This window comes from Dipteris shenzhenensis, chromosome 20 (genome assembly GCF_047967505.1).
Source record: "Dipteris shenzhenensis isolate YYH24624 ecotype China chromosome 20, Dip_SZ_1.0, whole genome shotgun sequence".
Taxonomy (NCBI): Eukaryota; Viridiplantae; Streptophyta; class Polypodiopsida; order Gleicheniales; family Dipteridaceae; genus Dipteris; species Dipteris shenzhenensis.
In genome coordinates, this window is record NC_141615.1 from 3,114,440 (window position 1) to 3,176,102 (window position 61,663).

General features: G+C 41.6%; 1 protein-coding gene and 1 long non-coding RNA gene across 3 annotated transcripts; both read right to left on the reverse strand.

The window, feature by feature from the left end:
* Positions 1 to 26,384: 26,384 nt before the first annotated feature.
* LOC147889134 (uncharacterized) lies at positions 26,385 to 53,837 on the reverse strand. 2 transcript variants are annotated; one of them, XR_015542897.1, is made up of 8 exons: positions 53,541 to 53,837; positions 53,171 to 53,370; positions 52,928 to 53,014; positions 52,599 to 52,671; positions 52,359 to 52,467; positions 43,274 to 43,390; positions 43,095 to 43,159; positions 26,385 to 26,719 (listed from the first exon to the last, which is right to left on the reverse strand). XR_015542897.1 is itself a non-coding variant. In XM_087391562.1 (7 exons), the coding sequence occupies exons 1-6, from the start codon at positions 53,766 to 53,768 to the stop codon at positions 43,296 to 43,298; spliced, it is 792 nt and encodes a 263-aa protein (XP_087247688.1). In that variant the 5' UTR covers positions 53,769 to 53,837; the 3' UTR covers positions 42,840 to 43,159; positions 43,274 to 43,295. The 2 variants fall into 2 exon arrangements, 1 of the variants encoding a protein (XP_087247688.1); XM_087391562.1 differs by lacking the exon at positions 26,385 to 26,719 and having other exon boundaries at positions 42,840 to 43,159.
* LOC147889135 (uncharacterized) lies at positions 39,236 to 40,326 on the reverse strand. The gene is made up of 3 exons (XR_015542832.1): positions 40,215 to 40,326; positions 39,610 to 39,778; positions 39,236 to 39,534 (listed from the first exon to the last, which is right to left on the reverse strand). It is a non-coding gene; the product is annotated as an uncharacterized LOC147889135 (long non-coding RNA).
* Positions 53,838 to 61,663: the final 7,826 nt, after the last annotated feature.

Sequence of the window (61,663 nt, forward strand, 5' to 3'; positions counted from 1 at the left end):
ATGCAACGAAATGTAAAGTGGACCGAAATTTTTACAGGGAGAGAAAATGAAAAGAAAGGACTTAGAGTGTTAAAGTAAGGGGAGTGAGGAATTTAGAGGAGAAAAAAGAAGAAGAAGTAATAGATTAAGTTTTAAGCATTATAAGGAGAAGGAGGGGGTAATAAAGATAGTACAAATTGACAGGAGAATAAGATAAACGATTAAAGAAGGGGAAGAGGGGAAGTTAGATTAAATAGGTTAGAGAGTGATAGATAAACGATTAAAGAAGGGGAAGAGGGGAAGTTAGATTAAATAGGTTAGAGAGTGATGGTAAAAAACCATAAATTTTGAGCAACTAATCATCAAAATAAAAAGGAAGGGGAGTTTCAATAACCATAATAAAAGAAAAGGAAGGGGATTTTAGAGGGGAGGGGGGGGGTTCTCAATGAACATAATGTAAGAAAGACTGGAAGTATAGGAACCTAAGAATCCATGGTTCCAAATTCTGAGGAGTTTGAGAGAGTGGTGGTTGTGGATGTGAATGAGCTGTGATGAGCTTGGCATAGCAGTCGAGATGGGGAGGTAGAGTGAGCATGCGAGAGCGTCAACTCTGATGGGTAGCTATCACAGCAGGTCTGATGTGGGCATCGAGGATGGAGATTGTGGTAGTACATACGGGAGTTCAGAGCACGAAGGGGAGTCTGGAGGCAGCCGCATAGTTTGTAGAAATGATGACTGTGGGGCCCAGGGACCATTGTGGAAAATGGTGACGGGCAATCATTAGGCAAAGGCTCAGAGTAGAGGAGGGATAAAGGCAATGCAGTGAAGAAAGCAAGCGAAGGGAGTCATGGAGTAAAAGAGGTTAGGGAGGGCACATTTAAATAGGGAGTGATTGGTAGTCGAGTAGGAGTGGGACGGTTCAGGGAGCGGGCACATGATTCGGTTAAGGTAAGTTTTGGGGAAGAGAGATAATCGAGGTAATGAAGCAAAATCAATTAGGTTGGGGGGGCAGGAAGGGGGTGTTTGGGTAGGGAGACAAGATTAATTAGGTTGGGGGGGTGGGTAGGGAGACGAGATTAAAGAGAGAAAAACGGTTAAAAACCAAAAATTAAGGAATAAATTATGGAAAAATGCGAGACTAATTAAGGAGATTTTGAGAAAATATCAATTCGTAAGTAATAATTAAGAGAGAAAGGTTAAGAGGGGCTAAGAGAAAAAATGTTTTTAAAGAAATTATTTAAAGGAAGGAATTAAGAAAATAAAGAGAAAAAACTTAGGGAGTTTTAAGAAAGTAAGAAAAAAGGAAGGAGGTGGGAAAAATAAAGAGAAAGGGGAAAAGGAGGGGGGGGGGGGAGCATTAGGGAAAAATAATTGTCTTTATTAAAGGGAAATGAGGAACAGTAATTAAAAGGGAAAGTAAGTGAGGAAGATTAGGGAAAAGTAAGGGAGGTAGGAGTGAAAAGGAAGGGACAAGAGGGGGGAAAGGGAGGTTGGTGTGGGGAAAAAGAAAAATAGGGAAAAGTGAAAGTCAAGGGGGAAAGGGATAGGAAGTGTGTGTATGTGTGTGTGTGTGTGTGTGTGTGTGTACCCACCTTTGCCCCAATAGAGTACATCACACAAGGTGAGACAGTAGGATCATCAAGTGTGATGACCTACTGTCTACCCGAAAAGGGAAAGAAGTGTGTGTAAATTTAGATTAAGATGTGGAAAGGAGTTTGAGGCAATGTAGTTGTGAATAATTTTACTGATTCTGTGGGGGAGGAAGCCGTTGTCTTTACAAATGTCAATAAGTAATGAGATATGACAAAAGGCATCAAATTCATCAGAGCATGAGTAAAGGATAGGGAGAATGAAGGTTAGGCAGACTTTGTACGAGGAGGAAAAAGGTCAGTTGCTATGGCAGTAGATAAGGGAGATGGTGGGAAGATTGAGGAGTTTTTTCTTCCAAACAAATGTAGAGGAAAAGTCTCCGAGAAAAGGGGAGGCAAGAGAGATGTGAGTGTTTAAAAATTTGAGGGAGATGATGTGAAGTGGGTAGATGGTAAGGGGGCCATCCTCATTGAGAGGTCTAAAGGGGTCAAGGAAATCAGTAATGAGGGTATTGTTGATAAGAGGATGTCATCCACATACCTAAAGGTAAGGAGAAAGAGAGGGAGAAAGTGGGAAAGGCCAAGACGTGCTAATTTCTTTATGAACTTGAATTCGAAGGAAGTGATATAAAGGTGGCACCAAAGAGGTAAACAAGAGAAGCCCATGGGGATGCCACCTTTGGATTGGGTCCAGCAATGAGAGCCAGCCTGGATAACACATGAATTAAGAAGAAGGTGGTTGTAGCTTAGAAAGATATCAAAGCTAAAAAGGGTTTTTACATTATCCCTTTTTGTGAGGTGGAAACTACCAAAATTGAGAAAAAAGCCTTTGTAGCCTACTTTAGAAGCAAGTTCGCAAAAATAGGTGAGGGATTCCATAAGGCTAAAAGGGCCAAAGTGGGGAATAGGTTCATAACAGTTTGCTAAGTTAGCAAAATATAAGGAGTGAATCTCAAGGGGTAGATTGATGAGGAACTATAAGTTAGAATCAAAGCCCCAAAGCATGTTTGTGGATACATTGAGAAAGTTTTTATACGTGGAATGTCATTTTTCCCCCTCTAGGGAGATGACATTTTTTAGCTCTTTGAGCCCAGAGGCTAAGAGATCAGTAAGTGAGGAGAAGATGCAGTTATGGGCATTGGTAAGCTAACAAAAGCTATGTTTGTGTGCCTTATAGATACACATGAGATAGGGTAAAGAATTGAAAGTAAAAGGAAGATTGAGAGAGTCAAGGGTAATAGAAAGGGATGACAGAGTAGTGGAAGGGGGGTTGGATGAGGGTAGGAATTCAGGGGAGTTTAATCTTTCAAGGGTCAGGGTATGTACTAAAAATTTACAAAGAATTATGGGAGTTTGGGAGGCCTTATCTAGATCGGTGATGAACACATGGCCAAGAAGCCAATTAACTTTGTCAAGAAGAGTTTTGTCTTCAAGAGGAGATTTTTGGATTTTAAGGAGGGGAAAGAAGGAACGGAATTCTTTCCAAAAAAGGTGGTGGGAGAGGCTTTTTAATAGAGTAGGGTCCAAGATTAGGGCGAGACAGACGTCATGGAAGGTTTTGATGAGTGCTTGAAGAGCAAGATGTGGGTCTACTAAGGGTGTGATAGGAATGTGATTGAGGCCATAATGAATGTGAGAGCGGAGAAAGGGATGATGAAAGAAGCTAGGGTTAGAGGTACAAACATGAAGTTTGTTATCAAAGGATTTGAGAAAGGGTTTAAATCTCTTGAGAGACATGCAAAGACAAGAAGAGGTAAAGTTTTCAGCTAAGAAGGTAAGTTTAGGCTTGTAGAGAAGGGATCTAAGGGGAGGTGTATATTTCCAACTAAAAGAAAAAGTGTCAAAAGCTTGAACAGTGTTTGAAAGGGAATTGAAATGTAAAAGTAAAGTATTTCTATAAAGGGATTTGGGGGGGATTTTAGTTAGAATTTTGTTAGCGTAAAGAACATGAAAATATTTCAGATTCTTTTGATTAGGAGACAACTATAAATGCAGTAAACCATTGTTGAGAAGAGTAGTAGTGCATACCACGGGTGAATCAGAAGGGGAAATCTGCAAATCGAAGAGCCAAAGTAGATCAGTGTTTATCCCAGTCGATGGAGTAATGCAAATCATCATCATCAAGGGCTTTTACTTTGGGAACTGAAGCAGTGGAGGAGGTAGGCGTGGTGTTTTTAACCAGGGAGGCTTGTGAAAGATTAACCTCAGGAGCAAGAGGGAATGTCTTCTCAAGTTTGGGGGTATACTTGGGAGGGGAACTGTGTCTGCATTTGAGAGAGAGGTTGGAAGAGGAGGGAAGGGAGAGAATGCTGAGGGCAAGAGAGGGTCTGCGAAGGTTTTGGAAGGAGGAGGGGAAGGTAAAGCCGACTGAGGGTGCGAGAGACTTGGCTATTTCAATAAGTAGACTCTGAAATGATAAAAGGTGATAAGGGAGAAAATTACTTCCTTCAGTAACTTTTGAGAAGTCCAATTGAGAACGGTGAAGAACTTAGCTTGAAGGGACCCGAGAGGAAAAAAGATGTCTAGGTGATCTAGCATATACCATAAGACATGGTCAAGCCAAAGGATTGAGGACTTATAGGAGAGATTGGTCTTCTTGATAAGGTAGGTACATTTAATGAAAGGACGAAACACGTTCCAATAGTTTTTGACATAGTAATTCTCATCTTTGTTTGAGAAGCCAAAATCCTATCGGTTGGAGCCTTTGGAGCGAAAAAAGATCTCCTTAGTGAGACCACACTTGAAGTGATCAATGGTTTTAAGAAAGAAGGGAATGTTGAGGAAGTCATTGGAATTCAAATGCTAACGACCATGGTAGGCATCATTTTTGCATTGCTCAATCTCTTTGAAAGAGAGGTTACAAATGAAGGCAAGAGACTGGATGATGAAAGGGGCAAGGAAGCTGACATTGTCGAGGCACCAGATTTTGTGGTCAAGCAAAGGGGCCTACATTTCAATGTGTCTAGAAGGGAATAGTGGTATACATGAAGCAAAGTTCTTCAGTTCCTTTCCTTCAAGGGGTTGAGGAGGCTGGGGAGTGAGACTAGGAGAGGGTATCAAAGGAAGCTTTGTCCTTAGGGGAGAGGAGGTCAAGGTTGATGAAGGAGTGAAAGGTGTTGTTGGGAGGGGCAAGACCAATGGGGACATGGAGGGGGAAGGCATCATTGAAGATGAGTACATCATTGGCAAGGCCGGGGATGATGGAGTGATACTCATTAAGAGCAGTAGTATCATTGAGGTCAATTGGGAAAAGATTATCAGCAACTCTTTGAAGTCTTGCCAGAGCACCATTTGTTTCAAAGCAGGAGAATTTCATAAGTTTAACCCAATCATTGAAGGAGAGGGCTTTGATGAGTAAAGGGGAGGTTTTTGCAAGAGTGTTGAGATCGTGAGTCCTAATAAAAGAAAAGAACTCAAAAACCTGGAAGCAAGAGTACCACATGAGAAGCGGGAGAGGGAGCAGGAAGTGGGATATTGAGGGTCTTTAACTGGAGTGAGACATCCCAAGAATGTTTCTTAAAAGGAGGGGAGAAAAGAGGAAAACCAAGTTAGATCAAGGAGTCAAAAAGCCAAAAAACGGCCTTGATGACTTAAAGGTCCTATGTGCAACCGTCCAAAGTTGCAAGGGAAAGCATGTGTGTGTAGAAGACATTTACAACATCCCTTTCCATAGTGAAGAGTAGACAATTCGGAGTAGCAAAGAGAAATGTTTAATAGATACACTTTGAAATAAACATCCACAAAACATGAAGTAGCATCATTAAAGGATGAACAATTTTTCCCAATAGAGGAAATGTGAGCAGTAGAGCTTTGATAAGTCGTTGGCAACATCACTTTTATTGAAGAGGGGAGTCTACCTACTTGCCACCATCCAACAAGAAAAATGATAAGAACCATATTTTTAGCTTAGTTGGGAAGACAGGTGTCATAGACACCCCTCCCTTGTTATGAGGATCACAATAAAAAATAGTTGCTCACACTAAAGACTTATAAAGCAAATTTTTGATATTGCGCTTTTGAGTGTAATAAATAGTTGGGGTGAAAATAGTAGATAAATGGTTATGTGGGTAGAAAACATTAATGTATTTAGGTGTCAGAGGTGGAGAAGGGGAGAATTTAATAAATAGGGTAATTTATGCAAAATTTTGGAAAGAATTGTGAAAAAATTGGAAGGAAATTAATGTGAAAATTTATGAATGAAATTTAAAGTGGAGGGAAATTTTTTCAGGGAGAGAATAATGAAAAAAAAGGACTTAGAGTGTAAAATTAAGGGGAGAGAGGAATTTAGAGGAGAAAAAAGAAGAAGTAATAGATTAAGTTTTAAGCGTTATAAGGAGGGGGCAATAAAGAAAGTACAAATTGACATGAGAATAAGATAAAAGATTAAAGAAGGGGAAGGGGGAAAGTTAGATTAAATAGGTTAGAGAGTGATAGGTAAAGAAACTATAAATTTTGAGCAATTAATCATCAAAATAAAAAGGAAGGGGAGTTTCAATAACCATAATGAGAGAAAACGAAGGGGATTTTAGAGAGGGGGGGGGGGGAATCAATGAACATAATGCAAGAAAGACTGGAAGTACAGGAACCTGAGAATCCATGGTTCCAAATTCCAAGGAGTTTGAGAGAGTGGTGGATGTGGATGCGAATGAGCCGTGATGAGCTTGGCATAGCAGTTGAGATAGGGAGGTAGAGTGAGCATGCAGAAGCATTAGCCCTAATGGGCAGCTGTCAGCAGGTCTGAAGAGGGCATCAAGGATGGAGACTGTGGCAGTATGTACGAGAGTTTAGAGCACGAAGAGGAGTCTTGAGGCAGCCACGTAGTTTGTAGCAATGATGACTGCAGGGCAGGGCATCCAGTGTGGCAAATGGCAACAGGCATTCATTGGGCAGAGGGTCAGAGCAGAGGAGGGATAAAGGCAGCACAGTGAAGAAAGTAGGCGAAGGGAGGCATGGAGTAAAAGAGGTTAGGGAGGGCACATTTAGATAGGGAGTGATTGGTAGTTGGGTAGGAGAGGGACGGTTTGGAGAGCAGGGAGATGAGTTGGTTAAGGTAAGTTTTGGGGAAGAGAGATAGTCGAGGTAATGAAGTGAAATTAATTAGGTGGGGTGGGGAGGGGTGTTTGGGTAGGGAGACGAGATTAAAGAGTGAGAAAAACAATTAAAAACAAACAATTAAGGAATAAATTATGGAAAATGTGAGAATAATTAAGGAGATTTTGAGAAAATACCAATTTGTAAGTAATAATTACAAGAGAAAGGTTAAGAGGGGCTAAGAGAAAAACTGTTTTTAAAGAAATTATTTAAAGTAAGGAATTAAAAAAATAAAGAGAAAAAACTTAGGGAGTTTTAAGAAAGTAAGGAAAAAAGGAAGGAGGTGGGAAAAATAAAGAGAAAGGGGAAAAGGAGGGGGGGGGGGAGCATTAGGGAAAAATAACTTTCTTTATTAAAGGGAAACTAGGGAATGTAATTAAAAGGGAAAGTCAGTGAGGAAGATTAGGGAAAATTAAGGGAGGTAGGAGTGAAAAGGAAGGGACAAGAGGGGGGAAAGGGATAGGAAGTGTGTGTGTGTGTGTGTATTAGAACCCCTCAAGAGGTCCAAGAATATATAAACAACATTTTACCATCAAATGATATATGAGAGAAGGTATTTATAGACAAAATGTGGTTGAATCCTAAAAAGAGAATATTTTTGGGATTTAAAATGAAAATTTCCATGACAAAACCTTTGTACTATACTTCAACCCTAGCAACACTAATACCTGCCACCATCCAACAAGCTTACATTAGGATAGCTTAAACTAGAAGGGAAGACATGTGTCGTAGCTATACTGGACTTGTTATCGACGTTCGAAATATAAAGTAAAAAATTAGTCCATGGAAAATAAATGGATTAGGAAAATTCCTCAATCCTTGCACACATAAAATATCCCAACACATGCACAAAATTAATTAACCACTTATAAAGGATATAGCTATATTAAAAAACTAATGCTAGTAGAAAAGTGTAGGCATTTACTTTTTAAAATTTCCATTCAAAATTGGTAATGCCTTTTCTTTTTGAAATTCTAATTTTCAAAAAGTCTCATGTTTTTCCAAAAACCAAATGAAAAAAGAATTTAAAAAAAAGGAAAAACAACCAAGGGATACAAGGTAAAAGGGGTTGAAACAGGACAGAATGGAAAACTATCCTAAGGTCGTATGGTCGAGTTAAAAGGTACCAAGGTCCAAAGGTCAAAGTAATAGGTCCTAAGGTCCTAAGGTCAAATTAAAGGACCAATAAAAATTATTTTAGACGAATGGCCTTTATGGATTATATGCATGGCATAAGGTCACCATGTAAATCCTTAATGTTCATCCCATGGCTCGAGGCCACAGGACCCAAGCGACCAAGGAGTTGAAACTCCTACACCACACGAGTTGTACTGCGATGATGACCTCGACCATCACTGCACGTGCTATTAATGGCATGACTATGGGCATTGTATACTACTTACGCACATCATATAGCGTGTGTGCATGGACAGTGCTGGTCAAGAAATGCCAGATAGAATAGAAGCACCCACATACTTTGACCGACAGTGGATTTAATGCACCCAGACTATGAGGAGTGACCACATGGACAGGCCCGCTGAGTTTAATGCATTAAGCAATACCCTATGTATCAACTTTCAAGTACTTTGTATGAATAAAAGGTGGGAGTTTGCATCCACTTACCTTATGAAGCCATCCGCACAGTCAATTGTATGCACACACTTTTTTATGCTCCCCTCTTGAAGTAGAGGTGGCATTTATAACAATGCCTCTCTAATAAATGAAGTGTTATCTTAGAACATGAAGGGTCCTTTAGAATGATTCATTTCCCCTTATGTACCCGAATTGCCTTTTCCATTCTTTACCCATGTAAATATCGGGATTGTCTGGAGATCTCAATTAAAGACTAAGCAACCTATAATTACTTGTCCATTGGCTATTGGCCTTTGAGTCATTACTCTTTAATAGCATGACTATTCATGCATATCAAGTGACATGTTCTTTACCCAATGACCACGTGAGCATAGTACATTTCTTACTTTTTCTTTTAGAAGCCCCTTTTAATTCCTTTATTTTATGATTTCCCTTTTATTTATATCAAGGCAAGAATTGTCCATAATTCTGCAATTCTCTAGAGCCAATTTAATGCAAATATTTTTTTTTTCCATGAAGGGTTAATTTCATGTCATTACCAAGTCATGGTCAATTAGCTACCCTTTGAAGTTGATAGACCTTTGAATAAATATATAAAGGTGATATGCTATTTGACCTATTGTATTAAAGAAAAATCCTTTTTATATATGGGAAATGGTTACAAAAACATCCATTCTTGACAGTAATTGTCAAGAAGGTGTGTGTGTGTGTGTGTGTGTGTGTGTGTGTGTGTGTACCCACCTTTATCCCATGGTGGGCACAACACCATAACTGAAGAAATGGTACACACCCAATATGGGAGGTGCCTACCATTCTCCACAACCACAAGGAGTTCAACCAGTTTTGGTACTTTAAGTAGCACACCAGGAAACTCCATGGATGTTAGGAAATGTCATATGAGGTGTAATAATTTTTGCTTTTTGAAACCCTTGTTGGTCATAAAACTAACCATTTCTAAAGTAGTCATAAAGGCTTTGGCATTACTGTTGCATAAGTAAGGAATAGGAAAGATTTGGGAAAGGATCATTTTGTAGGCTTGGCCAATAGGTCTATTAGATTGAAAGTGGATAAATCTGGATATAGGAAAAGGAAGTGCTTTTGTTTTATCAAACTTATCCATTGTAAAGCTACCATCCCCCATAATTTCAATAGAGAGATTCATAAAATTTGTGGATAGAGTTATTACTTTATCCAGCACACAAATGGATTTGTGAATGGTTTCCTTAATCTCAATGATAGGTAGCAGATAAATCCAAAAGGGATTATTTGGATCTTTGATAGCATTTGGATGAAGAAAATATGTTATACAATTACTGTTAATACATAGAACACCATCAATGTACCTAAACATATGTCTAAAGAGTGGATGAAGAAAATATGTTATACAATTATTGTTAATACATAGAATATCATCAATGTACCTAAACATGTGTTTAAAGAGTACAAGTCAATTCTACCAAGTCTGATGAGCCTTAAAATAAAAAAGACTCATACCAAAAGAAATATAAATTGCACCATAATGGGGAGCACGAAAAACCCATTGGAATCCCTTTAACCTGTTTCCAAACTCTATCACCACATTGTATAAAGCAATGAGTGATAAACCTTTTTTGTAATAATATTAATTTATTTTGGTCTAGGAAAATAGAACCTTGTGTATTTGTCATAGATTTAAACCACTTTGGTTTACCCCATGTCCCATTTGACTCATTAAAATGTATCAAGATGAAGGGATGCATGGACAAGATGAAGGGATGCATGGACTTTTGCTTAAAGGTTAGAGTAACTACCTTAGCAAGTATAGTAATTAATCCATCCTCCCCATATAGAGGTAAATATTCACAGCATTTAGCTATGTCTGCACAAAAGATAGAGTTGATTTTTGTTGGTAGATTAAGAGAAACCTCAAATATAGATTTGAATATCCATAATAATGACGTATCCACCTTTAAAAAGGGTTTAGAAATCAAGGTTTTGTTATGTGCCCATTCCATCAAAACATTCAATACAAGTGTATATACTCTCACAACAAGTTTGGCTAGGGTAGAATAGATGCAATTATGAGCATTGGTAACCCGTCTATGAGATGCCTTGTGTGGCATAAATATTGAACACAAGAAAGGTAGATTACCATGAGACGGTGTCACGCTTGGTAGAAGGTGAATTAAATCCTTAAAGAGATTAGAGGCACCTTGTTTTGGGATGATCCATGCATTTCCATCCATGAATGGGTTGAATTCAAGCCCTGAATTCAGGCCCATTAAGTCTAAGGCTAGCCATACCACATATCCAATGAATGCATTTCAATACCATAGTATTAGATCATTTGTCTTATCTTGAAATGTACAAATGTAATTTTATCCATTCAATTTCATCCACTACATCCTTGTTGTCTAACCAAAATTCATATTTTTGAGTTTTTTAGTATTGAAAGTTTTAAGTTGGTCAGCACAGTCCTTTAAGAAAGATGACATAGCTGATTGTTTATTCACCAAATTGCATTTTGCTGATAAGTCCATCCAAAAATTACTGAGGGGCTTAAGGGCTAGAGAAAGAAGACAAGGTTTACAAGGGATGTGATTTAAGCCCTTGTAAAGTGTTTGTCGAATAGTTTTGCTTTGAAAGATTTTAATATCTAACGTTTGAACATGTGATCCCATTCCCCCTATCCAATTCCATAATAAACATTTTAAATCATTTAAAGGTAGAGCATTAACACATATCTTCCTCATTTTCCCATGAAAAAGTAAGAAATACTTCTTCAAGAAGTACCCAACTTATTGGTTTATCATACTTCCATCCAAAAATGAGATTGGAAAGTATAATACTTGAATTGGAATAGAATTTACTAAAACAAGATAGTAGATTATGCCTAAGAGATATCCTATCTAAAACTTGAGAGGAGTAGTAAAGATGCAAGATGCCAGCGGTTTCTTTATTAAGAGAATTTTTTACGAAAACCAATCTTCCATAAGACTCCATCAAAGACCTAGAACCTCTGTCACACCGAAGACCATTTGGGTTTTTTTGCCAAGGTAGGAGCAATATTGTTATTGTTGGTCATAGGCCTTTTGCCCCTATTGGAGCTAGAGCCTGAAGCTGGAGTACTATCCCCAATTATTAGAATTGCACTACTAGGGGTATTAGAATGTGGTGTGGATACATCAACAATGTCTTGGCAAGGAAAAGTAGATCCATGGCCACTATTATGACGTCCCCCTCTAGTGAAACTTCTTCTTGATCTTGCTCCGCCCCAAAAAGGGACCTGATTGCCTCTTACATTGCCTCTGCCACCATATTTTAGCTTTATAAGGTTGGCACTTGCCCTTGAAAAGAAAGGGGGTGTGATCAATCATAGTGAGTCCTTTCTCACTATCCATTGAAGAAAAGAGTTTGGCCTTTGGATTTTCTATATATTCCACAACCCCTTGAATCATAAATTCTCTCACAAAGATAAAAGTGATAAGAGTTTCAACTCTGGGTTTTGCCGGTCCATTCAACCATATGAGGAATGTAGTAAAAGATGCTGCTAAACTCATATCCAGATAAAAGAAATCCAAGTGATTCACCATTACCAGATAATATGGTTTGCCCAAATGGGTGAGCCACCACATTTGTCAGTAACACAAGCACACCTAAGCAACGGTCGTAACTAGTTCCACCATAGGGATTTGTAATTTACAGCCCTTTCTGTACTAGAGTTAAAGTCTCCACGAACAAGTAATAGGATTTTGGAGTTAGAACACTTCCTAGCATCAATTGTAGATAGCAGGTGCACAAGGAATGCTTACCTTTTTGAAATCTGTTAATGAGACTCCTTTGAGAGCAGCATGTTTGCATTTTTCCACATCCACATTAGATAGTGAACCCAAAATTTTAAGATATCTATGCTTAAAGGTGCCAATAGATTCAAATTATTAAGAGTCCACATCTTATTTTGATGAGTCTCCTAAGACACATCAAATTCCCTCTCATGAGTAGGCATTGTAGGAATGCAGGATGATCCTTGTGGCATGGTGAGATTCTCTTTTACTTCCTGTTCCACTGAAGTAGTAAGTTGGAGAAAGTATCCAAATTTTCTTGCTCAGATAAAGAAAGATCAAAATTTTTTTGCCAAGGAAGTTCTATAGTAACTTCTGGTATAGTTGTAGAAGATAGATCCTTTTCAATCACTGCCTATGACACGAAGTGGGAGGCTCCCGTCATAGAAGCCAAAGTCACATACATAAAGAATGTGTGGTGAGGCTTCAAAGGCAAGGGAGCTGCCTCATCCTCCATTCCACCCCAACACCCACGTCCCTAGCACCCACATCCCCAAGTACCATTGCATCCCCCACATCCATCCCCACAACCACTGAATCCCCTACAGCCACACCCACAATTGACAATATAGCCATGCCACCCACAAGCTCCATTACATCCACCACAACCCATCTTTTCACATCACTCTTTCCCTGAAGTTCTTCATGCTCCACAATCTATAGTTCTGCCTTCCTTTATTGCACATGGTCACCCACATCCTCTATCACCATATCCACACCCAAATTACCTCCTACAATTTATTACACATCTCTTATTATGGTCACATCCTAATTTTGCACCTTTTGCACATCCTACCACACATTTGGATAGGTTTTTCTCTCCTTTGCACTCACCCACACCTACACTCTTAGCCACCACACCTTCACTAATAACAACACTATCAAAACACCATGATGAATCAACTAAAATGAGAATGCCAAAGCAATCAGCGCTCATGCTTATCCAACAAGGAGATGTTCAATTCACACCTTCAGCAGCTATGGGCACTAGCACATCTAAAAATGTTAGCATGTCCAACACTTGTATCAGCTCATTTGATCCCCATAAGATTTATGCTTGCAAGGTGTTGAAGTACTCCAAGACACTACAGGATTTGCAAGTGAAAGGATTGGTGCAAGCCACATGCTTGGGGGACTCATATACTCGAGCATTATCCAAGCTATAGGTCTAGTATCTGATAGTAATCCATTGATAATGTTCTTGTTTTGGAATGAAAATCATTTGGATAGATAGATGACCTATCTCGGACATGATAGGAAGAGACCCTCTCTGACAGGACACATAGATGGTGCAGAGATGCTTGGTAGAGCTCAACATGTTTGTCAGCATGTTTTTTATCTTCTAAGTGCACTTGTACACACTGTTCATTAGATGCACCAACATAAATGTCCTACATAATGATTTTCATGAACAAAACATTATGCTACATTTCTTTGAGGCATCTGAAGAAGTGTATCTTAGCATTTGTGATTGGGGAATAATGACACTTACGAGAACAAACAAGCATTATCTAGCATTAAAGAGTAGTAGTCCCATGACTATTACAACTTTCAATCAAAGATTTCACCATGTAGCTCTGGAGTGCCTTTGTAGTAACCCCCCACTTTTTTATACTGCACAAGATGTGTATGCAATCTCCCACCACATTCTTAAGATTATTGACATTTGTGTACCATTGCCTTATACTGGTCCTACACAATCTTTGATCGCATGGCTACGATGACTTGTACTCCAAGGAAGCACACAAAACTAAACAACCATCCACCAACAGCTAAGTTTTGTAGTGTTTTTGATATAGCAACAAGATGTGGTTTACAACATAGTCCCAACCAAGGACTTAGACCAACAAATGTCTGATAGAACCTTGTACAATTTGTGCCATGAGTACTCATAACATGATCGTTTTTTGTCTATCATTGAGTCCTCAATCCATGATGAGCACTTAAATATTGTTTGTATAGTTTAAAATTAAGCACTTTGTGTAAATAACTATCATGTTGCTGTGATTTAATGGGACAAAGTGTCATGTTGATACGATTTACTATCAGAAGTGTCATGTTCCTATGATTGAATTTAGTTTAATGTAATTATCATGATTTTAAACACTTTTGCACATTCTTGATGCATTAATTTTCATTTTTTAGGGTTAATTTTAGGGTTGATATGAGCACAAAGGAAGAGAACATACCCACATAGGAACATCCCAAGGTGTCTATGGACACACTTCTCCAGGAACCTACAGGTACACATCTTGAGGATGTTCTAAACCCACAAGATGGTTTAGGGTCTTAAGATGCCAATTTGGCTGAACAGCTAAATCATGCCGAGGCCCAATCAATTTTGAATGAGCAACAAGAGATGCTTGGAAGGAAGGGATTACATGTGTTCACTATTCACCATCGATCCGATGCTAACATGCAAGGCAAGCCACCATCTCTTCAACAAGTGGCCAGGCTTTGTCTGAGTGAGTTTGTAAAAGAAACACCTTGTTTCTTCAAACTGGAAATGCTAGAAATAGTACTCATAGCCCAAGCAATCTGATCTATGACACAAGGCTATGGCACACATTCGGCTCCAGTGATTCATAAGTTGAAGGGAACATGCTGAACAATCAGCAAATTCATGTTTTCTTAATCCAACAAGTGTACGTCCATGATGTCTTGCATCAATGCGTAGATTGGACCAATAAACACCACTTGTCGGGCACAATAAATGGACATCTTGCCAAACACAAGAGAGTAAGGACTAAGAATAGAGACCCAACATCTCAGAGGGCTCAAGGCCCGACTTCATAGGCACATAATGACCTTATTGAGCTAGCAAAGTCCACCATACCTCTCCATCAATAGGGTGTTACTGCCGAGGCTTGCAAGCTTTGCATTGCAAGACAAAATAAAGAGATTGAGGACTTACAGGCACATGTTCACACACTAGAAGCTCAGCTCTAGCGATACAGAACCAATTTTGGGGGCTTAAACACGGAAGGCGATGTTGATACTTTTGATATTGCAGACTTGACAAATTTGGACAGCCAAGGTGCAAGACCTAGAACTCATGGTACTTCAGATGTGGGCCCTATCACATTTTTCCCTTGAGATATTGTACACACAAACCTATTATATGAGACATTTTATTGTGAACATGTGCATTTGGATTACAATTTGTAAAGATGATCTTGAAATATATTGACTTTTTTGTATTTAAATTGCATAATTCAATTTATTTCAATTTTGTAAACTTGGGGAATGGGGATTATAAGAAAACATTACATCAATAGACACATCGTACATAAATGCACATAACTCCAACACACAAATTTTTTCCAAGGCGATATGGGCATTGAGCATTATAAGAATACATCAAAGCATACATGCACTAGAATTGATCAAACATAATCCCAAAGCATACAAGTCAAGACGATGAGACAAGTTGGATATGAGCATATGCAATATTCCATGCCTTACCCTATTCTCCTATCCATCCCCTGACATTTGTGTACAACACTCTATATTGCAATTAACATCGGTACAATATCATCAATCTCTTCGACTTCATTGTTGTCTTGCTGAGTAGCTTAAGATCGTCCTCTTCTTCACTAAATGCGCCCTCAGCAACAACTTTTGTAGTCTATCATTGCTCAATAATTCTCATTGCATTAGATTCACTTGTTACCCTTGCCGCAACATTAAACCCTTCCAATAGTTGTGGATTTTTGAAGCAATAAAGCAAATCCATAGCTCTTGATGGCTTTAACAGGATGCCTCTCTTTGAATGAATTAAATCATATACACTCCAATTTCGCTCACATGCATGTGATGATGCAGCAAGAGAGAGCACACGTGTTGCAACATCCTGCAACTCCAATGTCTCTCCACCAGATTCCTTCCACCAAGTAGGTGCAGCCATCATCTTAAAGGTCATCAAAAGAACCTTCAAAGGTTCACAAACTTCACTCATTATTGTTGATAGGCCAATTTGCCTTTCTAACCTAGAAGCAAGTTTTGACAAACCTCTTAAAAGTTACTCAAGATGTGCACATCTATCACCCTATATTGTATTCTCACATTTCTTGTCAAGCCAATTCATCCATTGTCTATTAGCAATAGTATCAATCACAACCTGGCGCACTTCCAATAATCTAGCAAGCACAAGAAAAGATGTGGCAAATCTAATGTGACAAATAGTTGCTTCTATGAGTGCTCTCTGAATACTGCATGCAAGTATTGATGGCTCTTTATAAGATTAGCAATAGCATTAACATCTTGTAGCATTGTTGCACAAATGGAAATTGTCAAATATCTTTTAGCAATAAGTTTAGAGTACGAGCACCACAAGGCACCCATGTAATCATGGGATACTTTGTCGTTATCATCTCACCCATAGTCTTATAGTTTGATGCATTATCTACTGTTACTAATGTAGTAACATTCTCACTGCCACCATTTTGTGAATTGCTCTTTCATATATTGTAAAAATATATGTTGCAGTCTTTCTTTTAGAGATGTGTCGATACTCTCCAAGCACATTGTTCCCTTGGGAGTAATCCACATTACATTTATCAGCATTTTGGCCTGCTTACTAGTCCATCTATCAAAAGCAAAAGTGCACCCATATGTAGGAATAAAATAATCCAATATTTTCTACCGCGGTCTTTTTAACTCTATCAAGATGATCCATTCTTATTTTGTTATAATCTTCCATAATAATCATGGTCTAGCACATGTCTTCAAGGCATAATGGAATGTCTCGTCTCTCATGACATTAAATGGTATGCCATTTTTTACAAATGCTTCCGTCTATCTCAAGTGCTCTTCATGCAATTGTTGTTGAAGAAAACCATCCTTCATAGATGACTAATCTCCCCTTTTTCTCTTTCTTACTAAACTAACATTGCATCAAAACTCACCTATGATCTATTTGTTTGTGAATCTACATTCCCATTGCATGCTAAGGAACTTACCTATGATCCATTCATTTGTAAATCTACATTTCTGTTATGTGCTGAGATGTCTCTTATATTTGACGGCTCTTCTGGCTCTTCTCCTTCAGTAGTCTCATCAACCTCAGTGCTAACATTAGCACTTCCAGCATTCCTTATCAGAGTTGGATTACCCACTCTTTTTGCTTTTTCTAAGTATGATTTGTATAAAGGAATAACATAAGATGGAGTGCATGTACAAGCTTCAACATCATTGCCAATTCCTAAGAAATGTTGCTTGATGCAAGTAGCATCACCTGTGAACTTGTGTCCACAACATTTACAATACAAGAAAGAGACTAAGGCATGCACTTTCCATATCTTTGTCACATATGACCAAATCTTGCCAGGCACCATGCTATTGAAGTTGCATGCAAAAACATAAATGACAAACAAAATATTACTTGTGTATGTAGAAGGAACATGATGCAATAAATATTCCATTGAAAGCAATGAACATACGTCTAAACACACTTTGAAGAATGCAAGATTATAGATACATCCATTCAATGACAAGTACAAAAATATTTACTTTTCATCCATTCATTCACATTCTCTTGAAAGAATATAAAATATTCATTCAAAAGAAAGTACAAGAATGAGTAAATGGAAATTGTATCTCATTCATTCACATTCTTCCGAAAGAATATAAAGTATTCATTTGAAAGAAAGTGTAAGAATGAGTTAATGTAAATTGCAAATCATTCATTCACATTATATTGAAAGAATATAAAATTTCTATTCAAAAGAAAGTGCAAGAATGAGTAAATGCAAATGAAATCATTCATTCACATTCTCCTAAAAGAATATAACGTATTATTTCAAAAGAATTCATAGGAATGATGAATGTAAATTACAAGTCATTCATTCACATTCTATTGAAAGAATATTCAATATTTATTTAAAAGAAATGTAAGAATGAGTGAATGTAAATGCAAATCATTCATTCACATTCTCCTAAAGAATATAAAGTATTCTTTAAAAGAAAGTGTAAGAATGAGTTAATATAATTTGCAAATCATTCATTCACATTCTTACAAGAGAATACTAAGTATACATTCAAAAGAAAGTGTAACAATGAGTGACTGTAAATTATAAATTACTCAGCTACATTCTATCAAAAGAGTATCAAATATTCATTCGCACATTCTATGAAAGAACATTAAATATTCATTCAAAAGAAAGTGTAACAAAAGTCAAAATAACTTGTAAATCATTCAATCACATTCATTCAAATAATGTTAAATATTCTTTCAAAAAACAATGTAAGAATGTTCAAAATTTCAATTAATTTAAACAAACAAGTAATGATTTTAATTCATATAAGAGAACTTATGACACACATACATACATACATGCATGCATGCATACATACATACATACACACACACACACACATATATATACATATACATATACATACATACATATACATATATATATATATAAAATACATACATACATACATATGTATGTATCCATGTATGTTTACACACATACATATATACAAATATGTGTGTGTGCATGTGCGTGTACGTGTGCATGTGCGTGTGTGTGTGCACGTGCGCACGTGTATGTGTGTGTACAATTAAGGTCATCAAGCCCTTAGTAGGCATTATACACCTAGCCATAGGGGCTAAGGTCCCCATTCATCTCTATTAGAACCTTACAGTCATCTCTATTCTCACTTCTTCCCCCATTAGTGGGTCCCAAATTTTAGGCATATATAATAGAATGGCGTTACTTTCAAAGAATCTCTCAAATGCTCATCATTAAGATTTGTGCACATTAAAAACATACTCAAATTTTGAAAACATGTAGTGGTTGGAACTACCTGCCAGCAATTCCCATACACGTAATTCCATGTCCAAATACAAAGTATTTAACATCCATAAGTCCTAGAAACCAAAAACCGTGGTGGTCCAAACTAGCCCAAGCTACAATCACCCATCAACAAAAGGTACTGGCTAGCCATTTGAAAAACATATTTCCTTGAAAAAACTTTACTTGCAACGGATCCAAAATTTAAAAGAAGGTCTTGGTAACCTCTTTTGCATCTTAAAAAGATTACAATATTGCTTAATCCCTGTTGGAGGAAGAAAACTACAACCATTCATAGCTTTCACATTCTCATTCAGAACTCGGCTTGGTTTAACCGAGGGACAAAGAAACGGACGTTCTACTAACAAATCGGCTGGGATATTCAAGTGCATATAGCTCTCAATCAGAGTTGCAAATATATGTCACCCCAAAAATCATTTCACACATTTCTAACCATGCAAAGATATTCAAAACATTCAAATCTATACCTCGAAGCAATCAACATGGATGCCAACAAAGTAGGCCAAGCAAACATCCTACATAAAGGCCCATCTCACCTCGTAGTTTGCCAAAATTTTAATCAAAATCCATGAGTTTCCCTTACTTACATTCATAGGATTGCCTTGAAACACTAGCATGCACAACACTATGCAACCCATAAAGCATGCATCAATTCAAACTTTAGTACAGTCACGTTGCAATCATAAAAGGAGAATAGCATACTTCATTAGATTATCCAACCTACCTAGCGATTCGTCAAGGACTTCACACAACATCACCTACTGTGGATAGCATATCTAAAGGGATGCATCAAATCTCACAAGACAAGAAGAATTCTAACAAATCATAAGGTATTTCGCTTGAAGAGACTACTATACAACAAGCCTATACCTTTAAACTTACGTGATGATGGTAGAAGTGATGGAAGAAAATATGGAGACTGCCAAAGACCTCAGTCCTAGTAAAACAAAAAGGGAACTCACTAGCCGACCTTATAGTAAAAAAGGCTCAAAAAATGTGCGATACAATTCATAATCATGCTTAAAAAACTCATAATTGTGGGATAGGATAAACATAGGTAGAGCATTCGAGAGCCTCAAGATGAAGCAATCCGTAAAGTATACTGGCCTATCAGGCCCACAAGTCCAAGCATCACATTTATCTATACGAAAATTGCCAAATATTGTAGTATGAGGTGGCATGCAAACTACTATGTGCCACCTTCCCTATTTGTAGGCCTCAACATGCTCAATATGACTAGTTCGCCACCACAAGATGACAAAGAGGGAAAACCATGCATCGACAAGGTATAGCCGCCTAACAAAGAAGCCCAACCTTCATCTCCTCCATGAAGGTTGTCTCCTCTCTCACACCAACCCATTCTACCAAGAAGTCAAGGCATCAGTAGATGTTGAGGCTCTTTTGCCGCCCTAGGTTGTCACTATATTAAAACCTCATAGCATGTGCAATCAAGGGGTATAAAAAAAGCGCCCTATCTACGGATTTTTATAACCTACATACATCACTTCTATGAGTTTTGAGATGATAAAAGTCCCCCTATGTATAGAAGTTTTTCATTATTGAATTAGAAACCCCTTATGTATGTATGCTTTCTATAATGCGATAAAAATATAAAACCCTTTCCGTTGATTGCACATGCTATTTTACATATTGCTTAGTGACCCCCCTGGGATCTTTTCGAGTCATTCTACCTTAAAATCATACACCATCAATCCCTAGGCATCTACTTTACATATGCAATAAGGCTCTCCCTAGTGAGGAGATTCCCTAAGAACATATTCAAAATATCCCACACATCAAACGATGAATAGGGGGAATTATTAGCTCACCTCCCCCAAACCTAATGTACAATCAAGGGTCCAACGGGCTAACAAATAGCTTCTCTCATACATTAGGGTAATCCAAAGGGCCCGATGGTCAACGTATTACAACTTCCTCCCTTTTTGTAAGGAAATTAAGGTGAACGAGTGTGTTGTGCCATGCATGTGTGCATGCGTGCGTGCATGCAAAAATCCATGTGTATGCGTGTGTGCTATGTGAGTGTGCATGTGTGCATGGTGTGGGTGTATGCATGCGTGCATGCATGTGTGTGCATGTATATGCTGCAAACATGCATGTGTGTGTGTGTGTGTGTGTGTGTGTATTTTCACTTTTAAAAAAAAGAGTGTGTGTGTGTGTGTGCGTGCATGTGTGCATGTGCGTGTGCGTGCATGTGTGCATGTGCACTTGTGTGAGTGGTCTATGTGTGTGTGTGCACGCGGGGGCATGCACGCATCTCTGTGTGTGTGTGTGTGTGTGTGTGTGAGAGAGAGAGAGAGAGAGAGAGAGAGTGATCATGTGGGCACGTGGATGTCTGGGTGGGTGTGTTTGGGGGGGTTGGTGGGTGTGTGCATGTAAGCGCACACGTGCGCGTGTGTGTACATGCGAGTGTGCATGTGCACGCATGCATACATACATAATGAATCCTAATTTAAAGTCGAAGCTTCAATTAGATGTGCGCATGATATATATAATGGCATTGTGGAATTGTGAGGCATTCACTAGCTTGCATTTGTGAGGCATTGGGTGTGTGCATGCGTGCGTGCATGTGTGTGTGTGTACGTGCAAGTGTGCATGTGCACGCATGCATACATACATGATGAATCCTAATTTAAAGTCTAAGCTTCAATTAGATGTGGGCACAATATATATAATGGCACAAAGGCTACTTTGGACTATCTAGCAATGCTTATTTTTTAATTATAAGGGGGCTGATGAGTTCAAGGCAAGCCTTCCACTATTTGCATCATGTTTTGGTGTAATACTTATGTTATTTTAAACTTCTTTAGCAATTCTTTAGTCTTGGAATAACTACTAGCATGCATGAAAGAGACGAGATCATAGTGTTTGCAAATGTCACTCACAAAATGTGGATTTGAACACTATCACAAGATAAGGGATGGAAGCCTATTATAAGATACCAATCTTATTAAAGATAGCATCCTAATTTTCCCTAAGGGTGGAACCGTAATATAATATACCATTCTTATTAAAGGTAGCATCCTAGTTTTTCCTATGTGATGTAAGAGAAAATAGCCTTACTATATTCACATGGGATATGGAACATATGGGGTGTCTGAATGGATAGGGAACATATGGGATGTCTCACACATAGCATGGAATTCCTACATCTCCAAAGAAAATGCTTCATAAATGATTAAGTTAGAAACTTCAACCAAGAATTGATTTCTTTTTAAAACCTTGGCACTTTACAATGAGGGTATATTATTGAAAACAAAAAATGTTGAAATAAATGCATATCAAACGTCTGAGTTTAGTTGGCTTGATTAACTTAAAGAAGTCAAGTACATAAGAAGGGCTTCATTGATAAACTAATGCCCTTCAAGTTGATCCCCATCCTTAAAGGTAGGTCATTGGGCTATCACCCGTCTTATCTATGATTACATTGCATATGACCTAATTTGAGATCAGTACATTTGCATCCAAGCAAGTGATAGCTCTAAAAAAATGGAATTACTAATGAGATGTAGTACCTAAAATAGGCAATGTGCTTTTATAAAACAAGACAAGCATGTTGCACAAAAAGACAACTGGCTTTAGTTTGCATTGAATGACACTTTGGTGACACAAGGGGTATGGATGGCATATAGATAGTTTATAGATCATAAGCTTGATTAGATAGTGATCATTGACCAAATTTATATCCAAAATAATGGTATTGAATAGTGTTAATGCTCCTTTTGGAAAAGGTGATATCACTCATTGATTATGGTGAGGCAAGAAGGAAGAACCATGAGTTAGACAAGGCGCACGATTTTGGTGCCTTCCACCTTGGGAGTGATGGATAGTTTGGCCAAAATTAACGAGTGGCTTTTGAGGTCCTCTAGCATTCATGCAAAGAACATCTCGCAAGACATGGCATGACAAATGTGGACATTAATTCTCACTCATACAACCAACCATGGACAAGAATGGTGTAAATTGAGTTCTATTCCATAAAAGAAAGCCTAAAAGAGTGGCAGCAAAAAATACCAATGGTTGTACTCTCTCCTAATGGAGTAGTCTGAATTTGTTGAATTTTACCCAATAACGATGGGATAAATATAAGTTCAAGGCTTTTGTAACATATCATGAAAGCCAAGAACGCTCTAGGCTTCTGAAATATGTTATACTTTTAGCAAGTGAAGGTGGCTTTAGCTCCATACTAGAATTCTCTACTTTGACTAAAACTCCCATTCACTAAATAGCCTTTGGGATGACTCCTTTCGATAATAGCCCCATTAAACACGAATTGAAATCGTTGAAGTAGGGCCATCTAAAATCCATGAATATTTCCTTTTAAGAAAAGTATACCTTTGATGGATTCTCTTTATGAACCTCCATACTTGAATTACATCAGTAGATTAGGATCCTTTAATCAAATTCCACTCACATAATGTACACAAATAAATCGAAAGGATGTGTAAACATAGGTAAGATATCCAATTGTGTGAATGAAAATATTTAAGGCTATTCCCTCAATTAGTGATTATTTAGAGTAGGGTTTGAAAACCACCGAAGCAATATAAAAGTAGTGGCTTGTATCCACCATAAAAAGTAGTAATGAAGAAAATCTTACCCACAAAGAAGAAGTTATAAAACAAGGCCAAATTAAACAAGCCTTGAGCAAAGCAATTCATTAAGGACAACCAAAAGGACCTTACAATGCATGTCCTTGTGTCAAAATTGACCCAAGCATCGTACCTAGCCCATCTCTCATCATAGCCATGTCTACCACTACCCTACTCTCTGTTGTTGCCAAGCTCCTTTCTCATGTAGGACAAGTAAAAGGTCACTAAATCTCACCAAGCCAAAGGATATCATAACTATCCCATGTGTTTGTAGATATATCTATATTCACACATATACAAACACACACACACATATAACTGTCCCATGTGTTTGTAGATATATCTATATTCACACATGTACAAACACGCACACATCGTACACACACACATTTGATCTGTATGTATGTATCTATGTATGTATGTATGTATTTTGTATATGTATGTATATTTAATTTCTAGAAAATCATGCCTAGAAACTGGATGTTAGAAGATACCCAATTATATGAGTGTGAAAAAATATGTCTAACATCTAACTAGTTTTAATCATGATGAGTATTGTTATTTGAATGCTTTGAATAAGTATTTTGTAAACTAAGGGTTTCAATGATAACATTATGATTCAACTAATGATCTAGAATAATCGCTTTTAAGTGTAATTGATATTTTCATGAACATTATAAACCGAAACTAGAATTGATTCATTGATATTGCATGTTACATTATCAACTTGAATTAGTGGAATAAAGACTACACTTGTTACTTAGGTGAAGAACCTTCCTCTTGTTTAGTTTCTTCTATATCATCTATCCCCTATCTCCTTTCCCTATCCCATTCGCTCCCTGTCCATTCCCTTCCATCACCATCCTCTCCTTTCCCTGTCCCACCCGCTACCTATCCATTCCCTCCTTCCATCACCATCCTTTCCTTCCATGTCTCCCATTGCATAGCCTTCCCAACTTTAAAAAGCTATGATGTATCGAATATGCATCAACTCCAAATTTACTCCAAAGCTTGATTTTGATACCTACCACCATCCAACACAAACAACGAGTTTGATGAAAAGGAGTAGCATCATGGGCCTTAACTATTTGTTATCAATGTCCACAATAAAGAAAGAGTTCAATATTCATAGTAAAATTACAAAAATACCAAGTAAGTTGATTACATGAGGAAATCAAAGTAAAGTGTAACATGCCCACTGGACATGTTAACAGGATTAACCAAAACAAGTCCATGTATCATGATGTTCGTTCAAAAATAAATCTTATGTAATGGAGCTCCATAATCAACCATTACTTTATATAAAAGAAAATTCTTGAATTACATATGGTAATATATCATAAAAGTACTTGCAAATTTAAGCAAGAGCAAAAGTGAAATCATGATTATAAGGCCAATGTCACCTTTTGCCAATGTCTATCCTAAGCACAAGAATGAATTTCCATACAACCTACATAAAACTATGGAAACAAAAGTTTCCATGCCATACATAACATGGAGATACAAAGACCCTATGATACTAAAGCATGATTATGAGTCTAATGATAGGTGCCAATGCCAATTTAAACTATATACATGATGTGAGTTAAGTGGACTATTTTGAACAATAATATAGTCACTACACAATAAGCCCTCTAGTGTCTAAATTGTATATCGTCCGTAGCACAAAAACTTTGGAGATCTTATAACATATAATAAGATAGGGGAACACGTGTACATATAAACAAAATTTTCTAGGAGAAATGACCACCCCATATGTAACAATTAGCAACTTGAAAAAGCAAGGAGATGCCATACTTGGTATCCTTTCAGTACACTAAAGAGGAGGCACAATAAGATGTAATAATGTAGAGGAATTCATGAAATGTAGAAAAATATACATCTAAACAAAACACATAAATTCTTAAGGATGAGGTTCGTGAACAAGTGCTCTATTAGACAAACATGCAACCAACTAGTGCAGCTTAGTTTTTCCTAGGTCTTCAATTGTGGGGATATTTTCCATTGCAATATTGGCTAAACATGTGAAGAAGGAACTTGGACCAAGATATTATAACATGAATAACAGCAGACATATACAAGGATATGTGACAATGCAATTATAATAAAATTATGCATTTATTATAAACCACATCATGGCATTATGTTAGGGGATATATAGTGCTATGCTAAGTTTTAAGGCATGTCATGCAATCTCATGCAATAGAAGGGAGCCAAATAATTGACCCTTATGCACAAAAACAAGAGTGCATGTATGCACAAAAGCACTTTGGCTTCGGCTTATGAGGCTCTATTAAAATGAAATTTAAGGGCAATTTTTACATCCATATAGTCGAAAAATGCAACATTACTTCAAAGTGGATAGCCTCTACTTAACCTTGAGAGACCCGCTTATTGTCACTGATAACTCTCTATATTACAAATTTCCTTTATTTGTCATAGAGCACATAACTACAATCTTAAACTAAAACTTGGATCCTACTGTTTAATGAAAGTATCATAAAGAGAGAAAAAAAGAACGAAAAAAAAATGTAAACATGAGACAACGGCACAGGGTCCATCAAGACTCAATCCTCCCTGCAAAGGGTAGTGCTTTATTATTGCCTTGGTGATGTGCAAAGATTTGCCCAATGAATACGTGAATAAGACTACGCTCCACAAGATCTTATAACTCATCCTTGGTTGCAACCTAAATAATATTGTGTCATGGACTACAACCATATGAAATATTATCCTTTGATCTTGCATCCCATGTGGCATCTCTACTGTTGATTTCAAAACTTATTTGCATAAAGAACATGCATTGAAAGAGAGAAATGTTATAAGAATTCAAGCTGAAGCAACATCGATAATATTAGAGCCCAATAGTATCGACTAAGTACTTTATTGTATCGAATAAACAATCACCAAGACTGTGTTGATAACGTAGGACAGCGTCAATTAAGTGCTAGTTTTCAATACAAGGTGCAAGATCTGGGCCTGTAGTTGCTAAGAGAATTACAACTTCATCATCAAATTAAGTTGTCGTTTCAACATTTGGCTCACAGCAGTAAGGGTGTGTAGAACTGCCATCATACAAGATCCATAATGGGATCGATACGTTTTCATTGCTACACTGCATACATATGTTTCCAATTGCAGATGACCACACTTGAGTTGGTCTTTGAAGGAACTTAGAAAGCCATGCAATAACAAATCTATCTCCCCAAAGACCACTGCATGATATTGGAACACTTATTCGTGTAAGGTATTCGTCATGGCCTCTAAACAACTACGGACTATAACATCCAAAATTTTATTTCGAATCTGCACCACAATGATTAGCACACAATAACCTGTTTCAACACATATTTGGATTTGAGCTTCATACGTGAATAACATGGAGTTAAAATGCATCCTGTTTTTCAACAGGTATGTGACTACATCAAATAAACAATTGCTTGGTGTGTAACCATAATGCATGACATTCTATTTGTGGGTCTATTGTTGCTGTTTTGAATGCCAAGCTCGCCTTTTTTTTCTAAAAAGATAAAAAATCTGTCAACAACAGGGCTACTTTATAGTTTTAAATGAATCATTTTGATGTCCATCTAGAAGCCATGCATAGCTTAGTAAAGAGAATAGAAAATAACTAAAACAATGAAGGTTTTATAAATGATATCTCCTAGACATGCAAAGTATACTATAAATTATATCTCCTGGACTAGTAATTATATGCGAAGTGTTGATGGCAACTTTGTTGGAATATGGAAGCAAGAACTAGAAACTAGAAAACTAGAAGTGAAATAATAACAAGATTGAAAGACAAGAAGTACCTTGAGAAGAGTGTAGACAAGACACAAGCTAGATAGATAGATTGCAATGATGTGACCCATGAATATATGGGCCAAAGTACAAGACATAAAGCAAGAGTGCTTATGGGATAATTGTAGAGGTGCCACATGGCACACACTCAAGACACAAAGACTAGACTAGACTTAGACAAATGTAGACTAGGGAAATAGTACACTTAGTGTGCACTTATCTCCAACACCCTCCTTAAGTGGACACTAGGAGTAAGACAGAAAGACAAGACTAGAAGATAGACATAAAGACTGATAGACTGAGAGACAAGATAAAGACATGACAGACAAAGATCCTGAGACACCCCTCCTCAAGTGATATCCTCATATGGGTCCACAAGGGTAGGGACAAGATGGATCTAAAACAAAACACAGTCAGATTGATAGACAAATAGACAGACAGACAAGACTAGATAGACAGAAGACTGACTATAGTCAAACAGAAAGACCAAGACACTAGAACCCTTTGACCTACATCATCGGTGGTCAAAGTGGTAGACAAGAAATAGAACCAATCAGAAAGCCCACTTCTCATCATATGAGGAAGGAACAGTAGGATCAGCTGATGGAGATGTTGCAGCAGCATGGGCTGAGGTAGATGCAGGGGCTGATGTAGAGGGTTTGGAGTAGCAGTCCCTCTCCCAGTGATTATCACAGTCACAAATGGTGCATGGATGAGCCTTGAAACAGTCCTTCTCCATATGATTAGTTTTGCCACAATGGGTGCAAGGCTTTATTACCTTAGAACTTCCTTTCTTTGCTAAAAATGCAGTGTCAGTTACCTTTCGTTGTTGAGTTCTTTCTTCCTCTTGGAGAGCATTGATGATACCTTCAAGAGAAGGATTATTGTGATACTTGAAGGTAGTGACAAGAGTAGCATAGGTGTCAGGTAAGCTTTTGAGAAGCACAGCAATAGCAATATCTTCGGAGATGGGAGACTTTACTGATGCAAGCTGAACCATAAGACTACGAAGATAATTGACATGAGAGGCTATAGTAGCTCCTTCTTGCATATGTAGATCAAAGAATGAGATCATAAGTGCAATCTTAGAGTTTTTAGATCGGGGTCCAAAAAGGGTATCCAAAGTGATCCATGCTTAAGGAGCAGACTGTATGTCGGAGATGTGATGAATGTAATCATCTCCAAGACCGAGCAAGATGATAGCATAGGCTTTGTCATTCTTGGCAGTGACAGCTTGCTCAATGTCGGGATCTTCGGGAGTAGCACGGTGAACAATGTCCCAAAGACCTTCTTTCATAAGATGGCACTTAATTTTGATTTGCCAAGTATGAAAGTTGGACCCATTGAATTTGTAAGAGTGCTTATGGGATAATTGTAGAGGTGCCACATGGCACACACTCAAGACAGAAAGACTAGACTAGACTTAGACAAATGTAGACTAGGGAAATAGTACACTTAGTGTGCACTTATCTCCAACAAACTTTCCTTTTTCTTTGTTTTATTTGACTTTCTTTTTCCTTACAGTCTCAGTAAACAACAATCTTTTCACCGACAGGCATAAAGCCCGTTAGGCAGGCATGAAGCCCGTTTGGCAGGCATAAAGCCCGTTAGGCAGGCATAAAGCCCGTTTGCCTGGCATAAAGCCCTTTCAATAGGCAAACATGTGAGCTGGCTTTGCAAACTTTCCAAGGGAACTGGCTTTTCAAGCAAATGGCTTTTTCAATTGCAATTTTTTTTCGTTTTTCTTGAGGCAACGACTTCAATAGCATACTCGTCCTCAGCTTTTGAATTCTATGAGACACATTCGTCTTTAGGATCTGTTATTAGTACTAGGAAACAAATACATTCCAAAATCGTCATCACTTAAGACTATTCAAAAGTGCACTTAACTGTACATATACAGTGACACTTAAATCCCATGCGTTATCTAAGAAAACCCTTTCAAAAATATCTTGAAGCAGATGGTACCAAAATGCTATCTATAATGAAATATTTAATGAAAGGGAATGGGCACATTCATTGACCAGCTTTTTGTGATCCCATGTGCCATTTGAGCAAACCCTTACAAGGATACCCCAGAGCAGATGGGATACACAAAAGCAGACTACAACAAAAACATTCCATAATTCTTTTTTTTTATAAAAGAAAAATTCTAGAAAAAGAACATTCACTGACCAACGCCTATGAATTCCATGTGCCATTTCAGCAAACCTTTGCAAGGATACCCCAAAGAAGATGGAAAACATGTACACTTTTTATGCATAGGAGTATTTTCAAAAAATTGATTGGAAGAAAATCAAGACCATCACCACTTACGAGTATTTAAAAGTGCACTCAACCATACATATACATTAACGCCGTTTAAATCCCGTGTGCCATCTGAGCAAACCCTTTTGAGAATACCCCAAAGCAGATAGGACTAGCGCTCTCTCTCTAATGAAATATTTAATGAAAGAGAACGGGCGCATTCATTGACCAACCATACATATAAGATAACGCTCAAATCCCATGTGCCATCTGAGCAAACCCTTTTGGAAATTTTCCAAAGCAAATAGGACCAGCGCACACTCACTAATGAAACATTTAATAAAAAAGAACAGGTGAGATGCACAAAAGCAGAGTACAATGAAAACATTCCACAATGTTCTCATAGATGAAAGTGAATGCATAGAAGCATGCCTTGCTCCAAACAGAAAGCGTTTTTTGTTAAAGATAGTGTAAATCGCACTATCCACATAGGGCATAGGGGCAAACCCTAACGCTAACCCTAAGGGGTTCACATGTATATCTTCATGTTCATTGTCAATACACTTAGTGTACAGGTAGCTATATCGTGTGCACTCCTCTATCTCTCCCTCTCTCACTTCCGCTATCATGGTATCAGAGCCCATGGTGCTTCCACTCCCTTCATGAGTGTCAAGCCCTCGTTGCATGAGGCATCTTCCATTGAGAGAGATTTCCATCAGAGAGAGTCAAGCCCTTGCTTTCGTCAAGGTGTCAAGCCCTTGTTCCGTCAAGGCACAAGCCCTCTCCATGAGGCACCTTCATCATTTCTCAAGCTCATCTTCTAGAGCTCATTGCCATCTTCGATTTGAGACGGAAAGCTTAGGATTCCACTTTTTGGAGCTCAAGATATCCTCTATTGAGTGATGTTGTCCATTCTTGACTAATTCATGTTCATTTCTATGAGATTTGTAAGGTTATTTCTGAGTTCAAGTGAGGTGAGTGTTTGAAAGGTTTGAGAGTCAAGGCTGGTTATCCAGCATGAAAGAGAGCGTCTCTTTTGTGAAAGAAGGTTCTCGGTCTACCTACAACGGCTTTCAACCCAAGCAGCTCAAAAGCTCTCCTCAACGTGCATTCGACACACACGCCAACAACTTCAAGCCAAAACGACAAGCCAGTCATTATTTCTGGTGGGCTTCCACCATGGCGCCGACGACAGGTGTCTCCCACTTTTAGCAGCCCAACTACTCGCAAACCTGGCTAATCAAGACCTCCTTCTGTCCCACAGAGCCTCGCAGCTCTAAAGCGACTCCTGCTTCTCCAATCGAGCTCCTGGCACAGCAGACCCAACGACCTCGTTCACGGCTCCTTCGCAAGGCAAGCCTCCAAACAGTGCAGCTACAAATAGCAACGAGCAACTTTCTACGACTCTACGTCGCCTTGCACGCCCCGCGGCCGAAGCTTCACGACGAGCAGCTCCTCACGAATGACTGAGCGACTTCATAGCAAGTCACTGCTTCAGCGACCCAGCCCCGACAGGTCTCAGCGCCTTCTCCAAGCAAGCGGCTCCCAAGGCAAAGCTCATGGCGACTTAGACTGGCAGTCTCAGCCAACATCCACAGGAAGCTCCACCGATACTCCTCTACTCTCTCGACATCAATAGTGCAACCGCCATAGTCATCTCCTCCAACGAAGGCTCCGCTTGGGCGGCTAAGCTAGCCGCTGCTGCAGAAGTCGAAGAGTCGCGTATACAACGCCATTCACAAGACGACTTCAACGCCCGTCGCCTCCATCTACGATCTCTGAAGAAGCAGAGGCACTAAGCACAGCCCGACTCGCTCTAGCAACTGACTGCTTCTACACGGGTTCTAGCGTCGCTCTACACAGCGCGCATGCAACGGGCACCTATGATCAACCATCGCCACGAGCTCTGCCATCGCCGTAACCGCCACGGACGCACTTGGTAAACGCCACAACCTTAGACCTAAGGTTTGGCAAAATTCCACGTGGCATGTAACGTTCAGCCTCGGTTAGCTCACTGTGACCCTGGGTTTGAACAGTGGTCAAAGTTGTGCCACGTGGCACCTTAGCCATAGCTTCCACGTCATCCCCACGTGCCACGTCATCTTGACACGTGGCACATGCCACATCATCTGCAATTCAGTGCCACCTCAACAATGAGTCAACTACCACTTCAATGCCAACTCAGCATGACACTTGGCAATCTTCGTCTAGGCACAATTGCGTCTTCATAGGCACATTTGTAATTTACATGTGGCCACACATTGTTACATCATCACATGTGCCACCTCATTTTTTCTACCCTTCTTGGGACAAAGTATGGTGCAGATTTCAAATGCCCATAACGTTTGTTCCAAGTGGAATTTGGAGGTGATCCAGAAAGCAAAATTGCTCACCAACTCGCGCTCTATGCGCTGAGCACCTCAGATCTGCCATCTGACATTTCCACAGGTCACCATCATTGATGCCTCATCATTGGGACCACCTCTTGATCCTCTGCAGCACACCCAACACTTAAATTGAATTAAGATAAAATTCACTTGTTGTATTTTTGCACATCAACGTGTAGTCTAGTTGTAGACTAGTACCGCCATAAAGGAGTTCCAACTCCAGAAAGCCAAGTCAGCCATTGCCACATTACCCTATTAGTTCCCACTGACATCAGTCCATGCGGTTCTATCATCGATGTACACATCTGACACCAGTTCAATTCTCTTGGCATTTGGCACTTCATCACCTCAGAGTGACACTTGGCATTGATCTTCTTCTCAGATTCAGGATTGTTGCACCTGTGCACGCACACATGCCACCCATATACAGTCAAAGTTATTGACTATTTTTTGCATTGGTTTTCATACACATACATTAGCCTTGTACAACCTCTTGGCTACACCCGACACGCAGTTGTCATCATTCTACTATAGGCACACAGCAATTCTCACATGACTTGGTTCTGATAGTTTAGCATAAGCCCCCTAGTATCGGCTCTCACACAGTGTTCTCATGGGTAGGCACTCTCGTTGGTACACGAGTAAGTCTCTTGCACAAAGCACCAGACCGTCTCCATCATGGAGTTATCCACATCACACCGTTGATGATACACCAGTCATGACTCCGGACGAGATCCGTGAGTGGAAAGAGAACCTTCTTCGACCATTTATTGCCACAGGGTATGTTCTAATATATGATGCCGACTCGAGCCTCATTGGCCTTGACAGATCAAATGTAGACACCGATACTTTACATGTTAGCATGGATCAGTCTGTTTTTTATCATGCACATTTTTCAGTAAGCCCTCAACATGAGGCACACTCCTCAATAAGCCCTTAGTACGAAGCACATTCAATAGTAAGCCCTCAACACGAGACATATTTGATGATAAATCCTCAGTACGAGGCAATCCCATCGACATCGACTCAGACTGATTCTCGTGATGCACATCCATTACCTTCATGCATGGATCCGACTCCATCCTTTGCCACAAATGCAAATACTCAATAGGAGTTCACCTATGATCATGCAGTTATTCAACAGGTAAGTCCTCAGTATGAGGCACTCACATCTTCTGCCGCATGCAGAGATATATGCCCCGGCGCATCCAGCTCTTCAGGTGATTCCATTTCAGTAACCATCACTGATGCTTTCACCTCTAACACAAAGCATACCTTGGGCTCTGTTCCCTTCAGCAATACAAATCAGCACATCAGTCTTCAAGACATTCCAACATCGGCTCAATCACGCCGCGTTGCACCCTTGGATCCAACGATCACCACCTCTTTTGATCAGCAAATCATTCCTCAGTATGAGGATACTTATGCATCGGTGCGGTCTTGCCTCAATGCAATAGACATTATCAGGTTCAGCCATAGCGCAACCTGGGGAGACTGAGTGTTTCATCATGCACTCATGACCGTCGTATACAATCCATACTCGATGCAAATCAGTGGTTGGATCCAAGATTATAGATTAGTCCCTTCATCAGCATTCGGCACCACATATGGCTCAGGGACATCTTATGATTTTTCAGTTGTATTTCAAGCTTCTAGGCCTTTATACTGTCAGCTCCTTCTCGACGAGCCTATGACAGTTGTTACATCCCATGCCGATGGATGTTTAGCTATGCACACATCAGACGACCTCCACCTCATGACAGTTGAGCATAGAGGTTTGACAAGTTTCCATACCTTGTCAGTTTTATGGGCTTCTTTAGCAGAGCAGCGTATCATACCTGCACCTTCGGCCCTAGATTTTCAACCCTTAGATCACTCTGTCCACACCGACTATGCGATCTTTTTCGACCCCGCATCATTCGACAAAGATTATACTTCTACAGCAATATACCTCACACATTGTTGTCAGTTCTTTTGTGTTGTTGACAACCTCGTATGTCACAACCTACCGGATTGTTTCTCCATAGCTACATCAATTAGCTTCACATCTGGATGCCTCTTCTTCAAAGTAGCTGCACAGTCCACGGTGACTCATGACATGTTTAGCACGCAGCCATAAACACACTTGTTCACGCAGTCATCTTTCAATCAACCAGTCTTCAATCCACGTAGACCTGACTTTCTGCATATTTCCTTTCTCTTCCTTTCGGCCTATCTTCTGGGTTTTATTCCTAAAGGCAAAGGATGACCCACATCTTAAGAGAGAAAAATCCACATTATGTACAAGATCGTAAGTTATACTCATTGTACATGCTTCCGCTACGTAGCACTGTGCTCACATACTCACATACTACTTTGATTTCCTTTCACTTTTGGATGCTAGCATATGCACCAAACGGAAACCACAAAAAGGTCTTATACATGCACCCTCTACTTACCCAATGCAATTTAAGAGGAGATCTTAAAGAAAGTGTAAATCGCACTATCCACATAGGGCATAGGGGCAAACCCTAACCGTAACCCTAAGGGATTCACATGTATATCTTCATGTTCAATGTCAATACACTTAGTGTATACGTAGCTATATCGTGTACATTCCTCTCTCTCTCCCTCTCTCACTTCCGCTATCATTTTTACAAAGTCCAAACGAGAAATTCGATTCATAACATTTACTTCAAGGCCTTTGGGTTCTAACAAGAAAACTTTTCACTAGTTTTGTTTATCTAACCAACCTTTCAATGACACTAAATGGGAATCTCGATGGCCCTCCTCAGGTGGTTTTACTTGCTTTCCACACGAGGGGGGACAGTAGTGTAGTAGATTACACCATGGGATCCCCTGCCTTTACCTCATGTATCACCGACTTCACCGTAGCACCACTCCCTCCAGGAGCTGATCACACATACCTATTCTTCACTATCGCCACCCCACGCTTAGCCACACCACACACACCACATAGGAAGCACGACACCTACCACGACACACTTTGATCACAACCTCTCCCCTGTCTACTCTGGACACCTAAACAAACTCACCTACATCGATCACATACCACTCATAGAGGAGCGTGCTGTCCTGATTAGTCGCACACTCCACGAGGCTGCCCTTCAAATCTTTCCCCACACCACACAGTCCACTAGACCACCACCTCTTGGTTCTGTACCCTACAACAACTAATACGATGCAGAGTGCAAGGCTTATCACCGACAACTCCGACTTGAAACCAGATATCACCTCCCGAACACACCACACGGTACACAAGTACCGACATCTCGTATGTCAGAAGAAGCAAGCATTTCTTCGTCGAAATGAGGAGCTGCTGAACACCTTATACAGCAGCAACTCTAAGGATTTTTGGCGAAGATTCCTTGAGCGTAGGTCTCCATCACCCCTCACCGCCATGAGAGCTTGGCACACATATGCACGCCATCTTTATGATGTCTCACACCAACCTACTCCAGATCTCATTCACCCCCCTCCCACCACTTGCACGTTGTTCATCAGAGGGGGAGTCAAGGACACAACATTAAAACTGCACAATGGCCGAGCTAAGGATCACGAGGGACTATGCATTGAGTTTATCGCATATGGGATCAACAAGTTAGTCTTGATCCTAGCAAAGCTATTCAATGATGCTGTTTGCCTTGGCTTCCTCCGCACTTGGGCACTCAACACCATCACACCCATCCACAAGGCAGGGGATCCCATGGACCCGAGTAACTACAGGACTATCATGATTGGACATGTGATGTCCAAGATCTATGCAACAGTATTGGATGCGCCGATCAGCCTATTCGCAGAGATGAGAGGGCTCAGAGCAGAGGATCACGCCGGTTTCAAGCGAGACCATGGGACTATGGATCACATACTTACACTCAGGAGTGTCATTGAGGAGGCCAGATCACAAAAGGAGAGGGTATATTGCTACTTTGTGGATTTTTGCAAAGCCTTTGACACAGTACCTCGAGCTCGTCTCATCAAACACCTACAAACACTGGGATTTGATCAAGAGATCATCTGGGCAGTCATGGCACTTTATGAGAGAATCTCAAGCCGAGTTTGAACAGGCGCAGGTTGGACAGGTGAGATCTTGAGTACCATAGGGGTCAAATAGGGTTGTCCCTTATCACCAACCCTATTTGGCCTCTACATCAATGAGCTCGAGACTTTCATGGGAGCTTCCGGAGGGACCAGTTGCTCACTTGTCGGGATTCTTCTTTATGCAGATGACGTGGCACTCTTGTCGTCCACACTCGAGGGGCTCTAGCGACACCTGGATGCACTGCAGGCTTTTTGTTTATCCCATGATTTGGAGATCAACCTTGGCAAGACCAAGGTCATGATCTTTAACACCTCTCGAACAATCATGCAATGGAAGCAGTTTACTTTCGATGGGTCACCAGTTGATATTGTATCTTCATACACTTACTTGGGGGTCATCTTCTTAGGCCCGATCTTCACGATGAGACGAACGATGCAGGCTAGACTAAGTAGGGGATACGCCTCACTGGCTCAACTAGAGAGAGAGTGCTTCCACTCACACTTTCAAGACCCTCGAACCAAGGCTCTTCTCTTCGACTCGTTGGTCCCCGACCAGCTGGTATGTATGGCAGTCCTTGTTGGGGACCTGACATGTTAGAGATAGAGTGGACACGGGTGGAGCGCCTGCAGATCCTCATGCTCTCACGGATGATTCGGGGGAAACCGTCTGTACCACATCACATCATTCAGGCCGAGTTTGGTGCTTCTCCACTCCAACTAGATGCAGCCTTTTAGACCATCACATATCTACACTGGGTTAGATAGTATCGGGACTGCACATCAGGGAGACAGAGGTTGCCATGGTTGGCTCTCGATTCCTCCATGAGGTTGGCAGCAAAGGGAGACGAGCGATACTGGTATGCACGAACTCACAGATGGTTTGTGAGACTAGGATTTCACATCGATAGGATACCTCCTTTTCAGTACAGTTTAGATGCCCCTCCGGTACTCCCACCCACCATCCCGATCGGGCCACACGCCAACCAGGTCATTCGAGAGGATCTCCTGCAACTACACACCTTTAGGACCTGGTTGGAGCCGAGGGAGCTTCCAATGAAGCTGAGTTTCTACAAAGATTACTGTCTTCGTATTTCGAAGGAGGGATTCATCACACCACCAGGGTACACTGAGCTTCATATGCCTCACTCACTACGGATCTCCATCGGACAATTTTGGGTATCATCGCACCGCCTCCGCATAGAGAGCGGCAGAGCAAAGGGGATCCCTAGGAAGCATCGCATATGCATATTGTGCGATTGTCAAGAGGTTGAGTCGGAGAAGCAATTTATTTTCAGGTGCCTAGTGTACTACGAGGTCCGAGGTCGCTACCACTGTCTCTTCAGAGACAGCTCTGGGCTCCTTTCCAGATTCCTCGCCTACTCAGATCAGAGATGCCTTGCGGCCTTCATTCACAAGGCGATCCGACACAGAGTACTTACTCAAGCGACGGGGCTTGGCCACACCATCAGACACCTCTCAACGCAAGGTCACAGAGTTCTTCCCATCGAGTGGCATTGACCGTCCAATCTCTAGCCGCAAACGTGACAGAGACCCCGACTCGACGATCGCAACAAAACACGAGACATCGAGGGGACCGCACGGGACACCTTAACAGACGCCAACACCTCATCACAGGCTATGCACCAACCATGGCAACATGACATACGAAGGATTACGTTCCACTCGTCTTTTTTCTTTTCATTGTCATACCCAGATGTATTTGATTATGTATGATGAGACTTAGAATTCAGCACGGGTGACGATGCTCGTTTTAGTAGCTCCACCCTTACTGTGATTTGTATCAGGTTTTCTTTCAATCTCATAGACCAAGACTCTAATAAAATTTCTCTCTTTCTTTCTTTCTTTCTTTCTTTCTTTCTACATCTCTATCCCAATCCAATCCCCAACTCTTTCTTGTGTTCTTGACCATTTGTAGTCCTTGCACTTGCTGATCGAAGTGTTTGACCGAAGTTAAACCTAAAATATTTTTCTCTTTTATTCATATTCTCCTGAGACGGAGGCAATCGTAAAATCTTGTTGATGTGTTTGCACGTCTCCTCAAACTGGAGAAGAGTTAGAAACAATCCTAAGGTTCATTTGCTTTCAGATTGCAACACTATGTATGCTTCGTTTCACAAATCATAATCCACCAGGCATCTTCTGGTAATTCAACGCTTCCCCGCCGCTGAAACAAATGTTGACATGTTTTGGTCGTACAAGTGGATCAGGCAAAGATGAAACAGTTGTTCTTCACTATCGTCCTTCAGTTCTTTATCCACCTCAAACCCGTCTTCCTTATCCTCTACTTCGCAAGGCACTTATGTCACCTATGGGGTCATCGACCGCTTGCGTTTTGAAGCAGCTAGTTGAAACTCGGTTATGATTTCAAATTGGGCTTCCGGATCGTTGATCACATCATTCTCTCGCAAAGCTTTATTGCGATTCTCCACTGCTTGCCACGCCAATATGGACAAGCAAAGTTTGTAGCAGCAAAGACGATTTTGCTGGTGTCTAGTACTTCGTCGATATCATTCATATAAAAAATGCCTTGTATGACGATGGCTTACCCCTCCAAGAAACTGGAACCTCCGCTTCTCCCTCCCCTCGCCTCCAACCACACCTGGCTCATGGGTGACAAGGCGGAAGTGTACAACCTCGACGGCTGGTGGGCGAGTATCATGTCTCGTGCTTTGACCAAGGATCGGGTCATTCTGTACTCCGTGATGAAATGGAGTTTCCTTCCAACAAGCTAAGGTGCTTGCATAGCTGCCAGGATGGAACGTAGACCAATCTCACCGATCGTATGTCGGAATTGTCACATTCTTGTGATGCTCCTTAATCACTTTCCCTTGTAGTCTTAAAAGCTTTTGTGCTTTTGCAGGCCGAGAGACAAGAACGGGAGGAAGGCAAGACAGACCTCCCTCCCCTCCCATCGCGCTCCCCCTAGCCCTTGGCCCCTACCACCCTTCGTGTCTCCTTCCCTTTGCCTGCCTTTTGGTCTATTTGATCTACTTCCTCCTCTTCCTTATTTCACTTGATCTACTTCCTCGTCTCCTTGATCTACATGATCTTCTTCCTCCTTGATCCAGTTGATCTACTTCCCTCCCATCGCCTTGATCTACTTGATCTACTTGCCCCAAATCTCCTTGATCTACTTCCTGGTCCTCCTCACGTGTTTGAAAAAGGCCATAATGCTTGGATTCGTTCGATGGTGTGCATTTTGCGGGATAAAGCTACAAGGGCACAAGAAGCCAAAACCAGCCTGTGCAGGTTGAAAACTGTTGTTTTAAAGCCTTTAACGACCTCAAACCCACGAAACGACCACGACACTAAGTGTAATACCTATTTTCGATGACTGGGGCGACTGGCAATTGGACCGAAACTGGGAACGACAGAATGCAGAATAACGAGAGGTTACCGAGGCGAGGGTTATTACAAGATTTAAACTACACAAGTTCGATGACTTGGAAAACAAGAAGTACTGCTTACAGATGCCCGTTGCTAATTTGTGATGCTACAGCTCTCGCGGCTCGGTCCTCGCCCCCCATTTCCTGAGTGCGCGCACACAGAGGCATCTTATAGACCAAAAAAGACTGCATCTAACAGACAAAAAAAGAAAGAATTACCTTGAACATGACTTCAAAGCGTCCTAAAATTGAGTCCAAATAACGGCGAGAAGCCCAACGACCAAGCGTGGAAGTGATTTGGGGCGTCTTTTATATATTGCAGCTATCTGCTTCGCATCATACTCATTCAGCTGTTCAGCCTTGGACGTTGCTGCTGCGGCTATGTAACCTGAATATTTGGACGCACTCATTATTAGTCATGACCAGATGAGAAGGTGTGGCAACAGAGGCGCAGAGCTGTTTGAATGTCGAAAGTCGCCATAACTACAATCTAAGCTCTTCCTACTTCAATTGCACCACAATAGCAAGTTACGTAAAGCAGCAAACACTTCTCAACCACCGAGCTACTGAAGCACGGTATTTGTTCCCAATTTGGTAAACAGTACCACAATCCCAGCAAAATTCAGAGGAGCGGCGGAACATAAGAGGTAAAGAGCCACAAAGATGACGAATTCATGGAGAAAGGCAAATACAAAACCAACGAAGGAGATTCTAAGCTTAAATTGGATGAAGAATACAGGAAAGGCATAATGCTATCCAAAGCAAACGCACAATCTATCCAAAGCAAGTGAGACAGCAAATTTCGAGCGCCAAAAGAAGAATACCTTGTCGTGGACGACAGAGGAGCTAGGGGGAAGAGGGGTAATGGCGAAGCTGCAAGGTGGAGCTTTGGCAAGATGTGGCTATGGCAAGAGCTATGGAGAGGGAGGGAGTATCTGGTTGGCTATGGAAAGAGCTATGAAGACGAGATCAAAAAGCACTTCGAGCTGTCTATAACGGCAAGAGTTTATGAATTCTGCTAAAGCGGGAGTTCCCTCAAAAAATGGAGTTTGGGAATTTAAAAAAAGAACAAATAATCACAAAACGTGGGCCAACTCAATCCTTAAGCACTGTCTCTAGGAGAGCGAGTGCTAACAAATGAAGTGCAAAAGAGACACTACACAAAAATTTGGGGTATCAATAGTAGAGATGCAAAGTTATTTGCCAAGTAGCATGGTATGGTGGAATGGAGAAATGACACCCTAATCCAACGCACAATACCCCTAGCTATCCCCAATTGCATGGAATTGCGATCTACCACATGAGTACAAAATGCGTGGTATTTTTAATGGGCATTAACAATAAGGGCAAGATCAAGGACACCTTGAAAGACTTGCAAATGCAACAATGACGAGGGTGAGATGCATAGACAAAAACTGTTGCGCAGTGTCGTGACAATTCTAATTGTCCAGATCAACCATCTCAAGGCTAGAGGGTTCAACACATAAGAACTACTTTGCAAGACAAAAAACGATGAGTATACTGTCATGTATAATTTTGTTAACTTTGCACCCCAAGTAGCAAGAGCATTGCCAAGAGCAAAAAGTGCTAGAGTTAAGCAACCACGATGTATTACTAGAGGTGGCAATCTAAATAGATCACGAATTCTAGCAGCACATGCAACCCATGAAGACCGATATGCTTAATGTTAATGAACAACAAGCAACCTCTTTATGCTGCAACACTCATGGGACATTGCAAGCAACTAACTTATCAAAATTTGTTTAGAATGCACAATTGAAAGACAAAAGCAACCAAGACGAAAAGCAAAAAGTGCTAGAGCTAAGCAACCACGATGTATTACTAGAGGTGGGCAATCTAAATAGATTACGAATTCTAGGAGCACATGCAACCCGTGAAGACCCATGATTGTGCATGATATGCTTGATGTTAGTGAACAACAAGCTTGCAACACTCATGGGACATTGCAAGCAACTAACTTATCAAAGTTTGTTTGGAAACCGCAATTGAAAGACAAAAGCAACCAAGACGAAAAGTGTTTCTCATGTAGTGAATGTAACCCCAATATGAAGTTGGTCATCGCAATTTTCATGCTAAGTTCTAGTGTAACTATAATTCTATGAGAGTTGACAAAGCAGCGTCAAAAAATAGCGTAAGATTATTAAGAAAAGTATTTCCATAACACCTACGTAGAAAGAGAACAACACAATTGACTAACCCAAGACCAACCTGAAAACTGCACGGACTAGAGTGGGAGCCTCTAGATCAATGGAGCTTGTCATTAGTATGCAAAAAACACTTCAAGCCTAAGTGAGGTAATTAAAAAATGCTATGGATAGAAGTAGAAACAGTGAAAGAGATAGATGTAAATCGTTAAATCAATTCATCATCTGCTAATGGAACGTTTAGTGTTACAATGAAGGTCTTTTCACCTTCCAATCTAAAAAAGCACTTCCATCTATTTTAACCTATAGCTAAAAAGGCCATAAAAAGAAGAGTATATTCTTTAAAGGGCTATTATTAGGCAATACCAGTGCTTCTATCAATCTAAAAAGCTAGATTATATGTTATTTATGATGTTGGAATCGAATATGCACATTTGGGCAATGGAATGGGAATACCTTTAAAGAGAATACGCATATATAAAGGATCATATCATTTGAAGTTCCACCATAAGTTAGCCACCTTTGTTGGTAAGCATTAATTAAAAATTCGTTTATAATGGGGAAGACGTTAAAAAATTAATTAGGTGATCTGTGTGTGTGTGTGTGTCTATGTGCATCTCTGCCTCTGTCTCTCTCTCTGTGCATGCGTGCGTGCACGCGCGTGTGTAGAGAGAGAGAGAGAGAGAGAGAGATGGATACATACATATGCACATTTGTATGTATTAATGTTTATATTTATGTTTATGTTTAAATATGCATATGCATATACATGTCTATACATAATGCATATTCATATATGCGTGTACACTAACACACAAGTGCTAAATCACAAATTGTGGAAAACATTCAAGAGCCTTTGCTAACCTATCGAACCTACCTTCCCCTTGTATGCACCAGTGTGACAAAGGTGCTCAACCTGGTCATGATCACATCATGTTGTCCATGCATAGGATTTAGAGATTGGAATCCAAACTTCATGATTGGAGCAATAGGCATTGCATCAAGAAGAAAGCTTTTGGGCATGCTATCATGCCAAGGTTTGAGACTAGCAAAGCAGCAGGACACAAATACTAGAAACGAGATAATTTGGCCCCGCTTAGCAGTTCCTCAACCACTTCAGAGGAATCACAGTATAGAGATTGTAAGCCCCAATCAATTTCATAGGGCTTGAAATCACCAAAACACTATTTGCAAGCTTAACAACCTTACCAGTTAATTTGAATCATCAACTCGATTATTGCATGGAGACATCAAAATCAGAGCCATTCGCATATTGCTCTTACCTTTTAACAAATGTACACGAGTCCCTTCACTCCTTTATCTAGTAAAGAACCTATACTTAATTGTGAGAACTTTGATGTTAGCATTAGAAAAGAAAATAAATTTTTCAAATCCTAAATTTTCCATCTGGCTATACACGAAAAGATGAAACCCTTTCCTATATAAAAGCCACAAGAGATCAAATCATCTGCACTGGAACCTCATGCAAGGTATTCCTGCAACATGATTCTTTTAGTACAACTTTTAAGAAGATTTCACCTGATTACTGGTGGAATATATCATCGGGAACATAAGAAGTGCTTCAAACCATGTGAGTCTTCCAGCTACATGGAAACAAACATGAGTTAACCCATTTTGTGTTCCTTAGATCATATCAGACACATAATAAAACAGTATGATGCGATATCAAGGGAGTTTTTTAATTTGGAAAAACTCACCTTTTACTCACTCCAAAGGATGTCAGTCGACTGATCCAACTTGAGCCTTAATGCTTAAAAAGAATGCGCCGTCTCCACTACCTAGAGCTTTCAATGAGAGGGCCTCAGCGGTGCCCCCTGCACATAAAGATGCCTCGATTCACATGATTACACTTGGATGGATTAACAAACAACAAAATACACCCAATTGGAGCAAGGAAATATGACCAAAGCTACAGGTAAAGAAAGTTCCTGAAATTTTACTGTGCCTTCTGGTGTCAACAGGACCTTTACATTGTTACACTATTATTCACACTATGTTTCCTAAGCAATCATTTCACCAAACTACTCTCCCTCATCACACAGTTCCAACATCGCTAGTTTTACTAAGAGCTGGTAAAGCTGCCTCTGGCAATCACATCACTACTCAAGAGTTGAAACCATGTTCACTGGACAAAATAAAGACATAAGCCTTCCTAAGGGCTTCAAGCTAGGTCAATAGCCATTATTAGTACCTTAAAACAAATGGTATGCTGCTGCAGAGGCTTTTTTAAGGTTTACACAATTTTAAATGGCTTCTTTCCTATTGACGGCATGCATTACAGATAGTCCAACCTCAGCTAGCTAGCTGTGTTAGAAATCGACCAATAGAGGGTACGCACAGTGGAAGACTGATAGAAATAGCCCAGGAGCTCACATACTGTGTGTGGGTGGAATCACAAACTTCTTTACTTAATGTCCTTCATATATTGTGTTGTGCATATTAGCAAATAGACAGTGAACCAAGCCAGATATAGAATCCACCAAAAGAATATATTTCCGTCCAAAGCTATGGACACAATACAAGAAATAGATCCAGAATCCCACCATGATGTGGTCCTCTGATCTTACGAAAAGGTTCTACTATCTGCTGGTACCTCTAGATCTCTGAGCCCGCGTGCTCCACTTCGCACATGTAGACTCTCCATCCAAAGATCTCAGCACCTTGCTGCCCTAGTAGACAGCACCTTGCTTCAGCCCTAAGTGAGCTCAGTCTGCAGCACCTCTGGCCCTTCTTTGCCTTCTGGATGTAGGCGCAAAGATGAGGCTCTTGCTGCTCCTCTGCTTGCTGATCTGCTGGATGATGATATGACACCAAGGACCTCCCTTTATATAGGGCAATCCTGCCCCAAATCAACCGACCCAGCAGGGGGATGAAGCAACGCTCTTGCAGGCCAACTTGTCTGCCAATAACCGTCCCTCCTAGGGCCTTCAAAGCTAGGGTGTGCCCTCAATTCCACACAGGGGCCCAGCCCCTATGCAGGCCGAAACCTTGGTCTGTGGGCCAACCAGGTTTGCGGGCCCAACCGACTGGTTGGCTCAGCCCAACCAGCCCTTATTTAAGGGCTCCTTTGCTGGCCCTACCGGGGCTTGCTTTCCAGTCCCACTCCTGCACCATTTTGCTGTTCTACAGTCGCCTTCTGATCCAAGGTTAGATGCCCCGCCATCTCTCCAGCACATCATCTACTTTGATGCAGCCTCTGAAGCTCTGAGTGGGTCTCTTCAATCTTGATGTGCTGCCCACATGGCAGCCTTGCTGCTGTCCATGTGGCACCCACTTCCCTACTCTCTTTTTTTCTCTGGGCAGATACCCTACGTTGCCCTCCCCATATTCTCCTCATTTGGGGGCTTATAGATGGGGAGGTGACCTTTCCAACACCCCCTCTCACCAATCAACACATCTCAGCAACTCGTCGATGAAGTTGCCCCAGCAACTCCCATGATGAAACCCTCTGGAACAATCTGGTGTCGATTGCGATTCCTGGCTTTTCAACCAATGGCTCCTGCTCCTCCAGGTCGAGTCCTACACAAACAAAACATCCTGGTACACAGGTCCATCCAAGGTAGCACTACAAGGTAGCACTAGATGGCACCACCACCTTCAGTGACATTCCCACCCTCAAACTTGAGCAATCCATCTTAGAATTGTCCCCCTCATAATGATAATGAATGAGCAATCAGGAGTCTTCTAGGAACCATGCTCTCAGGGTTTGTTTCAACATGTCATTCCTCCGGCAAGGTCCGCAACAAAAGAACCATCTCGACTCTCGAGAAATGAAATCCCAAGAATATCTCCAGATAACTTGGACCACGAACTCTCGCTAAATTCTCAAGCAAGTCTTCTTCTGGCTTCAGTACACCTTGTGCATAATCACCTTCCAACAATCTGCGTCCGAGATTTGAAGCACATTCACTTTCCCTTCTACCTTCGAAGAAGGCACATTCCTTCCAATCTCGCATTTCCTAAGACATGTGAAAAGCAAATTCTCTCCACAGCATGCCATAAAGACTCAAATTAATGACATCAAGTACATACCAGAATGTCGTACTGCCTCTGTGCTTGCTCTAAAAGCAAACCATGCACCTCATGAGACACATACCAATGACCAGTGTAATCCTATAATGCCCCCTTCTGAATAACAGTATCCATTTGAACTTGAAACCCTAGGGCACGCCATGGAATCCACCCTCATGTTAGTATCAACAGCCACACACCTGGAAGAGTCCAAGCACTCCTCATTATCCTTCACCTTCACAAAGGTCTCTGACTCCCTGTCGGCCAACATCTCAATATCTAACATCTTCACTGCGACTTCTAGTTCTGCATATCTGACGTTAGTAACACATGGAGATGTCACCAAGAAACGTTATTTGACTACCACATTAGTCGAAGCTTTTGTTTCACCATTTGAATCTAGGTCGGACTCCTTGTTCTTTTGAACCGCCTTATTCTTTTTGCAATCCTTCACAAAATGGCCTAGCTCGTCACAATGGAAGCACTTCTTCTTCTGCTTCCTCTTCTTACTAGAAGTGTCCTCTTCATCTCCAGAATCATCCTTCTTGGGCTTGCCACCGCTAGGCTTGCCATGTTCTTTGCCGGCTTTGTCTTTTTGCCAGTAACGCCTTGTCATTGTTGTCTTTGTTATAGAGCTTCTCCTGATCCTCTTCCTGTAGCGATAACGGACCCAACTCCTCTAAGGTCACATGTTTGGTCCTCTATCCGGATGTCATAGTCGTAACGAAGCTTTTGAAACTCTATGGCAGCATCCCAAGTACCATCAAGGTCAACTGGCTTGAGTCTACCTTTTGACCAACCGATGCTAGTTGATCCCTCACCACCTTGACCTTCGTCAATGGTCATGAACCGAATCTCCCTCATCCATATCCATGTTGTAGAGTTGATGCTGAAGAGTCAAGATTCGGGATGTATTATATGTCTCATACAAATATTTTAGAACGGCCCACGCCTCTACTAGCGCGTCAGTCATCTGGATATGAGGAATCACCGAGTCCGACATTTATGGAGTTGGCTTCGGATTTCTATCGACACCTTTTTCAGGCTGAGGAGGAGTCCCCCCAAGGTGCGGGAGGCCCGCGAGGCGGTATGGGAGCATGTCCCAACTGTGGTCTTTCAGGGCGTGAGCAACCAGTTGGATTCTCCCTTCAAAGATGACAAACTTTGGGAAGCTCTCAGGGCACTTCCGACTCAGAAGCGCCCAAGGGAGGATGGGCTGTCCCCGATCTTCTTCAAGAGCTTTTGGCCCTTTGTGCACACCCCTTTTCAGCTAGCCTTTCAGAAGATCTTTGACTCAGGAGCACTCTCACCGCCGTCCTTGAGCAGAGGCTAGATTGTTTAATCCCAAAGGGAGGGGACCGCTCGGACATTCGACAGTGGAGGACCGATCACTCCGCTAGACACCGCATACAAGATCTAAGCCAAGGTCTTGAGTTTGCAGCTACAGCCCCATCTAGTCAGCATCATCCACCACACGCAGAGAGATTTTGTCCAGGAGCGTAGCATTCTCGACAACATCTTCACCTTTTGGGAGGCGCTAGATTGGGCCAGAAAGGAGGCGCAGCCGATCCTGCTGCTAGATTTTGAGAAGGCCTACAATAGGGTAGAGTGGTCCTTCTTGGAGGGCACGATGCAGAGATTAGGCTTCTCAAACAGGTGGATCAGAGGGGTCTCCGCCTTGTATGCAGGGAGTTCCAGTCAGATGTTGATTGGTGGGTTCACCAAGGAGGCCTTCCCGCTCCGTGAGACAAGGCTGCCCACTCGCTCCCTTCCTCTTTCTCTTTGTCGCGGAGGCGTTGGGCTATTTCCTAAGGTCGCAGACGGTTGGCCTCAAAGGGATAAGGCTACCAATCAGATAGGAGGAGGAGCTTCTGAACTCGGAGTTCGCAGATGATACAGCCTTGTATGTGGAGGATTCGAAGGAGAGTGTGGATGTGGTCAGGGGGGCTCTTGAGGTTTAGTGCGTGCAACAAATCTTAGCATGGGTTAGGTCTAGACTTGGACACGTGGAGATTGTGCATGGAGATTTGATGGTCATCAACTTGTGCATGGGTGGGAGATTTACGCTTCTCTCTCTCTCTCTCTCTCTCTCTCTCTCTCTCTCTCTCTTTCTTTCTCTCTCTCTCGAATTTGTTGGCGGAATCACCTCTCTGCCTTCAAGCTGATAGCCATGATTCCTTCTAGCTCGTGATTGACAACTGCAACCTTGGCAACACATCCTCTATCTCTGTTATAAAGGCTCGCTGCCGTGGTAATAGTGCCTTGCATTTGTTCTAACTCTCCTAAGCAATATCTCTCATCTTGTTAGTGAGTGAAAAATTCTTTGCAGCTTTCTTTGTAGTCTAGTCTTTTACATACAATAAAGATTCAATTAGAGTTCGATCAGTTGATTGCATGTGTGTTGTGTGTAGAAGTAGGCCTAGGTTTTACAGTCAGTACCAGAGCGACCGTTGACAACATGGAGGACAGATCCAATGCTACAAAGCTTGTGGTGTTCACAAGAGCCAATTTTCCGGCATGGCAGCTTTCCTTGCAGCTCTACTTCATGGAAAAAGGCCTAGGTCTCTGGTTTTCGGCACAGACAAGAAACCGACCCGTAGTTCAGCTCAAGATTGTTCTGACAAGGTGATAGCGTGGGAAACCAAGGATTCTTGGTAGAGCTTTGGGAGACAAATATCATCACCACCTTGATCGAGCAAAGTCTGTTCATGAGAACTCGAAACATACACACACACATAATTGTTTGGCTCATGTCTCAAAAATTCTAAGGTTCTACTAAAGCCACAGTTCTTGGTATGAAGACGGGAGAAAAGATGACTCTTGGAGAACATCTTAATCATACACGTGCAATTCTACAACTTCTTGCTGATCTAGGAGTTCGTGTGGAAAACAATGACACAAAGACAATACTTCTCTCTAGCTTGACTCCAGCATTTGCTGATATTGTGAAGATTCTCCGAGTTAGTGATGAGATCTCTTGGGCTAAGATGACTACAACTCTGTTAGATGAGAACCACATGCAGGGTGTGATTGTGAATGATGGGTGGGTTTGTGCATGCAAAGTCCCTAACAAGAAGAATAAACACAGTGATCCTAAGAAGCTAATATGTGGATATTGCAGCAAGCCAGGGCACAAGGAGCAATTTTGCTTCAGAAAAAGTGATGACATAGAAAGGACGAATAAAGAAGCCGCAAAGAACAGAGAGTCTGTACATACGGTTGGCGCTAAAGAATTCACAGGGAATTGCATGGCAGGGCCAAGCATTGACGATGAATGGGCCTTCTGAATAAAGAGTATCGAGAGCCAGGTGCACAGACGCGATGGAGGGTATCGAGGTCACCCTTCCCAGACTATGGCCAGTATTTGGACTAACACAGTACACACTCTCATGGCCATTTGGGCGAGCATGCAGGGATCCTCCAAAGCAGCCACTGCCAGGAGAGTTACTTTTTTCAGAGTTTGGAGATGATCTCCTTTCTTCTCTGAGTTTCCTTCAAGGTTGAGATGGCATTTTCAGCCTCCGCCTTGGTTCTTTATTAGCTCACTTTGAGCTGTTTTTTCCTCATGCATTGCATGATGTACTCCCGCATTTGAGCTTGCTCTCACGGTTTTCATTCATACTTAATGAAAAATTTTCTTGAAAAAAAAAAAAAGAGAGAGTATCTAGCAGTTGAATAAAAGCTCTGAGCGAGAGTCAGAAACTGTTTAAGATTTTCAGTTTGTTTCCTTCTTCGTTGGTCGTGATTTAGTGATGTTGAATAACATTTTCTTCTCTTGGGTTTGTGAGAAAAATGTCTTTTGTTTTGGACTTGTAATGAGAACTCTTGCTTTTGTGTTCTCAAATTCTGTAGGATATATTTTTTGTTACTAGTCACACTTTTGCCCCTGGATTTGGTGGAACCTGCAGGACCTGACTGTTCGGCGAGTCCTGCATCTGTTGCTGCTTCTGCCAACGAGTGCCGGTGCCTATAAAGTGGCCCTGCCAGTCCATCAGTCTGCAGACCTGGTCAGGCTATTTTGGGGAGCCGACTGTTGGGCGAGTCCTGCATCTGTTGCTGCTTCTGCCAACAAGTGCCGGTGCCTATAAAGGCCCTAGCCTTGGGCTTTCGGAACCATCACTAGCCTCACAATTGGCTGCATGGCCTTGACCTTTCCAAAGTCATAATGCCGGTTACAAAGGTCTTGAAGCTTGAGCATCAGCAACTGAACCGGGTCCACCTTATGACCAACTGCTCTGAGTTGATCTCTCAGCACCTTCACTTTCGTGAGGTAGTCCCACACGGTGTCACCCTCCTCCATCCTCATGGTGAATAGCTGATTCCGGAGGTTGAAGATCCTTGCTGTATTGTTCATTTCATACAAGTCCTTCAACATACCCCATGAAGTATCCACCGACTAAATGTGCAGAATCACTCTGTTTGCTATCGTCCCGATTATCATAACAGCGCTAAGGCATCCTTCTCTTCCCACTCTTCTAGCAGGTTTAGATCGGCTAGTTTTATTATCTTTCAGGTCGCATCTTTGATGTCGTCAGGGGGCTTTGGATCTTCTCCTGTCATTACCTTCCACAACTTCCTTGCCACAAGGTCACTCCACTGCTTCACCTTCCAAACAAGGTAGTCATCCCCATCTAGTTTGCCCGCTTCTCCAAAGTTTGGAATTGGCGCATGTGCTGCATTGAACTAGAATAGGACTTGACACAAATGCAACTCAAAACAACAACTAGCAATCCCTCACTGAGACACATCTGTCTGAATCTTGATCACCCTGCTTCTCTCAAGGGTACCTGTCCTTTAAACTTAGGAGCTGATTTCCACAAGCCTGAACTGAAATTTCCTTCCAAAGGTTCTCACCTTCAAGCTTTACGCACTTATGAGTCTTCCTCATTGCTCTAATACTATGTAAGAAACAGAGGGGGGTTGCTTCCTGGAACCAACAATCCCACAGCGGAAGATCGTGTAAATGTAGCCCAGAAACCACACAGTGCTAGCTTAAATCTCACTCCTTTATTGTGCACACAAGTGAAATAGATAGATGCAGAGAATTAATGAGCCATTCATATGAGAGTAGAAACAGTAAATATGTATTTCTCCAAAGATGGACAAAACCTTGTACAAAGGTGTGCAAAGTGTGCCACCTAGATGTTGACCCATGGCACCGCAAAATTGTTCTACTACTCCTCCTGGCACCTTCAAAACTGTCAGCCTCCATGCTTGCCAAGAGTTTCGGTGGACTGAGTAGATGAGCTTCAAAAAGACCTCCTTGCTGCACCCTTGGACAGCCAAACTGTGAGGCACTGTACACATTCCTTCTGACCTTCCTGCTGCTCTGGCTGCAGCACATAAATAAGGCACAGACTGACCTCGATTGCTGGACTTCTTTCCGCTAGAACTGCAACCAATTGTAGAATTGTTCTGAGAGCCCAAGGCTAAGGCCTTTATATAGGGGCTGAATGCCCCCACAATAGCCAGACCAGTCTGCATACTGGCCGGTCAGTCTGCAAACTGGCCCAACCAAACAGTCAGGTCCTTCCCCCTGCTTGCTGACTATTCCTGCCCCAGGCTGCCGACAAACTGCCACATGGCAGCTGTCTATTGGCACGACCTGCCCCTGCACTTCCCCAACTGCTTTCTACAGTCTGTGACCGGTTTTGCTGATACCCAGGCCTGCACCTGCTGCTCCCTCTGCCGACCAGTGCCAGGGCCTAGCCTATAACATGGCCCTGGCAGCCCTGCTACTGCTGTCAGATCTGCCCCCGTGGCAGCCTTCCTCTCTGCCCACGTGGCATCTCTCTGTCCCAAAAGATGCTGACGGAACACCTCCACTATGTATTCATTTGGGGGCTCACGGGTGGGGAGGTGATCTATGTAATCCAAACAGTCAGGACATCAGAGTAAAGGCATTTTATCAATAGACAATCTAGAGTTTACCCATGAAGATGATCCAAGATGGTTCTTAGGAGACTCTCAGGACATCAAAGGGATGGCTTTTTGTCTATACACAATCTACAACTTACCCATGAAGATGGATCCAAGGTGGTTCACATGAGAACTACTCTTGATTGTAGGAATTAATCAAATTGAAACTCCAACTAGTGCAGCTGATGAGAGGATACATCCATGATGTTTGAGTGAGGATTTTTAGGACATGAATAATGATCCGAGGACAAACATGCACTGTAGCTGCTTCAACATTGCACAAGAAAGAAATGTTTCCTAGAGTTTATAGTAGTGAGTTTTTACATCTTGATGCATGCTCACCCATCACAAGGGTGCATGCCTTCCACTGTGGGCTTATGTGTTCAATTTTCTACTGGTAATACAAACTGACTCTGGAAGACATGTGGTGACTTCCATCAGGATCCACTGGTAATTTCTGGCAGCCCAAGCTGCACCCACCCGTCTCTATCTCCAGCATTTGCGCAATTGCACCAACATAGCCCCCCACTGCTCTTCATGACTCATGCTCTACTGCAGCATCTCCTTGCCGTCCAGGCCTGACACTTTGGTGGAATTCAGCTTCTATCTGTGAACTATTTCTTGTCAGATCAAGCTACAATATGCTTAGCCTTATCCAAAATTTTGTTTTAATAATCAAATCTTGCCATGTAAACTAAGGTCCATTGTCTTGTGCGAAAGAAGATGGATTGACATTATCAGACTTACTTTAGCAGTCAAATGTGTGCCATGTACATGCATCTGTGTGGGTGCCTGTGTGTTGAAGCAATTTGCAGATGATAACGAGAGAAAGAGAGAGAGAGAGAGAGAGACCTTCCCTAGACAATCCATGTATCCAACTGAAACCAGCTTGGGGAGGGTGTCCCACAGTTGCTGCATAAAGTGTGGACACTCTATTCCGAACATTCAATTCATAAATTGCCTGCCCAATGGAGGAGAATCAAAGAAGAGACGTCATTCAGTCCTCGCAGATATCAGAGTGGTTAAAACGTTTCCAGCACAAACGAACAATGCGGTGAGGCACCGAGCTCTTGAAAAGTGTCTTCGAATTACCTGGAGGATAAAGCGTTCACCTGCATAATCATCTCGGCTATAGCGTGAGAAAAGAGTCAAACTTTTACCCCATCTGTCAAAGCGGAGAGATGAGAATTCTGACAAATGACAGGAAGGCTAGGAAGCCACTTAAAATAGAAGAAACCAATCATCCCTGGTCCCCACGCCCTTCTAAGTTTGCTTGTAAAGTTGACATTCTGCCAGTAACAGCCGTTGAAAAGGCGCTGCCTGCCCTTCCCCCAGCAACTTACAACCACGAATGTGATCCAAATGCAATCAAAACTTCCAAGGTGTTTTTCAAGTACACAACCAAATTTCAAAACAAGAACCTGTGTGAAGTTGCCAATCCCAGTGCAAGCTGGGACACAAAATCCGAAGAGATAGCACAGGATAGAGTATGATCGTCCTCCTTGGTTCTGAAAAGCGCGATGATCCAAGACACTAAGTACTCTAGCATCAATCTACTATAATCGATGACGGAAATCCAAAAAGTGTGAATCTTGACTCTCAAATGCAGACTTATGGTACACTATCATACGCAACAAGATATGAGGAAGAGTTTATATATGCACCCGATCGTACTCTCCAAAGTCGTGCGGCGCCTATGTTGGAAGTCGGTGTTAACGCTCAAGGCAAGGTTGGCTGTTTGGCAGAGTCTTCTGTTCTCCTTTTTCGAAGGAGAGACGAACGATTTCACAATCCTGAGGCGAAGCTCAGCAAGTTGAAGTTTGCTTCCTTGAAGGAAAGCCTCAAGCACCGTGTTGAATCCTATCTGAAAGAAAATCGCGGCTTTAGATTTTTGTGCTCATCATAGCTACCAACGTAATCGAGCCATAAGCTGCCTCGACGCTCTGTTGGACCCGTTCGGTAGTTTGATATTTCGCAATCCTAGACAAGCAGGGTAAAGCCAACGCAGTACCGCATCCAGCAATTGACACCTACGTTATGTGAACCGGAGAGTTGGACACCGGAATCCAGGTGAGAAACATCCGAAAACAAGCTTTTTCCTTGAGGCTTCTGGGATTGAGATGGAGATATGCCGAAGGAAGGCAAGCGTGGTGCGATCAAAGGAGCAGACTTTTGGGAGGAGAAGCGAGGGTGACGAGAAGCAAGGCCTCGCCAGCCCTTGTAGTGGTGGTGTTGTCGCTGAATCTCGTTGTCCTTGCCCATATTTCCCCCACTCACTCTACCCCCTCTCTCATTTTGTTTTTGTTCCAACAAGACAAGCTGAGTTTTACACACAATTTATGCACTTTCAAGAGAGATTCCTCCTAGCTCCCACATAGACCAACTCTTTCAAGTTGCCCCCTCGATGGCTTTGGACTTGCAAGATGTATCTCAAGCAAAGCCCCTATCAATGAAGTGGCTGTCAGGCCAGTGGCCTTGAAAAGCTCGCGAAATCACGTGGAGAACTCATCTTCGGATGACACCTTTCCCATATACAATAGGACGAAACCTCAATCATACAAGTGGTTGGCTTGAAGAATCATAGGAGAAGGAGACTTTGTAGCACCTATGGCTCGCTATCACTCATTGATGTTACATAGGTCATGCTCAAGGCATGCCGTGGTAACTGCATCAGTTGAAACATTGCTACGTTGGCATAAGTGTCTTGCACTTGAGACAAGTCCATGGAATCATTATCCTCAGTCCCTAGTATTGCTCAAGACAAGTCCATGGAATCATTATCCTTAGTCCTTAGTGCTGCTCGTGGAATTTTCTCTTAAGGGTGGTGCAGGTAAGAAGCTAGCTTTTATAATTATATACACGCCACTTATGGACTTTATGGAGGAAGGTGACTTGGACCCAAACCTATCCTGAATTTATGAGGATGCTCTCATTTATAAGCTGGAATGTGAGAGGGATGTGCTCATAGTGGAAGCAAAAGAATGTATGTCGATTCCTCTTCACGTTACAGCCTAACATTTGTGCACTCCAAGAGCTCAAAACAGGCTTGCATAACATTGATAGCCTCCAATTACATGATTATGTTGTGTTCTGTAATCCTCCCCTCGAAGGAAGGGGGGAGATGGCTTTAATTGTTTGTAAATACTTGCAGCAATTGAATTTGTCTGACGTGGAATAGATGGAGCCGATATTGTAGTGGAGATGCTTCTTCATGCGACTCACTATTTCTTGGTCTTGGTGTATGCTCTAATGCGGTTCAAGACCGTATTCAACTATGGGATCCTCTACATAATGATTTCTCATGCAAAAAAGTAATTTTCTATGGAGACTGAAATATGGTGGTATTTGCATTTTGACCGTTCACACCACTCTGATGATACATGTCTAGATGAAGCAGAGGCTTGGGGAAAGTGCTTGTATGATTTCTCCTTCATTAATTAGTATGAATTCAACTCTCTAAAGCATCTCCACATATTCACCTAGCATAATTGTCACGATGACACATCTTGGTGAGCAGCACAACTGGATCGGTATTACATTTTTTGTAAGGCATGGTGGCTCGATCCTTGTGTACGTGGGAAGTGCTTACAAATACTTCAGCTTCAAATCACTTACGATCCTCTTTCGATCACAACATCCTCTAAAATGCCTTCATATAATGATCCCATTCCCTTTAAGATGCACACCTGCTACTTTAGTAGTCACGAGTTTTGATTGCGTGATCGAGTATGCATGGCAATCAACCCAATGGCTCTCCAAGTGTCCTACACAAAGGTGGGTGTTATGTATTCAGTATGTTACTCTTGCTTATGAGGCCTTTGGCAAAGACCAGCCTAGACAAAGATGCCAATAGTCAGAGATTCACTTCTCATGGCTTTACAAGGATCCTTATTTGACCTTTATCTCCTACCAGCTTCAAATCAGATCAATTGACCATTTTATATTGGCAAACAGCGACCCATGTCCAATCGGGACTACACTAGGTTTTGAATACTCTTTTAAGCATATAATATAAAGGAGAAGAGGATGTGTGAGAATATTTTGGTCATCACCGATTGGTAGGGACAACACATTATGAGGAGTTTGAAATTGCGCATGTTTTTAAACAGGACCTAGCTATAGTATTGTTGGCACTCAACCAGGTGAGCCACCAAATGGGTTGATCACTTTCTACACACAACACAAATGCTATAGTCTCTCCACATGAAGCCCTTGGGCTCTAATGACCATCTTTGAAGAGGAACAACATTTTATGGGGTTAGATATATGGCTAAGGAAAAAGCCCTACGACCTGATAGAATTCCCATGGACATTTTCCAGCACTTTAGGAAGATATGTGGGTGGACCTCATGCCTATGCCAAAGTGAGCTCTCTCCTAGCATCAGTGAATCAAAGTATTATCATACTCATCCCAAAATTAGTAAATCGAATCCTACCCGGGGGACTAGCACCCTTTAACGATGTTTACTACATCCTACAAGGTGCTTGCCAAGGCTATGGCTTTACATGTTAAGTTCATTTTTGCAATAATTTTGCACGCTCATCAATATGGTTTCCTCTTCATCTGCAGTATACATGACGTAATCTTAAACATGCATTTGACGATTGAGCACTCATTGTTCTATAATCATAAGTTCTTGCTTTTGACACACTTAGAGAAAGCATACGATTGAATTAATTAGTGCTTCATCCTTCGGGTGATGTCCAAGTTGGGTTTCAAGATTGGCTTCTACTGACTCATCAATGCACTTTCCATCAATGCCAATGCTATTGTATCTCTTAATGGTTATATCTAGAACAATTTTCCTCTTAGGCAATCGACTCGGCAAGGCTTCCCGCTTGCTTTACTTCTTTGAGTTGTCACAGAGCCCCATGTGCATCAAGTTGATCACTATGCCAATGGTGGAATTATTGTTGACGTGTTCCTGGCTGACAATTCATTCTTCTCCTTTTAGTTTTTTGAAGATGGCAACACCAACATCCTACAAGCAGATCAATAGAGTCTAAATAACCTCGTCTTTATATGCAGATTTTGCGATGGTATTTAATTCAAAAATGAACCACTCAAAAACTACGCTTAGTGCACACAAAGCAGTCTATGCGCCTCTGGTGCCCCTCTAGACTATGCACCAATTGCTGATGGCCTGCGCATTCAGATGCCTTGCTAGAGATCTAATTTTGTTCATGCACGTTATAGAGTTGTGTTGCCACTCGCCGGAGCTATACAGTTTGCCACCATTCTGGCCCCCTCTGCCCCTCCTTATGGTATGAGAAAACCTCCAAATGGTGATTTCTCTCTTTCTTCACCTGCCATTGCTTGTCTCCGTGGATGGCATAGAGGTGCTAAGTTTTGCAACATCCAAAACGAAGGTGCTAGTTTGAGCACCTGAGGGTGCATAGTGAAGCTCGATTAATCGACTACGCATGCCCCCCCCCCCTCCATGAGCCATGCTACCATCCCCCAAGTGAAGTCTCTCTACATCCACTGCGTGCAAGCCACAATCATGAAGGCCATCAACCAAAATCCTTAGTGCAGCAAGACAACCCCAAAGGCAATGAGGGATTGTCTCCAAAATTCCTTCAATGCAACAAAAAAACATCTACCATCTATGCTCATCTACTCCAACCAAGGGCCAATGGGTGAGAGAGAGAGAGAGAGAGAAGAGAGAGAGAGAGAGAGAGAGAGAGAGAGAGAGAGAGAGAGAGAGAGAGAGAACTTGTGTTCCCCCCATTGATCACGTGACTGGAGCTCCTTGCATAAGGAGATGAAACCTCGTTAATCCACCTCTCCAAGAAGCCCAATCTCTACATAGTGCCATCATATGCCTTCTTGAAGTCCAAGAGAATGATGGAAAGACTTTGCGACTCCTACCTAGCCCAATCCACTGCCTCCCAAAATGTGAAGATGTTGTCTATGATATTGCGCCTCGACCGCAAGCTCAAGACCTTAGCTAAGATCTTGTAAGTAAACTTGTCAATGTCCACACTGACGATGTCCAATCTATTCCCTCCCCCCACCTTCAAGATCAAGCAAAGCCAATCTTAGCTCAAAGGATGCGGAAGAGAGCCCGAGTCAAAAATCTCATGACATGCCAACAAAAGCGAGGTGAGAATTAAACATCAAAAGCAACTCAAGGTTAATCCATCCTTTCCGGGGCACTTATGAGGCCCTAGGGAGGGCATTTAGGGCCTCATAGAGCTCCTCATCCATAAACGGAGCCTCTCGCCATCTACTCAAACTCTTTGGGACTATGGATTCATCCGTACTTTCGAATTCTCTCTCAAGCTATAAGAGTCATGGGCGGTGACCCCTTAGGCTGAAACAAATGACGATAGAACTCCATGGCCAACTCAAGGATCTCTTGAGGGTCCGTATGCATTTGCCCCTATGTGTCTCGCAACTGCTAAAGATCCCTGCTAACTGAGGCCTAGTGGTTTGGAAGAACTGTCTGGTCATCCTGTCGCCCTGCTACACCCATTTAGCCCAGGAGGAGTGGTATGAGGATTTGGCCCAACAAACCTCTATGACCTACAAGTCAAGCCGCACACTCTCATACCAGTCACTAAGCCATTGGGAGCATGGATCCTACTCTCTGATTCTCTCTATGGATGCTAGGTCACGATAAAGTGCTCTCTCTCCCTCCTACAGGACATGCCTCTATCTAAGGACCTGAGACTGAATCTCCTAGCTGCTCCACTGGATTGCATCTGCAACCCAAGATGCCTAGCCGTCTCTGGATTTTTGAAGCTCACCCTCTAATCCCCTTCTCTTTTTTTTCACCTTTCTTCCACTTACTCTTTATATTTATTTTCCTTCCCTCTTCTCAAAATTTTATTTTATTTTTTCCTCTTGCCTTTTCCCTCCCCTTCTCTCTACATATATATTCCCCCCTCCTTTTCCCCTCCCCCTTCTCTAATTTATACAATTTCTCTTTATAATCTCCCTTTATGGTTTCCCCCTGTATCTTCCCTTTAAAAATTCCCTTTAATATTTTCCATCCATGTTCTCATTACTTTGATCATTTTTTTCTAGTACACTTTCCCTTCCCCTCCATATTTACCTCAAGTTGATTCACCCCACCATATTCCCCTCAAGTTGAATTCACCCCACTCCACAAGCTATAAACCCATCTCTTTTACGTCTTTGATGCCACATCAAGTTGTTTAATTCTGTGGTTAAGCTCCTATTTTATTGTGACCCCCATAACAAGGGAGGGGTGTTTATGACACCTATCTTCCCAATCAAAGTTAAGCTAGTTCTTACCATGTTTTCTTGTTGGATGGTGGCAGGTATGGAGACTCTACTCTCCTCTTCAATCACAGAGATGCTTCTCAGGATTTCTACAAGCTCAATAAAAAAAAGTTACAAAATTTTTGGCAAAAACATTTTGTACTTTGTTACCAAAACTCATATACTTTTTTATAAAATTTAGTAGGTGTTTTACCTACTCACCAATCTCTTCCTTAACCCTTTAAAAAATTATATCTCTTTTCCTTTGTCTTCTGTCTTTTGTCTTTTCACTATGCAAAAGGGGTTGTTCTCTTGTCTTCCACAACACACACACACATGATGGGTGACAAGGATGATAACAACAGGGGAGCGGCAAGGGGGGGGTTCGGAGGGGCTAGGGGGTGAGGGGAAGGGATGTCAATAGAAGCGAAAGAGGAGGCTCACTATCGCGCGGGTGCCCAGGAACTCTGGGCCTCCTTCTCCTCCTTTATAATCATGGTGAGGCGGGTGGGAGGAGCAACTGCCACCACTGAAGTACCTGAAGCTTCAATAGCATGTTGCTACTGCAGGGGTACCTAGGTGCTCGAAACCTGTGCTCCAAGAGGACATGTAGGAGGAGTTGGAGGCATGCTCAGTAGTAGACCACCTGAAGGGGGTTCCCCTAACTATTCTTTTAGGGAGAGGGTAGCTGCTTTGCTCTCTTCCTACAATTAGCATGCCATCTATGGTTCTTTAAGCCCCTTGCTTGGTTTCTTTCTCCCCACCTTGGTCCACTTTTTCTGAGAGGGCTCCACCCAGGGTGTCTAGAACTCCTGCTATTACTATTGCAGGCATACTGGGTCCTATCCTTATGGTGTTCCCTCTATTACCTCTGTCTATCATGTGGGGGAAGCAAGAGGAGGGCCTCCCGATCTAAGTGGCCCACCTGCTTGGACTTGTAGCCCGGATATCTCCAATCTTTGTGAAAGTGTATCCCCTCAAGGGCCTTAAGAGGAATCATCCCTTTGCAGGAATTGGGGCTCTCTATGACCACCAACTGGAGCCATGGCACTCCATCATCTGCCATGACAAAAGTTGTCGACCTCGTGGGAAACTGCAGCACTCTATCAAACACCCATTTGATGGAAGGATAAATGGCCCTTTACTCCCATGACAACCTCGAGAATGGTAGTGTCAATGAGAAGCAAGGGACGTGGTGAGTTGTATCCTCCATAGTGAACCTGTCGCACTAGGGAAATAGGTAAACCAAGTGGGGGGCTAATAAGAATGGGGCTCCACCCCACAAGTGTGAGGGTGATAGGGGAGCTCAATTGGAGGATGAAGACACACCTCTCATAGATGATGACCTCCTCAATGTGGTCCCCTCCTATTGCCAAGATTTTTTGAATCCAATCTCTCACCTATCTCCTCGTGGGTGTGAGTCCAACTATTATGCCCACTATTGCCTTGTCTTGCAGTGACTGCAATGCCTACTTCACCTGTTGCTTGTCAATTGGAGAAAGGAGAACCTTGATGTGGCTAGAGGGTTCGATGGTGCTGCCATAGAGCCCCTCTAGCCATACCAAGGATATCGTCACCAATGTTCTCTTCTTCCAAAATGTTGTGCGACACAAAAAGAGGAAAGGGTGGAAAAGAAAAAGGAGGGAAAGGAAGGGCTCTTAGCTAAGAAAAGCTAGTATAAGCCCTTAGACTTGGAGCAAAAAGGGAAACGCCTAGACGAAGAAAAGAAAAGGAAAGCCACCAAAACCCTGAGGCAACTGGTGAACACCACAGCTGGCAAGCTCATCACCGAGATGTCCATAACTTAGCAAAGTAGAGGCCACACAAGAGAGAAAAAACAGCCCCAGAGAGCTCCCAAAAGGCAGATTAGCAAAACTGTGAAGTTCGAGGAGATAACTGAGCTGTAATGTGCCAAGGAGAGGAGCTACGAACTGCCAAGGCCATGAACCAAGCTTGTAGCCCAGCGTAGGCTAGGAGTAGACCGAGTGCATGACCCATGGGGGAGTTGCCACTACCAAACACTAGGCTAGCTCATCGCGCAAAAAGGCTAGCCAGTCGTCACACCAATTCTGGCTTCAAGAAGGTAGGTCATGCTACAAGAGGAGCTCAATGTTGAAGCACATAGGCTAGAGAGTGTGCGGGGGGCATGGAGGTACCATGCATACTAGAAGCAACTCCCCAAGACTATCGTGAAGTAGCACAACTACTTTGCAAGGCAACTCAGGATCAAAGGCAACCATTAGGGGGGCAAGGGAGCTAGGAATACATGGGGGAAGGAGAAAGAGTTGAGGGGAGGAGGGAGGAGACGAGGACGGCCACAACAAGGAGGGAGCTAGCCAAAGATTGTGCATCTTCAAGGAAAAGAACACCTAGTTTGAAATGTGAGGAAACAATGATATCAAGTTCCTACAAACATTTAGAGAACTATATACCATTTGAGCCCAAAGGGTTAATCAATAGCAATTACAAAAAAAGAGATCTCTAAATTTCCCCCCAGAAAAGAGATGTCATTGGAGTATATGTTGGTCATTTCTAACATGACCTTGACCTATTGCTGAAAGCCAAGGTGGACCTCTGTAGGGTGTACAAGGTAATCTATGCTTGAGCAAAATTTACTTAATGGACTACAAGGTAGACAACATGATAATTGATATATGCATAACATGTTCCAGGCAAAGGGTGATTTATATTGGGGGTGCTACTATGCAACATCTGAGTATTTGTCTTGGAATTGATTGATAAGGACATTTGGCTAGTTCATTGTTATACTATGTGAGCATCAACAATAATCAAAAGGATATTCAATTGCCTCAAGGGCCCTAGATCATGCTGCTACTTATATGCATTTGTGGTATAGAGTGGGGCAATGGATAATAAATTAGCAACTAAGATACACTAAAGTGCATGAAAACAAAGGCAAATATAT

Bases quoted from the DNA above. Each gene is read 5' to 3' on its own strand.
- LOC147889134 (XM_087391562.1), bottom strand. From the start codon at position 53,768: ATGGGCAAGGACAACGAGATTCAGCGACAACACCACCACTACAAGGGC. The intron at 53,371-53,540 runs GTAGGTGTCAAT...ATTTTCTTTCAG, and splicing joins AACTCTCCGGTTCACATAAC to ATAGGATTCAACACGGTGCT. The intron at 52,468-52,598 runs GTAATTCGAAGA...TCCATTGGGCAG, and splicing joins GTGAACGCTTTATCCTCCAG to GCAATTTATGAATTGAATGT.